Below are 72,089 nucleotides of genomic sequence, written 5' to 3'. Positions count from 1 at the left end.
CCTACTGCGCTCCGGGGACGCGCCCAAGCAAGCCATCGCCGCAGGCCGGGCTGCCAGCGTCCTGACCCTCTGGAACATGAACGTTTCATTGCACTGGGGCTGTGCGGGGCCCCACGGACCTATGTGTCCCGAACTACCCTGTTGCAAATAAAGTTTTCCCCACGGCCACCTATGTGTGAGAAGGTGGACTGTCGCTCTCGCAGATTGCAAACAAGAACGGATTTAAAAGGTAGTACACTGGAGTATGTGTGCGGGGCGTGGGATGAGAGAAGGAGGGGAGGGACATGTGTGTTCTGCGTACACCGTCACTTTGACGTACATTTGTGCTCAGCGAGGCCCTGTCGCAGCACAATACCATGATACCAAACCATCAGTTGGCGCCGGTTACAAAATTACAAAAATTACACACCCGGCCCTCTGGAGTCTTATGTACCCAGAGTAGTAGCAAGAAAAATGCGCAGACTGCGAACTTCGAATCCAATTGGACCACATACTATGGGAGTGTCCCCATGCCCCCTGAGAGGGACGACACTAAGTCGAAAGATCAATGGGAGGCCTTACTAGTGATCTCTGACCCGGAAACTCAACTACAACTCGTCCGACTGGCCGAAGACGCCGCCGAAAGCCAAGACCTTTCGGCCATCGTCTAGGCGGGTAGCCCTCTAGCTACCCTGGTTCTGTTGGACATTAGAAGTGTTCCTATCTTACTATCGAACTACGGCTGATGGCACCTGTATGCTGAAGGGTAAGGCTTCTGAACTCACACACTGATCGAATGCTTTGAATAAAAGGTTCGAAGAAGCACCCGACGGGAGAATTCACATAGAACACCAAAGCAGCTCAACAGAGTACTAGGATCAGAAGCAAGCTCACCGTGCCCGCCGCTGGGGGGACGGCTAAATGCTTTGCCCGACTGGGTGCATTCCTGCACACGCGCTTCTCGAAGCTTAAGTGCACCTTCGCCTTGACCGCGGGGGTGGTGGAACTCACCAGCGCATTGTTCTCCGATGATAAGGGCGAAGCGTCGAACCGAGGCCACGAAGCGCTTGGGGAGCTCGGTGCACGGTGGCTTCCCAGCTGGCTCCGTGACACGGGTTGCGGTGCTCCGGTGGCTCTCACGGTGCCTCTCACGCCTGCTCCTTGTCCAACATTTCCCTGCGTCGCGAGGTGGAGTCCACAAGGACTTTGAGGGAGCTGGGGAGCGGGCCCGTCGGGAAAGCTGGGGTGGACGTCCATAGCTCCGCGATGCCTCCTGAAAGAATGGTTCTGAGAAAAAGGTGGCTTGCGTTCGACGGCTCGCGCAGCTCGAGCAGCAGACTGGAGCGGTTCTTTTTTCTCCTCTTTCCCTTTCTACTTGCGCGTGCGCAAGGAAGCAAGTCGGCAATATTTCAGAGGTGCCTGGTAACGCGATTTATCAAAATGCAGCACTTCATTTGACGTCTACAATCTCGGAACCTCGGCGTTCATTACATCAGCAAGCTTGTGTTGTTGACAATAGACACTGAAAGATAGAGAAGTTAGAATGTTATCCATGTGAGGTTTCAAACGGAAGATAAAGAAGAAGACGCGGACCAGCCAAGAAATTGGCCGATCCCCAACCATGCGTATGCGCCTTTAAGCCTGAGGGCATCATCATCATCATCAAAACTGTTAAAGAATACATTGGTTTCATATAAGTTATTTTTCTAGTCTCAGTTATTCCACTATTCTACTTCGCCTCCTCACGCCCTTTTTTTGCGCACAAATACTTCGTTGTCATTCACCACCGTAGCTTGGCCAATCCCTACTCGTAGGTATGTGCTATGTTTATGGCGGTAAACAACAACAAAAACAACAAATGGATTTGCACGGGAGCTACGATAAGAAGGAGACTAGGAGTCCTCCACTACGGCGTCTGTCGTAGCCTTAGTCATTTTGGGACGTTAAACCCCATAAACCAAACCAAACCTAGCAGAGGAAAAGCGTGCTATACTTCCTCGCGAAGCCCTCAGCCTCTCCTCACCTAACGTTTCGAAGAGCCAATCGGTTTTTGTGCCCTGGTGAGCTTGGAGGAAGCATGAAGACTGGAAGAAGTAGTAGATCAAGAGAAAAATTATGCAGATGTATGCTGAGTTGGGCGAGTTGGATGTAGCTCAGTTTGGCGGAAAATTCAGTGTGAAGGGACGAAATTCACTGGAAGGGCGGTCTAAAGAATAAAATTTAGTTTTGAAACAGCGCTTGTTTTGTCACCATTCCAGTGTCTTTCGTCCCTCTGCGCTTCATTTTCACGCAAAAAAAAAGGAATATTATGATCAGAATGAGAGAGGCAGGTAAAGAGGTATCTCTGTCATGGAAAGCACTCAGTTCTGCCTTGACTATGACTTCCTCTCTTGGCTCTCAGCACTGCAGTAGGGAAAAAAAATGGGTGTAATGGGTGACGATGGAGGTTATACAATGATTCCCTAATGTGTCCGATCGCTTTCAACGGCGCGTCAGCAGTGTGCGCATGTCTCACTGCCAGCACCGAACCCAGTTGAGGGCAGCGCACTTCCAAGATTTCATCCCTTGAGCGCGCGTCTAGGAGTGCTGAAAGGGAACGGTCTGAGGAATTTGTGTTGTGCGAGTTTTATTTTAAGGTGCATTTATATTAAGACAGTCTCTCTTGTCGGAAATAGATGTAAGCTTGAAACGCATCGCAGGAAAGGGTTGCTTATTCTAGTATGGCTCATAGATTGCAGTAACCGCGCTCCAATCTAGAGGAAGCTCCCTCATCGACAGTTCTTCTCTTTTATCAGCTTGTGATTATTTGTATAATTTTTTTAGACCGATCCGAAGCACAGATATCTGGAAAGCAGCTGGTGTGGGTACCTATTCCTCAGGGTGTAGAGGGAAACGAATTGCCACACTCCTCTCTCCGAGCATTTCTCACCCGGGATCCAGCCTCATCCCTGTATCGAATCGCTCCCCGCCACCTCAGACATACTCCAGCCACTCCGTATTGTGAGAAAAACGTTTCCGAACCGTGCTGAAGGGCTCAATAAGTCAGAAGTGTGCAATCTCCGACGGCTTCAAACCATGACCTTCGCCAGCTACACGCTATCGACCCTGAATCATTTCCCGCACTGTGCAAATTATGAGCGCAAAAAGCCGACTTCTTTCATTTGATATGAGACTGTCAGTTAAATGGCACTATATATACTACAGCGCAGCCAACGTGGGAGAGGGGGTGGTCAAACCCGCCCCTTCAGGAGAACAAACACTCGTCAAAGGAGCCAGTGCAGTAGCCCTCGCAAGCGGACAGAGTACCCGACCGCTCTACATCCACTTGCATAACCCCTGATTCTTAGCAGATATTTTCAACAACAACAATAGGTTAGCCTCTCTTAGCGCCCTCATCTTCAACTGTCGCTTTTTGTATGCGGCGCCTCGTATGGTCAGCGCTCACCATGTGCCAAAATGGAGGCGGCGCCAACACATGCTACACATCACCCTAGGAGTGAGCGAGGGAAAAATTTTTATTTGTTCTCTAGTGTATTCTACACGGAGTCCATGCAGAACTCCAGAGTCAGCATTCGCCTCAGCCGGACACCGCCGCCACTGCGTCGACCAATGCGTTGATGTGATTGCAATGAATGCGGTGGAGGTCATGGAATAGGGCTCCGGGTGGTACCAAGCATTCCGGAATCTTCCATTACAGCACTTAATTATTTCACTTTCAATGCTAAAGTATTTCCCGTCCCGTTACGATAAAAGCCGGCGGAGGGTGTTTACTCGCAGATGTACAGAGAATCCCAGGAATGGCAAGAAAAAGTGGTGACGTCATCAAACTGCCATATGATGCACACAGCTAGCCGAACCACCATTTCAGAAAGTCGTATGCATGTCGTCCGCCTAATATACTCGCCACTGGCCGACATCCATGCGGCGCCAGTTTTGCTGACATGTGTACGAAAATTCTCACGCAACCTTTTGTCGCTCCGAGTTTCGGGTGGTGTCATACCATTTCTCATTGCATATGGCCTACATGTGTTAGTCATGTTGGCGGCTAGCTTGAGGCAGGGTTTCAAGTCGCGTACGTATGCACCTTCAATTGCATGCCTTACCAGACTTTATCAAAATTGTGATGCAACCATTCATCATACAGCGTTCCAGGTGGTGTCATGCCCGTGTGTGTGTGCAGGTGGTGGGAGTGTTTGGGTGGGTGTCACTGCGCCAGGGGCAGTAATGCTTTCTCATTGTGACACGCAATCATTCTTAAGTGTTTCTCCCAAATTGTCGCGTTTAGGGTTCTTTGAAAAATGCAAACATATCTAGCGCAAAAATGAACGGCGATGCCGATGAAGAAAAAAAAATATGAATTCGAAATTCTAGAGGCCCGAGTACTGGGCCATGTCAGTGCACTTTAAAGAGTCCCTGGTGGTTTAAATTTCCGGAGTCCTTCACAACGACGTCTCTCATAGCCTGAGCCGCTTTGGGACGTCAAACCCGAATAAACCATCGGTGAAAAAATCGACTCATCGCTTGAAATAAACTCACTTCGCAAACAGCAACCACGCGTCTACGTTTTGTGTCTACGACATGCCTTCGTATTCCCACACGTAAAAAGTCTAATTGCCTCTGCAAATTTTTCTTCTTTCCTCTTCTCTTCCTCCCCCATGGCCATGCCCCCTCTGCCTGATGTTACGTTTGAGGCGCACACGAGATTTTATTTTGGCAACCCTTTTCTCAAAACTAATTTTAATTCGAAACCATTACTAGTCCCATTAAGTGAAAAGCTGGCAGTGCGTGTGGACTCGCGGATGGTACAAAAATTGGTGGGGGCTTAGCTTTGGATAAGCCTGGTAGATTGCGAAAGCGAGCGCAGCGCCTCTGACGGAAGGAACGCGACGCGCAGTGCGCGGCGTCTACTGCCTACAGGACGAATCGGGTTGGGTCATCACACACCTTAGGCCACTTCGTACCTAAACGCCCGGCGTGGGTACGAGCCACGCTGCGCTGAAGAGGCGAGTTGATAGCCCATCTTTCGCCTTGCTTATGACGTGACACCACCTGTTAGACCACAGCGCACCTAGTGGGAGAAGCGCGAAACACCCGTCGTGGCTACGAGCCACGCTATGCTGAGGAACCGACTTGGTAGCCCATCTTTCGCCTCGCTTATGACGTCACACCACCTGTTAGACCACACCGCACCTAGTGGCAGAAGCCCGAAACGCCCGGCGTGGCTACGAGCCACGCTACGCTCAAGAGCCGACTTCGTTAAAATCACTGGAACTCTGAAAGTACCGCAGCTGTTTTCTATTTGCCGCCGCGCCGCCTATTGGCCAGTTGCGATCACATGATTAGGCGCCGCCATAGGCGCAGTGCTCCCGAGGTGGTTGGACGGCGTGTTTTACGAAGTAGAACGTTCAGTATCGCGTCTGTGTCCGTGTGTCTATCTGAGCACGCGTGCGTATGCGTGCGTATGGGTGTCTCTGTGCGCGCGCGCGCGTGTGTCCACGCGCCTGTCTCTGTGTGCGCGCATGTGTGCTGCGCGCATGCGTGTCTGTGTGCGCGCGTGATTCTGTGTATGCGTGTCTCTGTCAGTGCGTGTGTCTGCGTGCGTATCTGTGTGCCCGCGTGTCCTTGTGCACCGCGTGTATCTGTGTGTGTGTCTCTGTGCGTCGTTTGTCTGTGTTTGTGTGCGTGTGACAGCCATAAATGTGTTTCGGAGACGTGGCTTTACCAGATTTTTCTTCCCTGCTGGTCATCGATATTGGCTAATGAGGCTTAAATAAAAAATAATAAATTGCGGAGTTTAACGTCCCGAAGTGACACGTTAGCTATGAGAGGTGCCGAAGTGGAGCGCAGTGGGGGAATTTATGCCACCTGGAGTTATTTAGCGTATACTTACATCGCACTGCACACTGGCACACGGGAGGTTTTTGTATTTCGCCTCCATCGAAATACAGCCACAGCGCGTCCGCATGCTAAGATGCGCGTTTATTCCCCAAACGATCTCCTCGAGTTTGAGTTTCTTTTGCCAGCAGGCTACACCCCTCACCATCTCCTCCTCCCTCGCCAATAAGCAGTCGCGAAAGTATTTTATTTTCATTTCATTTCATTTATTTACCCTAAGGGCCCTTTCGGGCATTAAATAGGGGGAATACATGCAACTGTTCAAAATTGGTTATATATACACATAAGCAAAAACGCACTTACAAGGTAACCGAAGAATATATAAAAGGAAAAAAATGTAAGAAAAATGTAACCATTTGGAACCTGTGTATTTATATAATAGGTATATAGATTGGAATGATTACACAAGGCTATAACAGAATTAGCCCTGTACATCTATCTGGCCCTGGGCTATGGGGCCGTACAGTTACAGCGTTGGCCCCCTCGTCGACCTCGGGGTCGCCCAACTACCTCCCACAAGCCTCCGACCGGCGAGTGACCACACGAAGGGAAGTACAGGCGGCAGGAAACAGTAAGCGCACCGGGAACGTTTTATACGCATGAGACATCCAAGTGAACCGATATAGTAAACGTTTTGCTATATCCCGCTGGTATGTACGCACCCTGCCGGCTTTAAAGTTTTCCGGGTACCGAAAGCATGCATTTGCGAGCGTCACGGAAGCGATAGGACATGCCTGCTTCTTGCGTTGTTAGCGCACACCCGGAGATTAAAGAATACGAGAGGCTTCGCAGCTGACGTGCGACGCTTTCAAGGTTTTTGTAAACCCTCACCTCATCTAAGCACTAAGTCATGAATACTTTCATTGATTAATTTTTGCGCAAAACCGATGAACAAGGCGGCCGCAAGGGAGACTTTCTTCGCCTAGCAGACGACGCGCTCGCAGCGCTGGACCCCCTCTAGCAACAACACCCCAATGTTGCCCGCGCGTCGCCCGCTGGTTGCGGCACTTTCAGAGTTCCAGTGGACTTGGTAGCCCAGCTCTCGCGCTGGTATGACGTCAGTGGTCACGTGGTGTAAAGCTTAACTACCGTAGCACGCTACGCTAAAGGCTCGAAACCTGTTGTAGTATTGCTTTCGCAATAAAGATCCAGATCTGGCAAGAAAACACGGGAACGTCGACAAGGGGTCGTATGACGAACACAGCAAGCCGACCAACGCCACTTCAGACAATGGCGATAGTTTTCCTCACATTGGTATCAAAATTGTGACGCAACTGTTTGTTGTACAGCATTCCGGGCAGTGTCGTACGAATTCCGATTTTAGTGGAGCGGGCGAGGTTACTTTCAACCTCAATCTACTTTCTGCCTATCGCTTACATGTGCTAACCAAGCTGGAGGCTAGCTTGCGAAACGGATTTGAACCGACGACGTATGCACTTTCAGATGATGCCGTCCCAGACTCGTATCGAAATTGTGATGCAACCATTCGTCGTACAGCGTTGTAGGTGGCGTCATGCGCATGTTTCTGTGTGCGTGTGTGCGTGTGTGCGTGTGTGTGTCAATGCACCCATAAACAGTAATGCTTCCGCATTCCGACATGCAAGCCGTTTTAAGTCTTGCTGCCGAATTTTTCTTTTAGCGTTCTTTGCAAAAATGTGTAACCGAAAAATAAGTCATGAAAGGCGTTGATGACGATGATATCTAAAGCACAACACGAGAGGATGCCAGTTAAATGCTCGGCGCAAAGGGCTGGGGTGATGGCCGAGTGGTCGAATGACGTATTCATATCTGCGATCCCGAGCCAGTTTTCTTGCTTCGCGAAACGTACTGGTGTGTTTCGCTGGGCGATTTGGATTCAAATCCCGAGTTCTGTTTAGACCTCTATGAACATCGCTCTCCTTCGCGGATTCAGGCTGGCGCTCCGAATCATCAAATCGATTTATGCGTCACCGAAGGATCGAATCCCGCTCTTAGCTATTAGTTAAAGATTTTTTCTGCTCCACCGAATTTGTACGAGAAGAGTTTCGAATGTTTTCGATAAGTTCGGCTTCATGCCCTTCTTCTAGTTTGACCTCACGGCATGTTTCAGCTTCGAAAGGTGTCGCAGAAGTGGCGGCAGCCTGAAAATTACTTTTGTTTGTATAAAACTGATGCGTCCGCGTTTCTTTGTGTCTCCTGTAGCGCGTATGGGTCTCGGGAAGAGAACGAATACATGCGCTCATTTTCAGTTATTTAGACAACCCCTTCGCATTGCGAAAGCGGAGGCGGCTCAAGGTCGACCCCGATACTGCCGAAGTCTTGAGCTGACCATTAGCAGGAAAGAAGTTGCGGCGTACGTGACCGACTTTTTGGTTGTGTTTTACTTGTTAGCGTTTCCGAGGTCACCGAATCGAGAGTCGAAGCCTAGGGCTTCTTTTTAGTTGTGCGTTAATTTTTTCCTCCTCCAAGATGGCGGCCTTGCAGACTCAAAGTGTAGGTGCCTACGTGCTCTTGTTGCGCTTTTTGGTGTTCTGTTTTTTCGACGCCGACGCTGGGGCGCCGCGAGTGCTCGCCCGCTAGCGCCCGAGGGCTTTAAAAGGGGGCCGTATGGCAACGAACTTCAGTCCGCTCGTCGGTGGAAACGCTGCCGTGCGAACTCCCGGGTCTCCGAGCGTGGCCTCCGCGATCGCAACGCGCGGCGGCGACGCTCCGAGCCGCCGCACCGCATCCTCGAAAGCGCAAGCTGCCCTGGACAAACGTCGCCTTCGGGGGCCGCACTGACTGCGTGTTTGCGGATGGACTGCAGCCGCGCTTCTCGGTTGACTGTATGTTTGTTCACTTTCTGAATTTTGATCGACTGTATCTAATTGGCCTCTCACTTGTGTTCTGACCTGTGTAGAAATATTCAATGTATAACTTAATTCAGTGTGTTTACTGCTATGTGCTTTCCGAAATTGTTTTGTAGAATGTAAATTACGGGTCTGTGAAAGCTGCCGCATTGTTCAATCGAAGCTATAAACGTTGTTTTGTTGTTGTTACCTCTTAACACGCCTCGGTCTCAGTCACTACGTTTCCTTACCGGCTACGCCGGGCATCAAACGGCCACCCCCTCATTGTCCGGACTCGGTGATGATGTCGCCTAGTCACCGAACCCGTGACAAACGGTATTCGCCCGAGTTTTCCAAGAATGGGAGCTAAAAGTATTTCATGCTTCAAACACTCCGTAAAGTATTTATCTCCAGACACTACTGACGACGTCTATTTTTTTAGGGTTATCTACAAATTTCGGATTTAGAGTATTACGAACGCAGTCCCTCATATTTTAGTCAAGAGTAGAGGTCAGCAGCATGAAAGGACAAAACTGTTAAGTTATGTAGTCTACTGCTGCCTTTTTATTTTATCTCCTCCCTGGACATATATTCACCTGCCAGGGAAATTTAATACAAGTATTGGGTCCTGACGCGATCGAAAAGTTTCAGGTAGAACGTTGTCAACAGACTCGATGCACCTAAATGGGCTCTAGGTAAAATACGGAGCGCTATTTCCTGTTGCGCCATTATATTTATTGCTGCGTCATGTGAACCCGCTTCTCTACATATATAGAGCTACCTCCCCCGGAAAAGAAATCATTTGCTCGTGTCAACAGAGACGGCCCTCCAGCGTAGTCATCTCGCGTGAAAGCTCAACAGACTCGCGCTTTTTTAAGTCACATCGGCTGGCTGTCGTACCTTTAAAATTCGTGAAACTGCTCTCACCACGTGCGGCTGCTCACGCGACGCGCAGGAGCCATGAAGTGGGTACTAAGGATGCAACGGTGAGTATTGATGTAACCTATGAATGATGGTGTGCGTAGTCCGACAAATGGGCTGACGAAGTTCACTGCATGAAGAATGCATGAAGGTATCGTGCAAGTGAATTGAGAGCTTATCGAGATGAGCCATCTGAATCCCCTCGCGTACAGCTTAAGATCGCACGCACACGGAATATCGCTTCAACCCTTCTCAAGCTCACAACATGACTCTGCGCGAACGTGATAAAGACATTGCATGGTTCTTTCACTGTTCGCCGCACGACTGATTAGCAATCATGACAATTACGAGACGCCAACTAAATCAGATTTCAAAGCGGAAATGCAGTGCTAGGCCCGAAGCCAATCCGTCGCCGAACTTGTACCCCTCCACGGCCGCTGCCCATTGCTTTCGCTCCCTCTATGACCGACATAAACGCGCGAAAACTTACGCAGCTTCCTTTATTCTGCCTTACGACTCAACCAACCGCACCACAATTTATCGGCATGCCGTGAATTATGCTCAAAAAAACGCAACGTGGTCCACCGAATGCGGGTGATGGCGTTTTTTGATTACCCAACGTAAGTCACTGCGCACGCCAGCGCCGCCGCATCTCCGTGACGTCATGGCCTCACGCTGGTCTGCATGTTTCCCGGTGAGACGCTCCCGTGACGCCGATTATTCGTCTCCTTCAGTGAGTGCTATTTGGCTGTTTCTTCTAGTTACGTGAACTTGAAGGGTTGCTTTGTCTGCATGCTTTTCGAAAGCGCATGTATCCTTGAGCACGATGTAGCCAAATTTTGTCGAACCGCAGCGCCTAGGGTGACCGCGTTTTCGCAGTTATAAAGACAGATATGGCTATTAGTGAGGGCCGGCTGCAAGTCTCAATTGCTGTCAGGTGCCTATCGCTAATAGTAAAAAGTTAACCATTAGAATTTAGTTAACCGCTTAATTAATTAACGTGGTTCGTTTGCTTTTTGAAGTCCGCCAAAAGTGGTGTCACAGTGCCGCAAAAAGCTTCTCCTTGCCTCAGAAACCCACTGCGGCAAAATACCTTTTGGCTACGTCGCACCTAAATACATGCTCTTTCTAGAAGTCGGCCATCCAAGGCTCCAAGCAACCTCTCTACTGCACGTAACTCGTCTAAATAGCCAAAATTTGTTGGGCCAAAGCGCCGAGAGTAACCGCATTTTCTACATTCTAAAAATTGATATGGATACTACAAAGGTGGGCTACACGCCCCTCAATGTCCAAGATCATCCTGCATCGCGAGGTGGAGTTCGGAACCATTCTGATGGAGCTGAGCAGCGGACCGGTCGGGACGCCCTGGGTGGACGAACATAGCTCTACGATGTCCCATGAAGGAGTGGCTCTAAAAAAAACAGAGAGATAGCGTGTGTTGGAAGCCTCAAGCAGCTCGAGGAGTAGTCTAGAGATGTTGTGCTCTTGAAGAATGGCACATAACCACGTGAGGGACGGGCGACGCATTAAAGAGTCAAAAATACATAAGAAACTGCTTTATGTAAAGAAAAAAAAGAATATAATAGGTAAGGCAAGAATGGCTCAAGGATCAATCAACAAATACATTAGTGTTGGAACGACAAGAAAAGTAAGAGAGCGGAATGGGTAGATCTAGCAGTGAATCCTTTGAGAAGCAGTCATGGATTTGTGGATAGCGAAGTGAACTATCCCGTTGCTGAATCCCAAGTGAGTAGCGCCGAACGAGAGCAAAATGGGAACAGTCTTAGCCGCAATTTTTGAAAAGAATTTCCAAGACTTGTTTCTAAGAAAACACAGGGAGGCCAAACGGTGACAGGAGAGAAAGAACTTATCCAACGGTTCAGGTTCGTTGCAGAATAGGCACATGGCTCCGGGATAAGAGCCAGACCTACGCAGATTAATGTTTACAGCAGGAATACTTAACGTAAAACTTTTCAGGGACACCTTGCATTCCGGAGGTCTCTGGGTACGCACTTATTTCAATACTGCAATTGCATTGAATTAAACTGAATTTATTTTTCCATAACAACTGGAAGGATTTCGCAAAAATCTGCTTTCGCACCTTTTGGCGTCTCATTTGCATTTCGCGTCTCCAGTCGTGGAACATGAGCGTTGGCTGTGTTCACTGTGTTCTGTTTTGGCGCACTTTAAGATTCAATAGAAGTTTAAATGCCATTCATGTGAGCCGTGCAACAAATCTATGACGTATTCGAACACAGAGGAAAACCTCGAAATAATGCAGTGGTTTTATTTAGAGCTCCGGAAAAATGGGGGAGTAAAGCAGAGGAAAGGTGGTACGAGAATGATTTAGAAGATCATTTAAAGACCCTTCCTACAATCAGTGAAATAACCGACGCCTAGCAATGCAACGAAAAGGCAGGGGAGGGTATTTTCTGTCCGAGTTGAGGCTGATCCTTTTCAGTGCGTCTTCCGCATTCCAAAACAATTTTTCTTGCAGAGTTCTGGGGTGTCGCGGAGACGTGTCGCGAGCGAGGACACGTGCCTGTCTGTTTTTTCTCTTGCCTGGTGAACGGACGTGCAGGCTGCGGGGCTGATGAAAAGGTAAGTGTTTAGCTGGGCAGGATATCTGTCGGGAGCATGTAGGTGGCGAAGTAATGGAGGTCGTCCTGGATTCCATGCCAACTGTGATGATGTTATTGTGTTGACGGTGGTGAAGCAATCGATTCTGCGATTGCTTGCGTTTCAGATGAGGTCGGATCAGAAATGTCAATGTGTTAATGGACTTTCTTGATCGTGGGTGCGTTCAGAGGTAGTTGTAGCGTTGGAGCGGCCTAGCGTTGCATCTGTGCGGTGCGTGATGGGGTCCTGAGGCGACATGTTCCTTCTTATCGATGTGCCGAATATCTCTGCAGATCCATGCTTCGGTGTATAGGCAGGACGGTGAGGCGCGGTAGATAGTGACACCGCGATCTCAAATAGGGATCTGTTGGAGGCGCAACATGCTCCTCCCAAGTGTTGTAGTTTGGCATGGCCTCGACGGGATGTGGTCAAGCGGTGGTGCGGAGCATCACGATAAGCAGCATAACCAGATGCGTTCACCGGGACACCTAGCTGCACGAGTAAGCACTTGTGGATGGCTGTTTGAATGTTGCTGAGTTGACTGTTTTGTTAGGTGGTGGTCTCGGAGGATACATGACTCGCTAGACCACGGTAGCTTCGCCAATCTGGGGGAGGTCGTGTTCATTAAGTCCGTTGGCTGGTATGGGTAATGCATTTAAGAATGTGGGGGAGAGGGTATTTATTTGTAGGAGAATTATTGACATGTACACCTCCTTTTGTTCCCCTGTAACTAAATGAAGCCAAGGATGCGAACATGTGCCTGGCGTGAAATAGGCAGGTTGACAATTTCTAATTTAATGACAGAGCTAAAGGCATTCTCCGCCCTCCTCTTGTGGTTGAAAATGACAGTGTAGTCTGATTTTCCCAGCGAGAACTCGAGCACCACATTGGCAGCTTGGGCTTGAAAAATTTACTTCGAAGCCTTGGTGGACGGTAGTTTTCTTTAAATCCTGGGTTACAATGGCCACAGCAGATAATGATCTCATCTTTATAGATACCGTTTTGTACATGGGCAACGGCGACAAAGAGGTTTCATCACCAAGCTAAACAACGTGGCGGATATAATGGAGCGTCAAGTTGTGCCCCGTTTTATGGGGACCGGCAGTAAGATCCGATTATTCAGGTATGTGCGTTTTAGTAAACGATCGGAAAGGAAGTTTTATGTTAGTTGAGTAGTCGGACACCTGGATCGGTCTCTGGAAGGATGGCTAGGATTGCGCTGTGGGAGACATTGCCGAAGGACCGTTTATGGCCACGCCCACAAAAATTAGAGATCACTGCGGCGACCCGCCTTGGGAGAATGCGAAGGCATTGACGCCTCCTCGGCACTCCTCGCCTCTCTTTGCCTCTGTTCATCATTTTCTTTTTGTTTATTAATGTAACTACTGAATTAGCTTAATTTTCTTATGCTTTAATTAAAGGCTGATTTAAGTACTCTGATTATAACTTCTGTGATCTGAACAATTTTGCTTTTTTCAAATTTCACGTGGTGGTTGCTTTCTCGTCAACTTAATATATTACCGTTAAGCTTATTCAACGTGCAATGGTTTTTGCTTATAGTTAATTAATGTAAGTCAATAAATCTTTTTCTTCGATTAAGTATCACTCATAAAATTCATTTCAATTCATTTCAAACTTCATTTTCACTCATTTGCCTTTTTTCTGTACTATTTCGCCGTCCAAGGATGTTTTCTCTTCCACTCACTATATCGAAGTCCGCGCTATTTCAACGTTTTTTCGACATTTTCTCTTCTAAATAAATAATCGTCCTATCGATTTTTTTTTTTTGCTCAGCATCCTACCGTCATCCTCTTTCGATTACAGCTACTCGTTTGATGCTACCTTTCCTGAGAACGCCACTACTCCCCCGCACACATTTTGCAGACACATTTTATTAAAACGACCCCTCCGCATATCCTAGAAATGCTTTTGCATTAACAACGTGTATTTGGGCAGCGCTGGGGTAGTCGTGCAGCAACGTCTTGGCAACACACATGCTTGCTGAAGATATTGAGTTTTGGGGCCAGATGACTGTGTTATACTGTTATACATGTATAACATGTATGACCGTGTTAAGGGTTATTGATGTCCCTCCAGGAGAGGAGCACTGTATCACCATTCTCTCCGTATTTTATTGCGAAAGCAATGCTACTTGCACTTCCACGCCTTTGCCGTGCCGCGGCGGTGACCACCATCGTGCCGCGGCGGTGACCACCATTGACCTTCGTTTCATCTTGATTGCATTAGATTGGATTAGATTAGATTGGATTGGACTGGATTGGACTGGATTGGACTGGATTGGACTGGATTGGAATGGATTAGATTAGATTAGATTAGATTACATTAGATTGGATTGGATAGGAATGAATTGGATTGGGTTGTATTGGTTTGCATTGGATTGGAGTGGAGTGGAGTGGAGTGGAGTGGAGTGGATTGGATTGGATTGGAATGGAATGGAGTGGATTGGATTGGATTGTATAAGCGATGCATCACCACAAGTCTAACCACAAGCACCACCACCAGCTACACTACCAGCTGTACCATGGCGTAGGTACGGATATTGCTTTCGCAGGTAATTCATCGGTCTGCCTGGTTTTAGTATAAGAATGACATTCGTTTTTTTTTTTCCTAATACGGGGCAGATGCACCGTCCTCCAGTGTACCACCAGCAACTTTTGAGTCAGAGAAGTTACGAAGCATGCTTTAGGTGACAGAAGACTATGATTTGAGATGCTGCATTCGAACACAGTCCTTTAAATACGGGCAACCATTTGATTAATATATGAACTTTTTTCCTTGTCAAAATAAGCAAAAGGACGAAAATGCAGCCAGGAGGACAATAACTGCAATAACAAACTGCACATGGGATAAACAGCGCGCCCGCTGGCGTACGGCGTCCTAATCAAAAACTGCCGCACTAACTGGTTGAGCGACATAATTATCACCGTCAACCTCCCCTTGGTAGTCGTTTTTGTTTGAAGTGACTGGTGTCGAAAGCATACCGCCTGTTTATTATATGGACTAGTGGTACGTATTGTGGAGAAACTGTCAACGTTGACTTTACGTCACCGTCCATCAACTGAATTTTTGCCACCTTGTGTGTTATGCACTAAGTCTATCTTGTGACCTCTCGCAGTAAAATTAGGACTATTCTACAGCTGCTTTTAATCGCTTTGTGTGAGTGAACAATCTGAGAACAACGGCATATAAGTACTCGCAGAGTGCGTCTAGGCCGCGGAAGGAATGAAGAGACGGCTTATACATTCCTTTGATTTAATAAATTACAACACTACTCATAATCACATCCAATTCAATAATATCGAAAAAACACCAATATATCAAACTGAAACTGCCGCCAGCTTCCCCTGCGGCGCACGAGGACACGTCGAGCAAGTTCAGGATGGCCCCAAACTTCCGTGCCAGGAGACTGCAAAAGAGAAAAAGAGAGTGAATGGCAGTGGTGAATCAACGCAGGGACCCCGACTACATTCACTAAGAAATCGTGTTCGACACAGCTTATTTTTCGCCATTGATCTTTGAGGTTCGTTTCCGTCTAAACAAAGTGATACTCTGAAGTATAGTTCCGGTCGGAGTGAGCCACCCTCGGAAATGCCGTCTGCGCTCCTTCAGTTGCACTCTAGAGTAGTGCCACAACGCAACAGCTTTCGTCACTTACATTCTTAGATAGTGCATATTCTGCCCTCGCGGAACGAAAGTATTCTTCAGTATGCGAGCACGTTCGCTCCTTTGCATCTTGCCGTTATTTTTTACAGCACTCCATGCGACCGTTAAATAGTGGGTGTGATAAGCAGGCGATGCTTGCAGCTCTATTGATAGTTTAGAAATATTAGTCAAACAATCAAAAACAGACACGGCGAAGAAAATATTACGCGCCTTTTAAAAATTCGGTTTTCTTCGCCTCGTCGCTGTATACAATGCAGAGGCAAAGGCTCTAGCGTGAGCTCTTTGCGCTTCAAAAAGGCACTCTATCCCATTCTAGGTCTTAGTAAAAGCCGATCTGGTGCCGTTTTACGGCAATTTTGATATTCGTCCGGCAGAAAAACACGCACTGATTGCCGAAAAAGCTCGATTGAATTTTTATTTTTTTGCCACCCGATGCAAACCTGTGACGCCAAGATCGATAAATGACTCCATTCTCACCGCGTTTAGAAGGAACACCAGAGTCGCCTAGACTCAGGGATGCGGAAATAACTTTTGCGCCTCTCATTTGCGCGCGGAAACTACCGAGGATAAAAATAACACTGTATTTTTCAAAGTTTTCTGGTTAATAAAAGCCTCGGTTTTCATTTATATAGCCTATTTGATATGTGCAGGATAATTTATCGATGTAATTAAAGGTGTGTTCTTCATATAGAACTTTTATACATAATTAACTATTGCAAGGGCGTATGGTTCTATTTCTAAATTTGAGTGCCCTGGATACGCTGCATAATACAAAAAAATGCGATCAAAATTTAGACCAGGAAAATCCTCTCACCGGCAGCGACCGCCATAATGTATGCTCTCGTGACGTCACAAAGGCATACAAAGAGCACCGCCGTCTGCTATCCTAACTGCAATGAACGCAGCGAGGTCTCTCGTCCCCTGTACCTTCGCGGCCGATATAAGCTGCAGTCGACTCTCATATATGAGTGACTGGTGCTGCAAAAGCGATAACACTGAAGCAGTTTTTCTTCGCCATAGATAGGGCCCGCTCACACTAGGCCGACGCGACGAGATCGGTGTTCCGTGGGCTGGCCGGTAGGCAAATGCCGTCGCTGACGCACCGGTCTGTCACGCTAGGCCGACGGCGCCGCCAGCACGACCAGCGACCGCGGATCGTAGTAGTGTAACGAGTGAGCTTAATGGGAACCAGAACAGTGTTGTGACTCGTGAGGGGCTTCTTGGTATGACATTCAGTAAACTTAATAATTCTTAAACTTGTTGGGCCACGGTGACATGCGCGAAGTGCGTGCACCAGAGAAGATGCGCTTCCAGTCGGTGCGTGCGCACCGAACGGTCAGGCAAGCGACAAGGGCAAAAAAACGCTGCATGACAATGCCACTCGTCGCTCGCCGCCGTCGCCTTGGCTTGTCTTTATCTCATCCGCGTCGAAAAAAAGCTAAACGACCGGCTGCTTTGCACGCCTTCACACTTTAATTTTACCCGGGGGTGAACTTTTTCATGATTTTTGAATTTCAGTGGACGGTTGATTGTCGGCCCCTTTTGTGACGAGGGCTAGAGTGTCCTCGGGAATCGTGTGCGCGATTTTAGCGATTGCAGAGAGCAAATTCACAACTTTTTGCGCATGCAAAAAGCCGTCCAGGGGCGCTATGCCGGAAGGCCCGAGTTTGGCGCTCGCCCGAGTTTCATCCGAGTTTGCGATGACGGCAGTCAGTGAACGAAGATAGCGCGGAACGTGCGTAGGCAGCGGACAATAAAATGTAGAGATAAAGCCACGTAAAGGCGATACAAGCGCACCCTACGCGCCTGTTTCACACTTCAAACACAATACACTGCGCAATACCAGGCCGCAGCGCTACCTGAAGTTATCAGCGCCATATCAGCAATCGCGAAATCGTGACTTCTCTGCTATCTATCTGCACACTCGCCGCTAGCTGATTGACACGCCTTTTCGGGCGCGTCAAAGGCGTGCATAAGGCGTGTCTTCTCTTTCAGGCCCTCTGTCTCTCCATTTCCGAAGACGAACAGTGCGCACTAGGTGCACTCCTGTATCAACCCTTTCTCTTCTCTCGAATACGTTAAAAGGCAACAGATAACATTATGAACATTTTGTTAATTTCCAAATGTATTTTAAAATCTGAATCCAATGAAGCGTTGTTGAAAAGCATAGCTTTAGGAAATTAACAAAGATTTGACACTTTCTGCCGCTAGAGGCGATAGTGAGGCCATTGCTTGCCGCGTGGCTTGCATACGAACTAGAGCGGCAACCCACCGTGTCGAAAACGAGAGACCCCTGCGCTGACACGCCGCCGGCAGCGCTGCCTTCGACTGGAAAGACTGGGCAACTACTACACGCTGAATCTTCCTTATTTTTCGGCCATTGCGATAATATATTTTATTGTGTCGTATATCAAAATATAACAGTCATGCATCTTCTGGCTTGCATAATAAACAAAAGCAAAAAACTGAATTTCACTGCACCCCCGCGTCACTGCTGCTCTCTGCAGTGACCTCAGGTGGAGCTCTCCGCTGCTACGGCCGCTGCCGCACTCCGCTATGGCCAACCATTGCTTTTAGTACGCTCTTGGCGAATCTCAGCGGTAGAAATTGGTCGTGCGAGCGGCTGTGATGCGCTGTGAGAAAAAAAATTGCTGTTTGGCTGTATTCACTGATTCATTACGTATGCCTGTTGTGTGTGACGCCTCTTTAGTGCACTGCGGATGCGAAGAGCGTGCTACCCAGCGACACAACTCATCCTATGTGATCAGACGCTGACTAAAAGCTGTGAAGAGGGTGGCGCGCGTATCTGCGTAGTATTTGTTAACGTCGCGCACTTCAAGGTTTTGCGGAATGGTTTGGTCACTATCGTCGATCGCCGTTGTATACCGCCGGGACATAGCATTAATATCATTCGGGCAGGTGAGGGATCCTGTTTATAATAATGGCATCGGACTTATAACAGAGAAAGGTGTTACGGTTGTGAAGTACGCAGTGCTTGCGTGCTGGAAATTACAAACACTGGGTCTTTGTCGATCCCAGATGTGTTTGACACGTTGATCCTGAGCTTTATCACCGATGAAAGGACGGCCAAGCCAAACACCTGTGATGCGATGTTGTTGGAGTAGGACGTGCTCCAAGCACCGGTTCGTCGTCGTGCTCCGTGTTTGACGCCTTGCAAGCAGGTGTGACGCGCCTTCAGCGTTGTGCTGTGTCTTACGTGGTTGCAACAGGCTATAGTGTTGTGCAATCTTGGTATGCGAGCGAAAAAATCGGCGGCTTTCGCCACGTTGCCTGTCCTTCGCTGAGGTGCTTAGATTTATCAGCGATGACGTCCGTTTTGCCTGTTATATTTCGATGGTCAACATCGTCGATGTCTGTCAGCAATCACCACAACCGCGCAGCATACCTGTAGCCGGCAGGGATGTTGGGAGTGGCCACCGATAGCGCGTACGCCTATAATTTATGTACGGCACGCCGGGGGCGTGACCAATGGTTTTGATTGACAGGTGAACTCGGAGCTAAACTCGTCAACGGTGAATTGCCCCGAATTCATCTCGGGACTGTCATGGCGGCAGCAGCAGCAGCCTGGGGCCTGAGTAATCGCTTCCTCTGACGGCAAATGTCAGTACGGCTGGCTGGACCCGTTTACTGCCGTGGCCGACGACCAATTTCAGCGACATTTTCGCCTCTCCAAAAAATCGGTGCGATGGTTGTGTAAATAGTTAGGCGACGACCCACGCCTGCGGAGAGTGCGTACCGGGCTTCATTCGCTTTCGGTCGAAGAGCAAGTCCTCTGCGCCCTCCGGTTGTTCGCGACCGGGAGCTTCCAGGGGAGCGTCGGCGCAGACCGCTTTATTGGACGCCAATAAAGCACTGAGAGCTGCTGTGTGAGGGACGTCTCCGACGCGCTTATCGACGCGGCTGTGCAGAAGCGGTGGCTCGCTTTGCCCACGACTGCGGCCGAGCGGGCGTATCTTGAGGAGCGTTTCCTTCTGCGCGGCGGCATCACAGACGTCGTGGGATGCGTCCACGGCACCTACATTGGCGTAAAGGCCCCTTCGAAGTCCAGCCCTGACATGGTGAAGGCCAACTATTTCACGAGGAAGGCACATTATGCATTGAACATTGCAATCAGTAAAAAATAATTGTTCTCGCCAAGTCCTTTCGGCTACTCTACAGCACAGTGCTAAAGTCGGTCCCAGACTCTTTTGGCGAAGACTGGATCAGCCGCTAACCGGTGCCACAGAACAATTCATAACATGCCAGGTGCCTTAAAGGGCCACTGACCAGGGTCCGGATATTTTTGAAAAACAAGCCCACTGCATAGATGAGGCATCGAAGATAACCTCTGCAAAATACTAGAGCCATGCGCGCCCCGAAAAGCTGCGAAAATTCAAATCAAAGCCCGTTCGTTCTTTCCTTCCTTCAAAAACGGGCCCGGCCCACTACTCTGCACCCCGCTGACGTCAAGGGGGGCTACTTTCGCTAAAGGCACTCCATTGGTGCATCGTTCTGACTGACGGGAGAAGGTTGGGCGTAGCCTTGGCGTCGCGTCGTCTGCACAACGCTTTCCGCAGCGCCTTCTGTACTGGCTCATGCCTACAAACCCGCATGAAGGAACAAAAAAAAAAAAACTGCGGAGGGAGCGTGCGGCGACAGCCTTGAACCCTAGCCATAAAAAGTAAAAAAACAGTAAAACTGAGGGAGTTGGCTCGCCCCCCCCCCCCCCCCCCCCCCCCCCCCCCGCCGTGATCCCGTCACGAGACGCTCTGCGTGCGCGCTCCCTTCTCAGTTTCTTTTCTTCTATGCGAGCCCCCCAAAACAAGGTTTTAATTAGTAGTGCAGCAGAGCCTTTCCCTCGCTCGCCCACTTTACCGCTCCGCACACATACCGCTTATCTTTCGTGCATCTTGCGTACGCCTTGACTCCAATGAATGACATATGCTTTGGAGCGGAGAAAAGACACAAACACACAGAACACAAACACGCATGGAGAAAAGCAAACGGGCGGTTGCCGGGTCCGCGCTTCGCCGTGTGTTTCGAACACAACCGACTTCCGCCCCTCCGCTCGTGAAACGGTGGGGAGGCCTAAAAGAAAATGAAAAGGTGGCTCGTTAACTGGGAATGACAAACAGATGTATGAAAGGATGCGCTCGCTAACAAGTCTAGGTGGTCGAGCCGATCGCGCCTCTCGGTCGTTCAGTGTGCGGAGAAAATGCAAAAACCAAGAAAAGAATTCTATTGAAGGCGGGGCCATGACGTCGCCCTGTGACGCACTCCACAGACACCACGCCTCCGGCTTACACCGGAGAACGAAGGGGTGATTTTGCCTTGCCGAGCCTACTCGACGAGGAGCGGGAAAGAAAAATTTCGAGGAGGGAATGGAAGGAGAGGAGGCTCGCTCAAAGTGAGGTAGAGAGTGTCTGCTGGCCGCGGGTGGGCAGGGGGCCTTTATAAGAGAGGCCCACAAAAAAAAGTGGGCTCCTCGGCAACGGCGAAATCGAAAGTTGCAGACGGCCACTTGTTAATCGGGCCACTGCAGAGCCCTCACCACTGTGCTAATTAATTAAATCCGACGAGTGAATGTCATCTTTCGCACAAACCTCTCACTTGCATCTAAAAAGTATAGTCACAATGCTGCAGAATCAGGAAGATAACCGCCACTGCTGACCAAAAGGCGGTGCGAGCGACATTAACAACGAATTTCGGACAGCTCACATTAACGCGGTATGCATGAAATGAACAGATGCATGCAGTTCATTTCAGAACACGGCATAATATTCAAGCGATTCTGAATAAAACGAGTTTTCTCATTCAAGTCACGCGAAATTCAACTGGCGGTGAAAAAAAATGTGAGATAAAAAAGTTTCACCATGCGGGATTTGAACCCACGCGCTCCCATTGCCTGTCGACTCTCCGGAGCGACGCGTTAGACCACACGGCCACAGAACAGCGCGGAGTGATACACCTCTCTTTATTTTTTTTTGCGGACTACTTCCGTAGCCTTCACAGCGTTCCACATGTACCTCGTCGCCATTGGCGGTCAGCTGATGACGGGCGTTGGTAGCGTTCCCTGGCGGTACAAAGCAAAATTTAGTAATGCATAAATCACTCCAAAGCGCTTTAAATCCAAATCTTGCAGACTATAAAATGCTTATAAAGGTGTATTAAGTGCATTATAAAATTCAACAAACCTCGTTTGTCTAATTGCACACGCAGTGCACTTGGTGGAGCGACACACAAATGAAAAGTGCACCGGCGGTTGGCTCACGTGACCCGTTCTTTGTAGACCGCCCAAGAAGCACATGAGGTGGCGCCGATGTGATGATAAAGCACGGAATATATCCAGATAACCCAATGAAGTTTGAGGCGTGACGAGGGTGGGATTTTGTCTTGCTACCATTAGTTCACTCTTCTGAGGGCGTCGCCAGAGCTCGGGAAGATTCCGAGTTTCAGCAAACTCGGGCCTTCCAGCATAGCGCCCCAGCGCAGTTTTGGCTACAGTGACCTGAAAGCGACGACTGCCTACATCGCAGGAGCGCGTATAATAAGGAGCAGTGCCGATGCGACCCGGTCTGCAGAGCATGTGCTGACGAAAGCACGCAGCAGTCGCCGGTGTCGGCTCCATGTGGACAAAAAATTTGGCGGTTTTCATTAATGCAAGCAGTGTACAAACGTATTTTTGGGTGAAGCAATTAAAAATCAGGTATTAGCGACATGAGAGGAAGCAGATACAGTTAGCGGGAAGCGCCGGTCCAACTCGAAGTGTTTCCCAAGCTGGCAATAGCATCATAGGCGCTGTTTGCAGTATGATCGTAGTGTGTAAATGAGTAAAACTACAATTTGTGATCAACAGTAGATAATATTTAGAATAAGGAGAGCCCACTTGCATTTTATGCCAAGCGAACAAGCAGTGCTGTAAGATCAGCGCGGGCCCGCAGCTGTCGTAATCGTCGCATTCTTGGAAAACAGGGCGCACGCATAGGAAACGCTAAATTGTGTGCTACTATCTTGAAGTGTTCATTAAGAAAGCGGCGAATATTCGTCGTGGCGAGCAGTGAAACATTCGAGTCTCGTTGAGTATTTCCAGCGGCTTGGTTCCTGCAGAAGGGTTCTATGATCCGAAAGCAATGTATGTTCGACTTATATACGCACACATGCAGCGGAGAAGCAGTAGCATTGGGCACTCTGCTCTTTTCGTGCCACAAGCTTACTATATCGCCACTTTGTGGTAATTTGAGTTTAATTATCGAGCCGACGAATAGCGGCCAAGAACTTGGTAGTATTAGGAACGACGACAACAAGTCTCGCCGGGTGGCCGCCAGCACGCCTGTTTCTACTGTGTATGGCTGCGAGCGACTTGAGGGTGATTGCTTTCGGGCCTGCCGCCATGGACCGCCCGCACCGAGAGGACCCAGGCGCCAGCTGACTTCAATTACGGAGTTTGCCCAGTTGGAGTGCAGGAACAAAACCAGACCCCCTTCACAAAGTGTCTGCACGTGTGGAACGCCGCCGCCGCCTCGGGGAGACGAACGTTATCTTCCCCATTTGCCGTGACCGTGCCAGGGAACAAAGGGTCTCGTCTCCGGTTGCTCTTTGGTGTGCCAAGCACCGCGACAAGCTGGGGGGCCTCATCTCCGACCCAAGCACGAGAAACCACTTTCGGCGTTTTCGTGACCTCGCGTCCGGCCTCGAGCGGCGGGTGGCATTTGATGATCAACAGATGTCGGTGACCCGCAGAAACCTTCGGCTGGCCGGAGGCCATCACCTACCGCCGTCAACGCTACCTCGACGACAACCTTCTTTCCCTCAGCCTCCACATGTGAAGGGGCGTGACCATGAGTGCAGTGTCGTGTGTGTGCGCACAGGTGAAAGCTCTAGGCCCCTCCCACTCCGGCAAGGGCGTCCTCAACCTAGGGACTTTAGGGAACAAGAAGGATATAAAACTCGACAACGGATGCGGCAGAAGCGTCTCACTTCTAACCACCATTGTAAAATGTAAATAAACCTATTCTCCTTTCGCCATCTACCTCTTCGCTCAGCGGCACTCCTGTCCTGAACCCTCGACACCAACAACTGGCTGGCAGCGCTTGGGATGGACCGGGTGACATCGCTCTGCGTGTATGGGTGAGCGCTTTGTCTTTGCTCTAAGATTCACCAGGCTTTAAACTCTGGGTTAAAAGTTTGAACTGCTGGTAATCGGGTGTCTGTAGCACAGTGGTAGTTTGCACAGAACCATTAGTGAGCAGGCAGGGCCACCATTTAGGACAGCGATCATGGACCTCAAGAGGGTAGTCAAAGACGAGCTGCTGCTGTTGTGTGAAGAGTTGGGAGTGGAAGTGGAGGCAGGAATGAAGAAAATAGAAATCATAAAAGCAATCAAAAATAGTGAGGCGGACGAAGAAGATATCCAAATTGCGTGGGAAATGGTCAAAAAAGAGTTAGAAAGGCAAGAAGCAGAAAAACAGAAATCAGAGGATGAAAAAAAAGAAAAGACAGCCGCAGAACAGAGACAGCTGAAAATGATGGAGCTCCAAATTGAAAGCCAGCGTCTGGCAGCTCAAAATGGGGGAGCAGGCATTGTTGATCGATTAAACAGGGTGGAACCTCACCGTACAGACAATTGGATGTATCCCTACAAAATGGGTGAAGACATCGGTCTGTACCTAGTTAACTATGAAAGGGCTTGCCAAAAGAGCAAAATCGCCGAGAACTTGTGCGAGGCGGCTAATGTGATCGCCAGGCTAAGCGAACAGGATGCGGACAGCTATGAAAAAGTGAAATCGGCTCTACTGAAGAAATACCGCCTTTCAGAGGAGGCGTTTCGGCAGCGTTTTAGGGAAGCAACAAAAAAAATCAGCGAGGATTATGCGGAGTTTGCGTACACATTGAAAAGCTATTTAGTGGAGTGGCTTAAGGGGGCAGGCGTGTACGAAAGTAAGGACAAGGTGGTCGAGTGCGTCTGCCTGGAACAGTTTTTCCGCAGCATCCCGCCGTCCGTAAAATTCTGGGTGCAGGACAAGGAAAAGGTGGAGACTGTTGAGCGAGCAGCTCAACTCGCAGACGAATTCTCGATACGGAGAAAGGCGATTGCGGAGGAAGGGCAGTCGGAAAAAGGAAGTACCTCGAGAAAGTATTTTTCCTCAAGAAGGCCGGCTCTAAATGGAAACGCGGGGCAGGGTGCAACGCAGAGAAAGGTGGCCGAAAAGGCCCCAGAGAAGAGCGGTAGTCAAACGAAGGACGATGGGGTAGAAAAGGCGCGGAAAAGGGAGTTTGAGGCCAGGCAACCGTTGCGGTGCTACAACTGCCAAGAACCAGGGCATATCGCCGCGAGATGTAGAAACCCGCGAGTGGTGTTTTCCTACATAAACGGTAGCGATGAAAACCTTGAACTTCTTCGCCCCTACCTTCATGAGTTAGAGGTGAACGGCAAGCCGTGTAAAGTGCTCAGGGATAGCGCGGCTACGATGGATGTAGTGCACCCATCCTATGTTGCGCCTGAAGATTTCACGGGAGAAGTAACGTGGATTAAACAGGTGTTGGAGGAGCACAGTGTTTGCTTGCCTATGGCAAGGGTTGAGATTTCAGGTCCGTTTGGGAAACTGGTGACGGAGGCAGCCGTCTCAAGTACTCTTCCGCTGGAATATCCTTATCTGTTCTCAAATCGGTCTGACCGACTGTTGCGTGAGAGAGGACAGCTCTTTGGAGAAGGAAGAGTACAGGCACTAACGCGCTCGAAAACCCGCCAGCTCGCAGCTCAGTTAACACAGGACCTGGGACAGAGCGAGGGGGAAATCAGAGCACAACCTGAAATCGAGGAGCCAAGGTTAATGGCTGAACAAGTGGACGAGGTTGTCCCTAGATCGGGCAACATAAGCGCAACTGCAGCGCCAAGGGAACCGCAGGAAACAGAGTCCGCCGGGGCGTCGGTATTGTCTCCTACTTCGCGCGGCTTTGAGCGGCTGTTGGAAGTTGACAGAGAGATGCTAAAGGCAGAGCAAAAGAGCGATCATAGTTTGGGGCGCCTGCATGCTAACGCGGAAGAGGGTGTGGCTAGGCGTAACATCACGTTACTCGAGAAAGGTGGACTGCTTTACAGGCACTACCGAGATCGCAAAGGCAGGACTTTTGATCAGCTAGTAATTCCCGAAAAATACCGGGCTGACCTTCTGAGTTTGTGTCATGGGAACAGCTGGTCGGGACACTTGGGGATCAAAAAAACGAAAGAGCGACTTTTAATGGAGTGCTACTGGCCAGGGTGCTTCAAAGACGTTGAGAAGTACGTGAAGTCGTGTGACGCATGTCAACGAGTCGGGAAACCAGGGGACAAATGGAAAGCTCCACTGAAATTGGTTCCACTGATCACTGAACCATTTCGGCGGTTAGTAATCGACACGGTAGGGCCCCTACCCCAAACGAAATCAGGATACAAGTATATCCTTACTATGCTGTGCCCAGCAACAAAATTTCCCGAAGCAGTCCCCCTCAAAGAACAAAGCTCTTCCGAAATAGTGGACGCTTTGCTCAGTACCTTTGCACGAATCGGTTTTCCCGCGGAAATTCAGGCTGACCAGGGAACCGTGTTCACCAGCGCCTTAACGACCACCTTTTTAAAGAGGTGCGGTATCAAGCTTATACACAGTTCGGTATACCATCTCCAGTCGAACAGTGTCGAAAAAATGCACTCCGTGCTCAAAAGGGTTCTGCGCGCGTTGTGCTATGAACGGAAAACAGACTGGGAGAGCTGTTTGCCGGCGACGCTGTTCGCGCTTAGAACAGTTCCCCATAAGGCGACCGGGTTCACACCCGCTGAACTTGTGTATGGGAGAGCCCTACGTTCTCCTCTCCGGATTTTGCGAGAATTCTGGGAGGGAACGGGCGAAAGCCAAACAGTCGTGAGTTACGTGTTGGAATTGCTCGACCGACTTAGTTCTACGCGTGCTCTCGTAGAAGAAAACCTGAAAGCGGCGCAGCAGGGGGCAAAGCTATATTATGACCGAAATGCAAGGCAACGAACATTTCAGGCGGACGATAAGGTCATGATTTTGCGACCATCCAGGAAAAACAAGATGGAAGTGCAGTGGGAGGGGCCGGTGGAAGTTCAGCACAGGCTGTCGGAAACCAACTACGCCCTGAAAAAGCCCGGAAAGAGAAATGAGGTCACCATCTATCATTGTAATTTGATGAAACCTTATGTAGGAAGGGAGGAGGTGGTAAATATGATGTTAAACATGCCCGACGAAGTATAGGCTGATCTACCTGAGATAGGAAAAGACATCGATGCGGAATGTGGCGTCGAGGAGATTCTTGCGCGTTCCGCGAGGACCGATGTGCTGAAAGAGGGGCAGCTAAATGACCTTAAGGGACTTTTAAGTGAATTCAAGGGAATGTTTAGCAGTCAACCAGGAAAAACGGACCTGATAACTCATGAGATCGAGCTTACCTCCACTGAACCAATCAGGTCAAAACCATATCGAATGTCACCACGTCAGCGTCAGATAATGGAGGCAGAAATTAAGCGAATGCTTGAGATCGGGGTCATCGAACCAACTGAAAGTGATTACACTTCCCCCATGATCCTCGTTGAAGTACCAGGTAAAGAGCCTCGTCCATGCGTGGATTATAGAAAACTGAATGGAATCACCAGAGACCAGCTCTATCCGATTCCTAATGTTGAGGAGAGAGTGGAGCGCGTAAGTGGGGCCCAGTTCATCTCTACGTTAGATCTTGTGAGGGGATATTGGCAGGTCCCTCTCTCAGATGCCTCGAGCCGCTACGCCGCCTTCATTTCGCCGATTGGGACTTTCAGACCTCTCGTTTTAAGTTTTGGCCTCAAGAACGCGCCGTATAGCTTCTCGAAATTGATGGATATTGTGCTTAAAGACATGGAAAGCTTTGCGGTCCCATACTTAGACGATGTAGCGATATTTTCCGACAGCTGGGAGGAGCATATCTCGCACCTGAGGAGCGTGTTGGCTAGGTTGCGGGACGCTGGCCTTACACTGAAGGCTGAGAAATGTAGTTTTTGTTGTTCCCAAGTTACCTACCTTGGACACATTGTAGGACGTGGAACGCGGCAGCCTTCAGAACTAAACATTAAGCCCATAGCTGACTTTCCAACGCCTCGGACAAAGAAAGACATCCGCTCTTTTCTGGGGCTGGTTGGGTATTATCAGAGGTACATTCCTCGCTATTCTCAACGAGCAAGCGCACTGACAGATGCACTGCGGAAGGGAGAGCCCGAAAAGGTTTTTTGGGATGAGCCGAAAGAGAGCGCCTTTCAGGAGCTAAAAAAAGTGCTCATTTCACGGCCCGTACTACGGACGCCTGACTACACTAAAGAGTTTGTAGTTCAGTGCGACGCTAGTGATAGAGGAATGGGTGTTGTATTGAGTCAGGTCGGGAAAGACAATGAAGAGCATCCCATCCTGTACGCAAGCCGGAAACTGACGCTGCGGGAAGAAGCTTACAGCGCCTCAGAAAAGGAATGCGCATGCTTAGTCTGGGCAGCACAAAAATTGTCATGCTACATATACGGGTCGAAATTCGTTTTTGAGACGGATCACTGCCCACTCACGTGGCTGCGGCAGATGTCTCAAAAGAACGGACGCTTGCTGCGGTGGAGCCTCATCCTTCAGGAATACAACTTCTCTGTGAGGTAAAAGAGGAAAAATGAATGGCAATGCCGATGGGTTAAGCAGGCTATTCTGAAGGGCCAAAGTAAAAGAAGGTCCTCCAGTTTTTATAAGTATCTGGGTATTACTAGCGGACCTATGTATGTTTTTTCTATGTATGTTTACTCTTTCCATTTCATGCACGGCTCTGACTTGGTTGTTGCCCAAGGGTCAATGATGCTATCACTTAAATGGCGAAATCACTTGGAATCAAAAATTTGTTAGGTTGCCATGTTTGTTGTGATAAGCCTGGTGGGTCATGGGCAGAGTCTGAGTGCTTGCGCGTCGTGTGGGGCTTTGTTGCTGGGGCCGGAACGGCCGCTGTTTGCCATTGTGAGAGGTTTGGGGGGGATTTATTTGGTGCTCGCAGAAAAGAGCAGGACTTCCCATTCCCAAGTCAAGCCAATCTCGCCTCGGCAAGGGATTGCTACCACTGGCCACCACGATCGACTGGCTACCACGACTGGCTACCACTGGCTACCACGATCGAGATTTTCCTGGCCGCGGAGGAGTTATTAGGAACGACGACAACAAGTCTCGCCGGGTGGCCGCCAGCACGCCTGTTTCTACTGTGTATGGCTGCGAGCGACTTGAGGGTGATTGCTTTCGGGCCTGCCGCCATGGACCGCCCGCACCGAGAGGACCCAGGTGCCAGCTGACTTCAATTACGGAGTTTGCCCAGTTGGAGTGCAGGAACAAAACCAGACCCCCTTCACAAAGTGTCTGCACGTGTGGAACGCCGCCGCCGCCTCGGGGAGACGAACGTTATCTTCCCCATTTGCCGTGACCGTGCCAGGGAACAAAGGGTCTCGTCTCCGGTTGCTCTTTGGTGTGCCAAGCACCGCGACAAGCTGGGGGGCCTCATCTCCGACCCAAGCACGAGAAACCACTTTCGGCGTTTTCGTGACCTCGCGTCCGGCCTCGAGCGGCGGGTGGCATTTGATGATCAACAGATGTCGGTGACCCGCAGAAACCTTCGGCTGGCCGGAGGCCATCACCTACCGCCGTCAACGCTACCTCGACGACAACCTTCTTTCCCTCAGCCTCCACATGTGAAGGGGCGTGACCATGAGTGCAGTGTCGTGTGTGTGCGCACAGGTGAAAGCTCTAGGCCCCTCCCACTCCGGCAAGGGCGTCCTCAACCTAGGGACTTTAGGGAACAAGAAGGATATAAAACTCGACAACGGATGCGGCAGAAGCGTCTCACTTGTAACCACCATTGTAAAATGTAAATAAACCTATTCTCCTTTCGCCATCTACCTCTTCACTCAGCGGCACTCCTGTCCTGAACCCTCGACACCAACAGTAGCCAGCGACAAAATGCCACGCCCTTCGCGGCGCACATCGGCAAAGGAGTGGATGGCCCATGCCGCTTGCCCACACGGCCGCACTTGACTGCTCAAAAAAAGACCACACCCAAAACGTACGCATATAGTGATTCAAATTGTTAATAATAAGGAAGGGGTCCATCAATATCTGTTTCCTCAAAAATCGGAAAACGGACGCGACGAGCAACTCTGCTTTCCGAATTGTCACCAAGCTCGCGTTCTATGCTGGCGGCTTCCGATAAGGAAACACGAAAGATGCGTTTTCCCTTAGCCAAAAAGTTCTCCGAACGACCGCAGTTCACGGTGTGCACGCAAACACTTCAACGCAGACAAGAGCGCGCAGCAGACGACGCGGGGCAAGTATGCCCTTGTGACGACAACGATCAAAGGTTGCCAGACCGGTGAGCAGTAAGCAAGCGACGGGAAAAAATTCGTATTAAAAATATCTTCCGCTAAGATTTAAAAAAAATTTCGAGGCTTTATAGTTTAACGGGTTAGAAATTAAATGCAATAAGTTGGGCATGCGTGAAATTTGTCCTATCATGGCGCTTTTAAACATCACATTTTCTTCGGTGTCTCTATACCACTATTCGCCGACATCCCACGACGGACGTATTGAGAGGGCGCAGATTTCGACTCATAGAAAGCAGCCTTCTCGCAAAGCATGAGATTGAGGCTGTTTCATTGAATGCGCAATGAGCCACGGGTGGCATTTCCAGATCACTGGTGTGTCGCTCACTATACGGCCGTTGTACGTATCAGTTGCTCAAAACTCATGAGAAACCTGGAATAATGAACGACACGGTTATTCTGGGTATGATGAAGTAGCCATCGAATAATGCAGGGTGCACTGGACAAAGCGCGACTGGGTACAGCGAGAACCCTGTTTGGACGCCTGTCATTCAGTACAGCCGTGTGGCAAAGCCTACTTTCGGACTTCCCTCAGAAACTCAGAAATAAAACTGCGTTGTTTTTGAGCGCCAGGTGGCACGTTGCACCATTCACTGTCATCTGGATTTATATCCCTTCTTACCCATGTACTTAGAAGACTGTCCGAATGAACGGCACATAACCCTGAACTCCATGTTGCTACTGGCGAATAACGCCTGCAGGGAAACTTCACAGATGGGGCCAAATACGATACCTTTTGGGAACGAAGCAGCGTAAGAAAAACACCATAAGAAAAGCGCGCAGTAAATTAGAATGACGACCTCAAGCGGGTGTCCCTGCGTCACTGCAAGTTTAATCGTAAAAGTGAACTCCTGATAAGCCGCTACATATAACGCGCATCGCTACGGCGGTTGCCATGATTACCAGGTCGGATTTTGTGGACGCGAACCTTGCTGATGTGGATGAGGAGGATGTGGAAGTCCTCGGAAAGGGCCGTTGTAGCGACTACAGAACAGTAAGGTCTCGAATTAGCTTATACTTGAAGAGGGAACGGAAGAAACGAGTGAAGTAGAAGCTCATTAACGACTTAGCAGTAAGAAGGAAAATAGGTGAATTCGGCATACCTCTGCAGAACAGATATTCGGCTTTAGCTGAGGAAGACAGCCCTAATGATCAAACAGTGAACGATAATCTCGCAGCTGTATTTACAGAGTGCCCAGTAGAGTAGGCGGTAGGATGGTTTGGCAGGATACCGGCAAGCTATCTCAGGAGACGAAAGATCTGATCAAAAAAAAAAAAAAAGAATGAAAGCCTCTAACCCCACTGAGAGAATAGAACCAGCAGAGTTATCAAAGTTAATAGAGAAGCGCAAGGTAGCCGGCATAAGGGCGTTTAATATGGATTGAATCGAGCCTGCTCGAAAGGACGGAGATAGCCTAAAAGCAGTGAAGAGGAAACTAAACATACGTAAAAACCAGATGCATGCGAAGAGACACAAAGATAGCAACCTTATTAGCAATAATGATAATATAGGTGAAGTAGCCGAAGAGCTCTACAGAAATCTATACATCAGGGAATGTAATCATAACGTTATTAGTAGAGGCAGTAGCGCACACCAAAGGAGCCTTCGGCCAGCAAAGAAAGAGCAAAACAATGCAAGCGAAGCAATGCAAAGAAGGACACACCTGATGGGGATCAGGAAACAGCAGATCTGTTGAAGGACGGAACAGAGATTTTTCAAGAAAAAGAACTAGCCACCCTTTATACGCAATTGCTTATAGCCTCTTGTGAACAAGAACCTTGAAGGAATGCTAAGATAACCTTAATTGATACCAAAGCAGACGGCAAAGAGTTGAAAAATTACGAGGTATTTAAGGTATTTACTCAGGTAATCACTAATAGAATAAGGACAACCTTTGGCTTTAATGAACCAAATGACCAGGCCGGCTTTCGTAAAAGAGACAAGGCAATAGGCTAAATTCCCACTATCAGCCAGGCGACAGAGAAATGCGCAGAGTATAACCAACCCCTTTATGTGCCCTTCATTGAATACGAGAAAGCATTTGACTCTGTGGAAATTTCGACCATGCAGGCACTGCGAAATCAGGGTGTACAAGAGTCTCATGTGAAAATATTGGAAGATATCTATAACCACAGCACAGCTACCACAGCCCACAGTCAGCAATACAATTCCAACAAGGAAACGTGCTATGTAGGGAGACACGCCGGTTCACTGCCGGTTTACAGGAAGTGATCCGAGGCCTATAGATTGGGAGCACTTGGGGATAACAGTTATTGGAGAAAAGCTAAGTATTCTACGGTTCGCTGATGACATTGCCTTACTAAGCCACTCAGGATATGCTGCAAAGCATGTTAATTAGCTAGACAGGCATAAGCAGAACCATGTGTCTAAAAAAATTACGCGTAGTCTCGCAAGAGACAGCAGTTCACAGTAGGTAGCTAGGTGCTGGAAGTGGTAGGAAAATAAGTATACTTAGAGCTGCTGGATTCCGAGATAAAGCAAGCGTAGCAGCGTGCGACAAAAATTTCGGTTGCCGGATTGAGACGTTCGCGAGGATAGGGTGGACGCAACAGGCAATAGACAGGGTTAATTTGACAGACATGGGAGAGTCAATTCCCTGCATGGCGTAGTAAGGCTGCTGCTGATGGTGAAGAAGCTTTACACTATATATTGTCATTGCTCGGTATTTATGCTCCCCAACAAACACTGTTGCGCCTAAAGTGACTGCTTACTAAACAGCAAAGGCACCCAGTATTGCGGGTATAAACACAATAGGGCTTCGAAAAGCAATTTTTTTTCGTTTTTATGGCATAGTAACGCATTTAAGAACTGATGCTTCGCGGACATCATGTTCCCTTCATACTGCTCGGTGTACAAAATTAGCCACCAAAGCAATGTTTACCTGGCACACATCACCTTCCACATTTGTTGCACTGCGGGTACCATCAGTTTTCACCATGACTCGCATAATACTTCACGCCACGAAAACACGTTTGGTGTACCGTCAAGGATCACGTTTGATGTTGCGTTGTCAGCTGAACAACTGCGAGGCATGATATAATGCACAGGTGTCTGTGAGATGCCACTTACGAAAGCGGCTGGTAGCGGCAGCAGCAGCACCGCGGCTCAGTACTCTCCTAGCTCCCCCAACTCCGCCGTAACGACGAAGCGGTAGCAGCGGCCATTGGCTGTGGACTCTGTACCACACAGGCGGGGTTGCGTGGGGCGCAAGCCGATGTCTTTGTCCACTGGAAACGCGTTTGAGGATTGTGATGTCGGCTGCACCCGATAAGACGTGAGCAATAATATTGAGATCAACGAAAACCACGATGAATATGGGTTCGTAACTGGAGATAAACAACTGGTCAGCAGAACGGGGTGCTAATATTGCACTCACGCACTGACTGCATGATTCATGATCGCTGTTCATCGATGGGGTGAAGTTCATGAGGAAAGACAAGCAAGTGCCTTTGTATAATTACCGAATTTACGACATCTCTAATTGGCCTCAACTGCGTTATACCATATGCTGCCACAATGACAAATGCACATTTACAGTTTATTTATTTATTTACTAATTTCAGTACCCTCTGGGCCCGACGGCATTACAGAGGGGAGTGGGGTACAATAGACAAAATGAGAAAAGAACAGCAGTCATTAGTAACACAAAATGTGAACAAAAATATCGCTCGCGCAAATGAGTAGGTTACAGCAAATACATATCAAACAAATTAGCAGTGATTAACAGGAAATTATGAGCAAAGAATAGGGACGACAGCATGCGCAGGCGTCCGTGAGATGCCACTTACGGAAGCGGCTGGCAGCGGCAGCACCGCGAACGGACACTCTCCCAGCTGCCCCAACTCGGCCGTCACGACGCAGCAGAGGCAGCCTGGACAGTTGGCTGCGGACTGTGCACCACAGTGGAGGCGTTCTGTGGGGCGCAAACCGATGTCTTTCTCCACTGGAAACGGCTTCGAGAACTGTGATGTTGTCTGCACCCGATAAGATATGTGCAGTTATATTGATGTAAACGAAAAGCACGATGAATATGGGTTAGTTAGCGGAAATAAACAACTGGCTCAGTAGTACGGGATCCAAATATTTTACCCACGCACTGACTGTAGGATTCATGACAGCTGTTCTTCGATGGGGTGAAGTTTATAAGGAAAGAAAAGCAAGTGCCTTTGTGTAATTACCGAATTTACCACATCTCTCATTGGACTCAACTGTGTTATACCATATGCTGCCACAATGACAAATGCACATTTACAGTTTATTTATTTATTTATTTATTTATTTATTTATTTATTTATTTATTTATTTCAGTACCCTCAGGCCCCGAGAGCATTTCAAAGGAGAGTGCGGTACAATAGACAAAATGAAAAAAGGACAGCAGTCACTAGTAACACAAAATGTGAACAAAAATATGGCTCCCGCAAATGAGTAGGTTACAGCAAATACAATCAAACAAATTAGCAGTCATTAACAGGAAATTATGAGCAAAGAATAAAAGTAAAGCATACCAGGCAAAAAAAAAACAAACACAGGGAGCGAATTGTCGAGAATGGCAGGAAAACGCTGGCGCACATATTCAGTCCTGCCCTTCAACAGCAGAATTTCTGAAGGAAAAAAAATAAAAAAAGACCAGGTCTGTTTGAAGCACCATATGAGCTGAAAAAAATAAGCGGCGGTGCGCAAGAATTACATGTACTATGTTAGCATCAGGTAAGTTAAAGCTGATTTAAACACAGAATGTTCAGCTATTTCGACGATCGATCGGGGAAGGTGATTCCATTGTGCCGCTGTGCTGTGGATGAATGAGTTGTAAAAGTGGTTTCTTTGGCATGAAATAATACCAGCTTTATGACGATGATCGATCCGAGCTGAAACGTAGCAAGGTGGCGTTATACATTTTCTCTTAAGAATAGGGTTATCATAGTAAATCTTATGTAATAGACAAAGGCGGAGTATATTTCTACGTTGCGAAAGTGGTGGGAGTGGTAAGCTTGATTTCAAGGCACTGACACTAGATTTACGGTGATAATCCGAGAGAATGAAACGGTCCGCACGGTTCTGTATAGACTAAAGTTGATATATTAGTGTCTCTTGATAGGGGTCCCAGACAGACTAAGCATATTACAGTTTACTACGAACCAACGACTTGTACAGAAGCAGTTTTGCAGATCTAAAAGAAAGATTAAAGTTACGGCGTATGTAGCCCAGCATGCGGTTAGCGTTGTTGCTTATATAATCTATGTGTACTTTCCAAGAAAGATTATGGGAAGTGAAGACACCTAAATATTTATAAAAAGGCACAGACTCAAGGCTGCAATTATTAAGACGATATGAAGGCAATGTGGTGTTAGGACGGGAAACCCGCATGTACTTTTCTATGTTTAGTGCCATGTTACATGTGTTAGTCCATTTTAGAGCCTGATCAATATACGATTGAAGAAGAGCGATATCAGAGTCACTGTTAATTTCACGGTATATGATGAGTCACCAGCAAAAAGACATTAAAAGATATTATGAATAAAAATGAAAATGTTAAAATATGTACAGTTAATCGGCCTATCTCACCACCAAGTGTAAAAGTAAAGAATGGATACTTTGCCATGCACACGATAGCTGATCGAACGCTGGCACTGCCTAATCACCATTCAAGTTCCTATTAAGTAATGTGCGCGTGACTTTTGCGTCATTAGTACATCTCTGACAGTTTTAATTTCTTTCGCAGTTACAGGAAAATTTCTCTAGAGTCCTCAAACATATGCCCGAATAAAATCATACAATTTCGACGCCCTGCGATAACGACTTCACCTTAGAGGTATTTAACTGTGGAGGAAGTTACGCATCTAGCAACACTGCGCAACACAATGATGGCGCTCATCTGAGTCCGCGGCGGCCGTGGAGGAAGGAAAACAACTCAGGAGAGGCGGTAGCCTCGCATTTTTTGGAGCCCGCTTGCCCGTTTCCCACCCTCTCACTGTACTGTTTTTGCTAAACTGGCTCGGCATACATAAATGAACAATCTCGACTGTTCTCAACCGGTTCATTGGTGAAGCGCAGCATTTTTCTGCGGTTGGTTCAATAGAGCAGCATTAAATTATCGCATCACAAACGGTGAAATGGCTGCTCTTGCTGTAAAGCTGAGGTTCCGCAAACCGCGCTTTAACAACGACTATTATGAAGCCATGTTCTGGCTGTCAGTATCCTGAAACCAAGCTTTGACGTCTGCTCTGGGTGCCTATCCCTGTCGTCATTGTATCACATGGTATTCCATGCAGCAACCGGTCCTCATATAGATTAATCAGGGGAGCGTATTCCGCAGTAGTTTTGGAGTCGTGCTGGTTTACATGGTGCAATAAACTTGGCCAGCTCCAAGGCCTGCTGATCATCTGCCGAGCTCGAGTAAAGCCAAGGACACCAGGAAGGAGGGTCAGGGTAATAGAAATGAGGAGAAAAAATCAGGGGGCACTTTGACTGTCTAAAGTGCGTAGAGGCGGAAGCGTTTTCCGCACCACTTTCGCTGCTTCTGTGGCACTCGTGGCGACACATAATTGAGAACTAATTACTAAGTGATGACAAATCATTAATCAATGGTTAATTACTGATTAATGTCGGAATACTAATTAACTGCTAATTAATTATGCTTAAGCTACGCCTTTAGGAGTGGAACGCGACAGCGTCTTGTAGCGCTGCCAGGGAGTCCACGGAACGCCACCACCTGTTCGGCCCTTTGAACGCAACGCTTTTTGAGGAACGGAAATGACGCAGTAATTCTCTGTCATCTCGGTGGACACCTGAACCGCACCGTAGAGGAAGGGAGGAAGTGGGAGTGAAAGAAGACAGAGGGCCCGTGATGAAGAAAATGAAAATCGTATTTGACGAAAAGAAATTACGCAGTAACTGTCTCAAATATTACGGTAGACACCGGTCAAAATTCGGGGAGGCACTTTTTTGACCTAAAGTGCGGTCATTCATGTGTGGTTAAGATGTTAAGCTTCGCTTCTAAAGTGGAACGCGACAGCGTCTTGAAACGCTGCCAGGGAGTCCATAGAACGCCATCGCCCAATCGGTTCTACGCCTCGCTCGTGGGTAGACACCTAAACCTCGACGGAAGGGAAGGGAGGAGGATGGGAGTGAGCAAAGACACCGTATTCACTAGACACGCCGTTGTTCATTCCAAACCTTCGAGCTGACGTGGCGGAGTGGATAGCATGCTCGTCTCGCACTCCGAAGACCGGGTTTCGATTCCCGAGCTCGACCAATTTCTTACTAAGTTTTATTTATTTATATAGCCTGTCTAGAAAACTTAATAAGGGGAATTGGGTAATTAAGCTATTAACTAAGCTCAGTCCCACTTACTCGGAGTATCACTATGCGATCCCTTCGGTTAGTTGCATGCCTACTAGCCAAAGTACAATTGGCCCCGTTTGAAATTCGCGCACTTTGACGTCACGACCGTTTCGACCAATTGAAAAGCGTTACATTTCTGTCGACAACTGCTGCTTACAACGATGAGACATTAAAGGCTTCCGCCTTAATATGCCTTTGGGCACCGATGCGCCGTCTGCGTCCGATGACCGATAGCTGCATCTTTTGTGAGTGCGATGAGCTGTTGGAGAGAGGGCAAGGAACACCCAAACTTTATGTGTGAGCCCTCCACTCCATCCCTCTCTCGACAATTATCATGAGACACATTGTAGGCAGCTGCAAACACGCAATTTACCCTCCCCTTATTTCCCCTCGCGGTATCACCAAGGCCACACAAACCCCTCCTGTACCCTGTGCCGCCATCCCAAAGCTGCTCTCGACCATATCCTTTTCCTCTGCCGGGCGGATCCTCCCCCGGAGGGTCTGGAGCACCTTACCACTTGGGAGGCTTGGGAGACCCTACCGCGCTCCGGGGACGCGCCCAAGCAAGCCATCGCCGCAGGCCGGGCTTCCAGCGTCCTGACCCTCCGGAACATAAACCTTTCAGTACACTGGCGCTGTGCGGGGGCCCACGGACCTATGTGTCCCAAACTCCCCTGTTGCAAATAAAGTTTTCCCCACCACCACCTATGTGTGAGAAGGTAGACTGTCGCTCTCGCAGATTGCAAACAAGAACGGATAGGAGTGTGTGTGTGTGCGGGGCGTGGGATGAGAGGGGGGGGGGGGGCATGTGTGTTCTGCGTACACCGTCACTTTGACGTACATTTGTGTTCAGCGAGGCCCTGTCGCAGCACGACACCATGATACCTTCTCAACCATGATACAAAACCATGAGAATGCGCCGGTTACAAAATTACAAATGTCCAAACCCGGCCCTCTGGAGTCTTATGTACCCAGAGTAGTTGCAAGAAAAATGCGCAGACTGCGAACTTCCAATCCAATTGGACCACATACTATGGGAGTGTCCCCATGCTCCTTGAGAGGGACGACACTAAGTCGAAACACCAATGGGAGGCCTTACTAGTGAGCTCCGACCCGGAAAGTACACTACAACTCGTCCGACTGGTCGAAGACGCCGCCAGGAGCCAAGGCCTTTCGGCCATCGTCTAGGCGGGTAGCCCTCTAGCTACCTTGGTTCTGTTGGACATTAGAGGTGTTCCTATCCTACTATCGAACTACGGCTGATGGCACCTGTATGATCAAGGGTGAGCCTTCTGAACTCACACACTGATCGAATGCTTTGAATAAAAGGTTCGAAGAAGCACCTGACAGGAGAATTGAGATAGAGCACCAAAGTAGCTCAACAGAGTCGTAGGCTCAAAATCAAGCTCTTCGTGCCCGCCGCTGGGGGGACGGCTGACTGCTTTTCCCGACTGAGTGCATTCCTGCACACGCGCTTCTCGACGCTTAAGTGCACCTTCCCCTCGACCGCGGGGGTGGTGGTACTCACCAGCGCGTTGTTCTCCGATGATAAGGGCGAGGCGTCGGACCGAGGCCACGAAGCGCTTGGGGAGCTCGGTGACCGGTGGCTTCCCAGCTGGCCCCGTGCCACGGGTTGCGATGTTCCGGTGGCTCTCACGGCGGCTCCTTGTCCAACATTTTCCTCCGTCGCGAGGTGGAGTCCACAACGACTTTGAGGGAGCTGGGGAGCGGACCGGTCGGGAAAGCCGGGGTGGACGTCCATAGCTCCGCGATGCCTCCTGAAAGAATGGTTCTGAGAAAAAGGTGGCCTGCGTTCGACGGCTCGCGCATCTCGAGCAGCAGACTGGAGCGGTTCTTTTTTCTCCTCTTTCCCTTTCTACTTGCGCGTGCGCAAAGAAGTAAGTCGGAAATATTTCAGAGGTGCCTGGTAACGCGATTTATCCAAATGCAGCACTTCATTTGGCGCCTACAAACGCGGAACCTCGGCGTTCATTACATGAGCAAGCTTGCGTTTTTGACTATAGACACTGAAAGATAGAGAAGTAATAATGTTAGCCATGAGAGGTTTCAAACGGAAGATAAAGAAGAAGACGCAGACTAGTTAAGAAGCTGGCCGATGCCCAGCCATGCGTATGCGCCTTTAAGCCTCAGGACATCATCATCATCATCAAAACTGCGAAAGAATACATGGGCTTCATATAAGTTATTTTTCTAGTTTTAGTCATTCCACTATTCTACTTCGCCTCCTCACGCCCTTTTTTTCCGCACAAATACTTCGTTGTCATTAACCACCGTACCTAGGCCAATCCCTCCTCTATGTATGTGCCATGTTTATGGCGGTAAACAACAACAAAAACAACACATGGATTTGCACGGGAGCTACGATAAGGAGACTAGCAGAGTAAAAGCGTTCCATACTTCCTCGCGAAGCCCTCAGCCTCTTCTCACCTAGCGTGGCGAGGATCCCATCGGTTTTTGTGCCCTGGTGAGCTTGGAGGAAGCCTGCAGACTGGAAGAAGTGGTAGATCAAGAGAAATATTATGCAGAAGTATGGTGAGTTGTGCGAGTTGGATGCAGCTCAGTTTCGCGGAAAATTCAGCGTGGAGGGACGATAGTCACTGGAAGGCGGACTAAACAATAAAATTTAGTTCTGAAAAAGCGCTTATTTTGTCCCCCTTCCAGTGCCTTTCGTCCCTCTGCGCTGAATTTTCACCCAAAGAAAGGAATATTATGATCAGAATGAGAGAGGCAGGTAAAGAGGTATCTCTGTCATGGAAAGCACTCAGTTCTGCCATGACTATGACTTCCTGTCTTGGCTCTCAACACTGCGGTAGGGAAAAAAATGGGTGTAATGGGTGACGATGGAGGTTATACAATGATTCCCTAATGTGTCCGATCGCTTTCAACGGCGCGTCAGCAGTGTGCGCGTAGGCCGCCGCGGTGGCTCAGCGGTTATGGTGCTCGGCTGCTGACCCAAAAGACGCGGGTTCGATCCCGGCCGCGGCGGCTAGAATTTCTTTGGAGGAGAAATTTTAGAGGCCCGTGTACTGTGCGATGTCAGTGCACGTTAAAGAACACCAGGTGGTCGAAATTTCCGGAGCCCTCCACTACGGCGTCTCTCATAGCCTTAGTCGCTTTGGGACGTTAAAAAACCCCATAAACCCATAAAGCAGTGTGCGCGTGTCTCACTGCCAGCACCGAACCCAGTTGAGGGCAGCGCACTTACTAGATTTCGTCCCTTGAGCGCGCGTCTAGGAGTGGTGAAAAGTGACGCTGTCAGGAATTACTTTGTGTTGTGCGAGTTTTGTTTTAAGGTGGATTTATTTTAAGACAGTCTCTCTTGTCGGAAATAGATGTCAGCATGAAACGCACCGCAGGAAAGGGTAGCTTATTCTTGGATGGCTCATAGATTGCAGTAGCCGCACTCGAATCTATAGGAAGCTCCCTCATCAGACACTTCCCGTATTTTATCAGCTTTTGATTATTTGTAGAATTTTGTGAGAGCGATCCGAAGCACGGGCGTCGCGAAAGCAGCTGGTGTGCGTACTTATTCCTCAGGGTGTAGAGGGAAACGAATGCGCACACTCCTCGGTTCGAGCATTTCTCACCCGTTAGCCAACCCCACCCCTATACCGAATCCCTCCCCCCCCCCCCCCCCCTCAGACATACTCCAGCCACTCCGTAATGTGAGACAAACGTTTCCGAGCCCTGCTGAAGGGCTCAATAAGTCAGAGGTGTGCAATCTCCGACGGCTTCAAACCATGACCTTCACCAGCTACACGCTATCGACCCTGAATCATTTCCCGCACAGTGCAAATTCTGATGGCAAAAAGCCGACTTATTTCATATGATATGAGACTGTCAGTTAAATGGCGCTGTAGATACTATAGCGCAGCCAACGTGGGAGAGGGGGCTGTCAAACCCGCATCTTGAGGAGCAACAAACACCCGTCAAACGAGCCAGGGCAGTAGCCCTCGCCAGCGGACAGAGTACCTGACTGCTCTATATCCACTTGCATAAACCCCTGATTCTTAGCAGATATTTTCAACAACAGCAATATCTTAGGCCTTCTTAGCGTCCTCGTCTTCATCCACCACTTCGTGTATGCGGCGCCTCGTATGGTCAGCGCTCACCACGTGCCAAAGTGGAGGCGGGGCCAACACATGCTACACATCACCCTAGGAGTGAGCGAGTGAAAAACTTTATTTGCTCTCTAGTGTATTCTACGCGGAGTCCATGCAGAACTTCAGAGTTAGCATTCGCCTCAGCCGGACACCGCCGCCACTGCGTCGACCAACCCGTTGATGTGGTTGCAATAAATGCGGTCGAGGCCGTGGAATAGCGCCCCGGGTGGTACAAAGAATTCCGGCGCACTTAAGTTTTTCACTTCCATTGCTAAAGTATTACCAATCCCATTACGATAAAAGCCGGCGGCGGGTGTTTACTCGCAGATCTAAAGAGGATCCCAGGAATGGCAAGAAAAAGTGGTGACGTCATCAAACTGCCATATGAAGCACACAGCAAGCCGAGCGCCACCACTTCAGAAAGTCGTATGCATATCGTCCGCCTAAATATACTCGCCACTAGCCGACCTCCATGCAGCGCCAGTTTTGCTGAGACCTGTACGAGAATTCTCACGCAACCTTTTGTCGCACAGCATTTCGGGTGGTGTCATAAGACTTCTCATAGCATATGGCCTACATGTGCTAGTCATGTTGGCGGCTAGCTTGCGACAGGGTTTCAAATCGCCGACGCATGCACCTTCAATTGTATGCCTTCCCAGACTTTATCAAAATTGTGATGCAACCGTTCATCGTACAGCGTTCCAGGTGGTGTCATGCTCGCGTGTGTGTGCACGTGGTGTGAGTGTGTCCGTGGGTGTCAGTGAGCCAGGGACAGTAATGCTGTCTCATTTTGACATGCAATCAGTCTTAAGTGTTTCTGCCAAATGTTTCGTTTAGGGCTCTTTGAAAAGTGCAAGCATATCTAGCGCAAACATAAGACGTGAAAGGCGATGATGACGACGTAAAAAAAAGATATGCGAAATTCTAGAGGCCCGAGTACTGGGCCATGTCAGTGCACTTTAAAGAGCACCAGGTGGTCGAAATTTCCGGAGTCCTTCACAACGGTGTCTCTCATAGCGAGTCGCTCTGTGATGTCAAACCCGAATAAATGATCGGTGAAAGAAATGACTCATCGCTTGAAATAAACTCACTTCGAAATCAGCAACCACGCGTCTACGTTTTGTGTCTACGACATGCCTTCGTATTCCCACACATAAGCAGTCTAACCGCCTCTGGCAAATTTTTCGTTTTATGCGAAGCATACTACTTTAGCTACCACTTCAGCCCTTCACCGTGGTTATGCGCCACCAAATCACGTGATACATGACGTCACACCACGTGACACGATGACGTCACGAGAGTGGAGAAACGGGGGCCCACCTCGCGCCGTCGCTGTGGTTGTGCGCCTCCAAATAACGTGATACATAACCTCACACCACGTGACACGATGACGTCACGACAGTGGGGAAACGGGGGCCCACCTCGCGCCGTCGCTGTGCGCCTCCAAATCACGTGACACGATGATGCCACACCACGTGACTTGTTGACGTCACGGCAGTGGAGAAACGGGGGCCCACCTCGCACCGTCGCTGTGGTTGTGCGCCTCCAAATTACCCGACACGATGATGCTTCGCATTCTCCAGGCTTAACCAAGTTAAGCCTCAGCCATTTTTTTTCCTCCCTTCTTCCTCCCCCATGGCCATGCTGACTCTGCCTGATGTTACGTTTGAGGCCCACACGATATGTTATTGCAGCAACCTTTTACTCAGAACTAATTTTATTTCGAAAGCATTACTAGCCCCATTAACAGAAAAGCTGGCGGTGCGTGTGGACTCGCGGATGGTACAAATAATCCAGAGATAGCAAAAAAACAAGAGTAACGTCGTCAAGCTGTCTTATGACGCACAAAGCAAGCCGAGCACCGCCACTTCAGACAATCGTGTACATATCATTAGTCTATACAATCTCGCCAGTGGCCGACCTGATGTGGCGAGAGTTTTCCTGACATTGGTAACAAAGTTGTGACGCAACTGTTTGTCGTACAGCATTGCAGGTGGTGTCATGCGTGTGTGTGTGTGTGTGTGTGTGTGCGCGCGCGCGCGTGTGTGTGTGTGTGTGTGCCTGCGTGCGTGCACGTGTGTGTGTGTGTTTGTGTGTGTGTGTGTGTGTGATTTCTCATTTCTCTGCATTATACCGTTTTGACTTAATTAATTAATAATTTTTTTTTTACTTCTCTTTCGAAAAACTTATTCCTTTTCAGTCCAGGCCCTACTTGACGTAGATTCCACCGGTTTTGCTCTCCCGCGTGCGTTTCTCTCGCCGTTATTATGTACAGGCGGATAGGGATCGCCATGCATGGACCTGGCGATTCGTGGCCGATCACCGGTGTGAGTACATGCAATCTTCTGCAAAGCTAACAACAACAACCAATACGATAATTTACGAGAAAGTGCACAAAGTGTTTTTTTTTTTAGGGGCAAGGGGGAGGGGGAGGAAATGGCGCAGTATCTGTCTCATCTCTGTGGACCCCTAGTCCACGCCGTAAGGAAAAGAATAAAGGAGGGAGTGAGAGAGGAAATGAAGAAAGAGGGGCCGTAGTGGAGGGCTGCGGAATAATTTCGACCATCTGGAGATTTCTAGCGAGCACTGACAATGCACAGCACACGGGCGCATTTTGCGTTCCGCCTTCATCGAAATGCTGCCGCCGTGGTCGGGCGCAAAGTGGGACTAGTGTCATTTTCTGGCCTGCTAGTCAGCGCTGGGGAGGAGGAAAAAGAAGCGTATATTGGGTGTGTGTGTGTGTGTGTGTGTGTGTGTGTGTGTGTGTGTGTGTGTGTGTGTGTGTGTGTGTGTGTGTGTGTGTGTGTGTGTGTGTGTGTGTGTGTGTGTGTGTGTGTGTGTGTGTGTGTGCGTGCGTGCGTGCGTGCGAGCGTGCGTGGTGTGTGTGTGTTTTCATTTCTCTGCATTATACCGTTTTGACTTAATTAATCTTTTTTTTTACTTTTCTTTCGAAAAACTTATTCCTTTTCTGTCGAGGGCCCACTTGACGTGGATCCCACCGGTGTTGCTCTCCCGCGTGCGTTTCTCTCGCCTCTATTACGGCAAAAATGGCAAAAAAGCAAATGGCAAAAAAGCAAGAGTAACGTCGTCAAGCTGTCTTATGACGCACAAAGCAAGCCGAGCACCGCCACGTCAGACAATCGTGTACATATAATTCGTCTATACAATCTCGCCAGTGGCCGACCTGATGTGGCGATAGTTTTCCTGACATTGGTAACAAAGTTGTGACGCAACTGTTTGTTGTACAGCATTCCGGGTAGCCTAGTTCGAATTCTCATGGCCTACACCTAATGTGCTAGCCACGCTGGAGGCTATCTTGCGAAAGGGATTTGGACCGACGACGTATGCACCTTCAGGTGATGCCATTCCGACTTTCGTATCGAAATTGTGATGCAACCATTCGTCGTACAGCGTTGCAGGTGGTGTCGTGTGTGTGTGTGTGTGCGTGTGTGTGTGTGTGTTGTGTGTGCGCGTGCGCGTGTGCGTGTGTGTGTGTGTGTGCGCGTGTGCGTGTGCGTGTGTGTGTGTGTGTGCGTGCGTGCGTTCGTGTGTGTGTTTTCAATTCTACGCATTATACCGTTTTGACTTAATTAATCCTTTTTTTTACTTTTCTTCCGAAACACTTATTCCTTTTCAGTCCAGGCCCTACGTGATGTAGATTCTACCGGTGTTGCTCTCCCGCAAGCGTTTCTCTCGCCTTTATTATGTACAGGCGGATAGGGATCGCCATGCATGGACCTGGCGATTCGTGGCCGATCACCGGTGTTAGTACACGATAATTTACGAGAAAGTGCACAAAGTGTTTTTTTAGGGGCAGGGGGGAGGGGGAGGAAATGGCGCAGTATCTGTCTCATCTCTGTGGACCCCTAGTCCACGCCGTAAGGAAAAGGATAAAGGAGGGAGTGAGAGAGGAAATGAAGAAAGAGGGGCCGTAGTGGAGGGCTGCGGAATAATTTCGACCATCTGGGGATTTCTAGCGTGCACGGACAATGCACAGCACAAGGGCGCATTTTGCGTTCCGCCTTCTTCGAAACGCTGCCGCCGTGGTCTGGGCGCAAAGTGGGACTACAGTGTCATTTTCTGGCCTGCTAGTCAGCGCTGGGGAGGAGGAAAAAGAGGGTATATTGGGTGAAGGTAGGGGAGAAACGAATTGCGACTATGCCAGTTGAAAGACGCTGCTCCTGGTCGGGGTCATGGGAATGTGGGGCCTTATTTTGCGTGCACGGTACTACGTAAAGTCGATTCGGTATACCTTTAACCTCGTCGAACAAAGCTGTATGTACCGCGAGAGATGAGGACGGAGTGGGCGGACATGATGGTTCTCAAAACTGCTGCTGCGTTGCACTCATCGCGCCGGCGGCTTCCGAAAATCTGTCGAGAAACGGGACAGCTGTAGCGAGCAGCAACTACACCAGGACAAAAAAGAATATGGGCATGTGACTGCCCCACGCGAACCACGATGCTTGGTTGAAACAGGGCATTCGAAATGGTAAAAGAAAACGAATCAAAACGGTTACTGCTGCCAGACTAGATATTTTTAGTTCTTGAATCGCAGAATGCCGCCGCCTCAATCTCAGAGGGTGAAGGAGTCGTCCGCAGACGAGGTGAGAGGGGCGCCGTCCAGTCACATGATCGTGTGCCGCCCATTCCCGGAATCAGCGATTTCGTCCGTTGTCTGGATACCGGTTTGCCGCTGACGAGTGGAACCGAACGATTTCGGCAGCTGACCATCGGCCCCCGGTCTCAGGAGAGACAAAGAGAAAACAAATATTTCGCGACGTTGGTCCGGGTTGCCGTCTCAACACAAATATCGCCCAACACGTGGCCTATATGGGCAAATAGCGGTGGCCACAGGATTGGAAGGAGCGCTGCAGGAGGAGCGACCCAGGTCTACCAAGAATAGGGTACTTGGTGTCTAGGGATCTGCGTTCGGGCCACTGTGCATACTTTGTGGCATGTGTGCAGGTCCATTATGTCTGTGCGCTGTCAGTATATGCCCCACATACCTGAAAGCGGAGACGGCCAGAGCGCCTAGGTAAGTGGTGGTTTAACAGGTAACAGGGTAGAGAATTACTTTGAGCTTGTCTAACGAACGTAGATTCGCGATAGACTGTGGATAGGGAAGAGAAAGGAGGCGGCGGGTGTATCGTAGTTCTTTCGTCTTTCTGTTCAGTATTTTCGTGCACAGCCGCTCATCCTCGGAGTTTTAATCATCCGGCCAAGGGGAAGGGTTGCGCGGAGACGTGTCGCGAGCCAGGACACGTGCCCGTCTGTTTTTTCTCTTGCCTGGTGAACGGACGTGCAGGCTGCGGTGCTGATGAAAAGGCAAGTGTTCAGCTGGGCAGGATATCTGCAGGGAGCATGTAAGTGGCGAAGTAACGGAGGGCGTTCTGGATTCTATGTCAACTGTGATGGTGTTATTGTGGTGAGGGTGGGGGAGCATCGTTTCTGCGATTGCTTGTGTTTTAGATGAGGTCGGATCAGAAGTGCCAATGTGATAATGGACTTTCATGATCGTGGGTGCGTTCAGAGGTAGTTGTAGCTTTGGAGTGGCCTAGCGTTGCATCTGTGCGGTGCCTGTCAAGGGATGGGGTCCTGATGCGACATGTTCTTTCTTATCGATGTGCCGAATCTCTCTCCAGACCCATGTTTCAGGGTAAAGGCAGGGTAGCGAGGCGTCGTAGATTGTCCCGCAGTGATCGAAAATAAGGGAATTACGGGTGCTGCAACATGCTCCTCAAAAGTGTTCGTAGTTTGGCACGGCCTTGACGGCAGGTGGTCAAGACGTGGTGCGGAGCATCACGAAAAGCAGCATAACTAGATGCGTTGACCGGTATACTTAGCTCCGTGAGTAGGCACTTGCGGATGGCTGTTTGAATTTTGCTGAGTTGTCTCTTTCGTTAGGCGCTGGTCTCGGAGGATGCATGGCTCGCTAGACCACGGTAGCGTCGCCAATCTGGGGGAGCTCGTGTTGATTGAGTCCGTTGGCTGGTCAGCTTAATATATTCCCGTCCAGCTTATTCAACCGTGCAGAGGGTTTTACTCATAATGTGGGGGAGAGGGCATTTATTTGTAGGAGAATTATTGACATCTACACCTCCTTTTGTTCCCCTGTAGCTAAATGAAGCCAAGGATGCGAGCATGTGCCAGGCGTGAAATAGGGAGGTTGTCAATTTCTCATTTAATAAGGGAGTTAAAGGCATTAGCAGCCCTCCTCTTGTGATTGAAAATAAGAGTGCAGTCTGATTTTCCCAGCGAGCACTCGAGCATCACACTGGTAGTTTCCGCTTGAAACATTTACTTCCAAGCCTTGTTGAACGGTAGTTTTTCTTAAATCCTGGGGTACCATGGCCACAGCAGATCATGATGTCATCCTTATGGATGCCATTTTGTATATGGGGAACGGCAGCAATGATGTTTCATCACCAAGCTAAACAACGGGGCGGATATAATGGAGCGTCAGGTTGTGCCCCGTTTTATGGGGACCGGCGCTAAGGGCTGATTATTCGGGTCAGTGCGTCTTAGTAAGCAATCGGAAAGATAGTTTTATGTTAGTTGACTAGACGGACACCTGGATCGGTCTCTCGAATGATGGCTACGATTGCGCTGTGGGAGACATTGCCGAAGGCCCGTTTATGGCCGCACTCACAAAAATTAGAGATCACTGCGATGACCCGAATTGGGAAAATGCGAAGGCATAGACGCCTCCTTCACACTCGTCGCCTCTCTTCGGCTCTCTCTACCACTTTTTTTTCTTTGATAATGTAACTACTGATTCAGCTTGAATGTTTTATGCTTGAGTTAAATGTCGATTTATGTACTCTAATTATACATTCTTTTATATGAACAATTTTGCTTTTTTTTAAGTTCCGGCGGTGGCTGCTTTCTCGTCAACTTAATATATTCCCTTCCAGCTTATTCAACCGTAGTCAATAAAACGTTTTGTTCGATTAATTATCCCTCATCAAATGCATTTCGATTAATTTCACACTTCATTTTCACTCATTTGCCTTTTTTTGTACTCTTTCGCTGTCCAAGGCTGTTTTCCCTTCCACTCACTATATCGAAGTCCCGGCTACTTCCAGGTTTTTCCAACATTTTTTACTCTAATTAACTAATCATCCTATCGATATTTTTTTTTGCGCAGCATCCTAATGTCATCCTCTTTCGGTTCCAGCCACTCGTTTGATGCTACCTCTTCTGAGAACGTCACAACTGCTCCGCACACGTTTTGCGGACACGTTTTACTGACACGACCCTGCCGCATAGCTTTGAAATACTTTTGCATTAATAATGTGTATTTGGGCAGCGCTGGGGTCTGCGTATACCTTTATGTACAGTCGTGCAGCAACATCTTGCAACGCACATGCTTGCTGAAGATACTGAGTTTAGGGGCCAAATGACTGTGTTACACAGTTATACATGTATAACATGTATGACCATGTTAAATGTTATTCATGTCCCTCCAGGAGAGGGAGCACTGTAGCACCATTCTCTCCCTATGTTTGCCGGTGAATTCATCGGTCTGCCTTGTTTTAGTATAAGAATCACATTCGCTTTTTTCCTAATACGGGGCAGGTGCCCCGTGCTCAAGTTTACCACCAGATACATTAAGTCAGAAAAGTTACGAAGCATGCTCTAGGCGACAGAAGACTATGACTTGAGATGCTGTATTCGAGCACAGTCCTCTAAACACGGGCAACCATTTTGATAGTATATGAGCTTTTTTCCTTCTCAAAATAAGCAAAAGGACGAGAATACAGCCAGGACAACAATAACTGGAATAACAAACTGCTCATCGGATAAACAGCACGCCCACTCGAGTAGCGCGTGTTAATCGAAAACTGTCGCACTAACTGGTTGAGTGACAATTATCTCCGTCAACCTCCCCTTGGCAGTCGTGTTTGTTTCAAGTGACTGCTGTCTAGAGCATACTGCCTGTTGATTATATGGACTAGTGGTACGTATTGCGGAGAAACAGTCTGCGTTGACTTTACGTCACGAATAACAACCTCCATCAACTTAATTTTTGCCACCATGTGTGCTATGCACTAAGCCTATCTTGTGACCTCCCGCTGTACAATTAGGACTATTCTGCAGCTGCTTTTAACCGTTTTGTGTGAGTGAAGAATCCCTCTGAGAACAACGGCACATAAGTGCTTGCAGAGTGCTTATAGGCCACGGAAGGAATGAAGAGACGGCTTATACATTCCTTTGATTTAATAAACTACAACACTACTTTTTATCACATCAAATTCAATAATATCGAAAAAAATACCAATATATAAAACTTAAACTGCCGCCAGCTTCCCCTGCGGCACACGAGGACACGTCGAACAAGTTCAGGATGGCCCCAAACTTCCGTGCCAGCAGACTGCAAAAGTGAGAAAAAGAGTGAATGACGGTGGTGAATCAACCAGAGGGACCCTGACTACATTCACCATGAAATCGTGTTCGACGCAGCATATTTTTCACCATTGATATCTGAGGTTCGTTTCCGTCTAAAAAAAAGCGCGACACCCGAGGTAGTTCCGGTCGGAGTGAGCCACCCTAGGAAATACCGTCTGCGCTCTTTCGGTTAATGTGCATAATCTGCCCTCGCGGAACGAAAGTAATCTTCAGTATGCGAGCACGTTCGCTCCTCTGCATCTTGCCTTTATATTTTACAGCACTCCATGTGAGCGTTAAATAGTCGGTGTGGTAAGCAGGCGATGCTTGCAGCCGTATTGATAGTTTAGAAATATCAGTCAAATATTCAAAACCAGACGCGATGAAGAAAATATTCCGCGCCTTTTAAAAATTCGGTTTTCTTCGGCTCGTCGCTGTAGACACTGCAGAGGCAAAGGCTCTAGCGTGAGCTCTTTGCACTTCAAAAATGCACTCTAACCCATTCTAGGTATTAGTAAAAACCGATCTGGTGCCTTATTACAGCAATGTTGATAATCGTCCAACTGAAAAATACGCATTGATTGCCGAAAAAGCTCGATTTAATTCACTTTTTTATGCCACCCGGTACGAAGCGGTGACGTCCAACTCCATTCACACAGCGTTTAGAGTGAACACCAGAGTTGCCTAGACTCAGGGATGCGGCAATAAATAAACGGGTTTGCGCCTCTCAATTTGCCGGCGTAAACTACTCAGGATAAAATTGACACTGTTTATTTTTACAAGTTTTCTGGTTTATAAAAGCCTCGGTTTTCAGTTATGTAGCCTTTTTCATACGTGCAGGATAATTTATCGATGTAGTTAAAGGGGCCAAGACAAGGTGTGTTCTTCATATTTAACTTTTATACATAATTAACTATTGCAAGAGCGTATGGTTCTATTTCCAAAATTTGGGCGCCCTGGGTGCGCTGCATAATACAAAAATATGCGCTCAAAATTGTGATCAGGAAACTCCTCCCACCGGCAGCGACAGCCATAATGAATGCTCTCGTGACGTCACAAAGGCATGCACGGAGCAGCGCCGTCTGCTATCCTAACTCCAATCAACGCAGCGAGGTCTCTCGTCCCCTGTACCTTCGCGGCCGATATAAGCAGCAGTCGATCCTCATACATGAGTGACTGGTGCAGCAAAAGCGATAACACTAAAGCAGTTTTTCTTCGGTATAGGTAGGTTCCGGTCACACTAGGCCGACGCGATGCCAATTTGCGGTCCATGGGCTGGCCGGTACGCAGATGCCGTCGCTGACGCACCGGCCCTTCACGCTAGGCCGACGGCGCCGCCAGCACGACCAACGACCGCGTATCGTAGTAGTGTAACAAGTGAGCGTAGTGGGAATCAGAATAGTGTGCTGAGGAGCTTGTTGCTATCACAATCAGTAAACTGAAAATTTTTAAAACTTGTTGGCCTCATGCAAGCCACGGTGACATACGCGACGTGCGCGCACCAGCGGAGATGCGCCTCCAGTCGGTGTATTCGCACCGAACGGTGAAGCAAGCGACAAGGGCAAAAAAAAAAAAAAAACGCCTCCCGACAGTGCCACTCGTCGCTCGCCGCCGTCGCCTGGGCTTGTCTGCATTTCATCGGGGTCGAAGAAAAGCTAAGTGACCAGCTGCATTTCATATCTTCTTACTTTAATTTTAGCTACCGGTGAACTTTTCCGTGATTCTAGAATTTCAGTCGACTGCAGACTGCCGGCCACTTTTATGAGGAGGCCTAGCGAGTCCGTAGGATTCGAGTGCGCAGTTTCAGCGATTGCGGAGAGGAAAATCACAAGCTTTAGCGCAAGCAAATAGCCATCCAGCACATTTTTGGCTACAGTGACCTGTAAGCGACGACTGCCTACATCGCAGGACGCGCGTATAATAAGATTTCGTTTGGTTTATTGCGGTTTAACGTCCCAAAGCAACTAGGCTATGGGGGACGCCGTAGTTAAGTGCTCCAGAAATTTCGACCACCTAGGGTTCTTTAACGCGCACTGACATCGCACAGCACACGGGCCACTAGAATTTCAAATTCATCGAAATTCGGCCGCCGCGGCCAGGATCCAGATCAATGGTGTGTCGCTCATTATGCGGCCGTTGTATACGTATCAGTGGCTCAAAACTCACGAGAAACCTGAAACAATGAACGACACGGTTATTCTGGGTATGATGAAGTAGCCATCGAATAATGCAGGGTGCTCTGGTCAAAGCGCGACTGGGGACAGGGAGAACCCTGTTTGGACACCTCTCTTTCAGTACAGCCGTGTGGCAAAGCCGACTTTCGGGCTTCCCTCAGAAACTCAGAAATAAAACTGCGTTGTTTTTGAGCGCCAGGTGACACTAACTTTTCCCTTTGCACAATTCACTGTGTTCTGGATTTTATATCCCTTCTTACCCATGTACTTGGAAGACTGTCCGAATGAACGACACATAAGCCTGAACTCTATGTTGCTACTGGCAAATAACGCCTGCAGGGAAACTTCACACATGGGGCGAAATGCGATACCGTTTGAGAACGGAGTAGCATAAGAAAAACACCATAAGAAACGTGCGCAGTAAGTAAGAAGTACGACCTCAGGCGGGTCTCGCCCCCTCACCCCAAGTTTTAATAGTAAAAGTGAACTCCTGATAACCCGCTACATATAAGGCGCATCGCTACGGCGGATGCTGCCATGGTTACCAGCCCGGATTTTGAGGACACCAAGCCTTGCGAATGTGTATATGGAGGATGTGGAGGTTCCCGAGAAGGGCCGTTGTAGCGGCTACAAGAATGCTAAGGTCTCGAATTAGATTACACATGAAGACGAAACTGATGAAACTAGTAAAGTAGAAGAACGACTTAGCGGTAAGAAGGAAAGTAGAGAAATTCAGGATACCCCTGGAGAACAGACATTCGGCATTAGCTGAGGAAGGTGATCCTAATGTTCAAACAGTCAACGATAATCTGGCAGCTATCATTACAGAGTGCGCAGTAGAGTAGGTGGCAAGATGGTTTGATAGGATACCAGCAAGCTCTCTCAGGAGACGACTGATCTCATCAGAAAACACAAAAACATGAAAGCCTCTAACCCCACAGAGAGAATAGAACTATCAGAGTTACCAAAGTTAATAAAGAAGCGCAAGGTATCCGACATAATGACGTTTAATATGGATTCGATCGAGCCTGCTCGAAAGATCGCAGGTAGCCTAAAAGCAGTGAAGGGGAAACTAAACATAGGTAAAAAATAGATTTATGCATTAAGAGACAAAGGGGGCAATGTTCTTAGCAATACTGATAATATAGTTCAAGTAGCCGAAGAGCTCTACAGAAATCTATACAGCAGCGAATGTAATCAAAACGTTAAAAATGGGGGCAGTAGCGCACGCCAATAGTGCATCCCGCCATAACGAAAGAGGAAGTGTAAAAGCCTTAGGAGCAACGTGAATGGGGAAAACAGCTGGTGAGGATCAGGTAACAGCAGATCTGTTGAAGGACGGAGGAGGGATTTTGCTAGAAGGAAGAAAAACTAGCCACCCTTTATGCGCAATGGCTCATGACTTCGATCGAACCAGAAGCTTGGAGGAATGCTAACATCATCTTACTTTATAAGAAAGCAGACGGCAAAGACTTGAAAAATTACAGGGTATTTACAAACTACAAGGTATTTATTGAGGCAATCGCTAATAGAATCAGGACAACCTTAGGCTTTAATCAACCAAATGACAAGGCAGGCTTTCGTAAAGGATACTCTAAAATCGACCATAATGACACTATCAATCATGTGATAGAGAAATGTGCAGAATCTTAGCAACCCCTACACGTATATACCTTTCATTGCTCACGAGCAACCAACACTTGATGAAGTGGAAACCTCCGTAGCGGTGCAGGCATTGCGAAATCAGAGTGTAGAACAGCCTTATGAGAAATTACTGAATTATATCTGTAACGACTGCACAGTTACCATAGTCCATCATAAAGTCAGCTATGAAATTCCAATAAGCAAGGGTGTTAGGCTTGGAGCTTCGGTCTAGCCATTGCTATTTACTGCCGGCTTACAAGAACTGCTCCAAGACCTAGATTGGGAGCTGTTGGAGATAAGAGTTAATGAAGAATACCTAAGTAATCTGCGATTTGCTCATGACACTGCCTTGATAAGAGACTCAGAAAATGAACTACAAAGCATGTTAAATTAGTTAGGAAGAGCAGAACGATGGGCCTAAACAAAATCACGAGCAGTCACGCAAGGAAAAAGCAGTTCACAATCGGTAGCTAGGTGCCGGAAGTGGTAACGGAATACATCCACTTAGAGCAGCTGAATTCCTAGAGAAAGCAAGCGTAGCATGGTGCGCCAGAAGTTCGGTGGGGGGATGAGATTAAGTTCGCGAGGGTAGGGTGGGCGCAACTGGCAAAGAAGAGGGTTAATTGGAGAGACATGGGAGAGGCTTCTGCTGATGGTGATGAAGCTATGCAATGTACAGGGTGTCCACGCTAACTTTACCCAAGGGTTAAAACATAATATATTTGAGGTAGGCCAGGGAAACCACTTACATAGATCTACCAACCGGCTTGCGCATCTTAGGCAATTTATTGTTCTGCAATTAATTAATTAGCAATTAAATTTCTCTAAATGCGTAAATATTGACTTTAGACAGCAAATGTGAACAACAAAGTTGCAGAGCACCTTCAGTAACCCCGATTTCATACATTTGCGATAAAGAAAGCCTCACGTGTATCTTTTTTCCGAGCTCCAAAAAAAGCCCGCGAAATACAAAAAAATGTCACGTGACTAGCGCATTCATGCGCCACGACTGTGCTGCTCTCAACTGTGCCTTGAGTGAACGAAATCAGGCCGATATGTCAACGGTGGTTGCAGTTGCAGCACACGCGACGGCATTGTGAGCTATGAAATGGCCAAAAGAAAATAAGTGAAATACTTGGCTATCTTATTTTGCCTCTCAGTGGGGAATGAAACTCCTCGCATTTGTGTTTGTCACCTTTGGCCATTTAATTGCTCACAATGCTCAGCGCGTTCGCTGCAACTTGCACCGTCACGCTTCAGACTGGCTCGCGCGGGCGCCGCAACCACCGTTGACATATCAGCCTGCCGGCGCATTGAGGTCGTCGCGCCTTGCCAGCAGCTGATTTCGTTCACTCAAGCCACGGTTGAGAGCAGCACAATCGTGGCGCGCGAATGCGCTAGTCACGTGATTTTTTTTTGCATTTCGAGGGCTTTCTTTGGAGCTCGGGCAAAAGATACACGTTAGGCTTTCTTTATCGCAAATGTATGGAAGGGGGGTTTCGGAAGGTGCTCTCCAACTTTGCTTTGCACATTTGCTGTCTAAAGTCAATATTTACGCATTTAGAAAAATTATCTTCATTGGTAATTAATTAATTGCCAACAAAAAATTGCCTATGATGCGCAAGCCATTTTGGTAGATGTATGTAAGTGGTTTCTCTTGCCTACCTCAAATATTTTATTTTTAACACTTGGCTAAAGTTAGCGTGGATAACCTGTATATTGTCATTGATTCATATCCATGCTCCCCAAGCAATACTGTTGCGCCTAAAGTGACTGCTTATTAAATAGCAGCAGGCACCCACTATTGCGGCTATGAGCACATTAACGCTTCGGGAAGCAAAGTTTTCTTTCTACGGCCTAATAACGCGTTTAAGAACTGATGCTTCGCAGACATCAGCGTTCGCTTCATTCTGCTCAGTGTAGAAGTCTGGAGCAAAAAATTATTTACCTGGCACATATTCCCTTTCCTATTTGTTGCACTGCGGATACCATCCATTTTCACCATGACTTGCATAATACATTCCGCAACGAAAACGCGCTTGGCGTACAGTCAAGAATCACGTATGCGTTTGCGTTGTCAGCTGAACAACTACGACGGCCGATAGAAACCGCAGTTGTCTGTGAGATACCACTTACGGAAGCGGCAAGCAGCGGCAACAGCAGCACCGCTGCCGGACACCCTCCTATAGCCACAGCTACACGGCCATCATGACGCAGCGGTGGCAGCCTGGGCCGTGGGCCGCGGACTCTGCACCACAATGGCGGCGCTGCTTGGGGAGGAAGCCGCTGCCTTTCTTCACTGGAAACGAGTTCAAAGAGTATGATGTTGGCCGCACCCGATAAGATATCTGCAATAATACTGATGTAAAGGAAAGGCACAATGAATATAGGTTCGTAAACGAAAAAACAACTGGCTCAGCAGTACGGGATCCTAAATTATTGTGCCCACGCAGTTACTTTAAGATTCATGGTAGCTGTTCTTCGATGGGGTGAAGTTGATGAGGAAAGACGAGCAAGTGCCGAAATATAATTACCGAATTGACATCTCTAATTGGCCTCAACTGTGTTATACCACATCCTGTCACAATGAGAAATGCACATTTACAATTATTATGAAGAAAAATGAAAATGCTAAATATGTACTGTTAGCCGGCCTATCTCACCACTTTGTGTAAAAGTAATTAAATAAACACTTTGCCACACACACGACAGTTTCTCAAAGGCTGGCATTGTCTAACCACCATTCAAGTTCCTATTCAGTATTCAGTAGAGCGCTCAAACATATGCCTGACTACAATCATACTACTTCGACGCCCTACGATACCCACTTCATCTAAGAGGTATTGAACTATGGAGGAGGTTATGCATCTAGCAACACTGCGCACCACAAAGATGGCGCTCATCTAGGTCCGCGCCGGCCATAGAGGAAGGAAAACAACTCAGGCGAAGCGGTAGCATCGCATTTTTTGAAGCCTGATCGCCCCTGCTCCCCCCCTATTTGGCCGCCTGCTCGATGCGATTGCGCATGCGCAGCAGGCATTGCAGCAGACTGCGCCGCTGCGCCCAGCGTTACTGTTGTCTGCGCAGTGAGCCCAAGACTCAGTGTAGTGCTTCCGAAAGCGCATGACTTCTGGCACACTTTTTGGCGTGCTGCTAGGATAGCGAGGTCCACTCCCGAGGTTTCCTTCTTCTATGGCGGCGGCTACCCATTGCGGCGGCCCTTCGACTTGCTGCCGCTTCTCGTTTCAAATTCGTTATGGCATTGATTGGCAAGGCTTTGGCGCAGGCGAACAGATTGTAGTGATTAACCAGCTCATCGTAACACGACTGAAGTACCACCACTGATGGCCACGCGGAAATCGTACCCTCGTATGTGTAGGCGTACGGATTGCAGTATAGAACGAGGTCCCTCTCAAGAAAAAACCGCTCTTCTGGGATCCCGACGATGTGGAAAGCCAGTGCGCTCGCGCTAGCGGCGCCTCACTGAAAGGTGCAAACAACTGTGCCCATAGCTCGTGCCCTGATACAGGCAAAGCCACTTTAATGCTTTCATCAAACTGGCTCGGCATAGATATTTGATGGTTGGTTGTTTTATGGGGTTTAACGTCCCAAAGCGACTAAGGCTATGAGAGAAGCCGTAGTGGAGTGCTCCGGAAATTTCGACCACCTGGGGTTCTTTAAAGTGCACTGACATCGCACAGTACACGGGCCTCTAGAATTTCTCCTCCAAAGAAATTCAACCGCCGCGGCCGGGATCGAACCCTCGTCTTTCCGGTCAGCATAGATATTTGAACACACTCGAATTTTCTCAGCCGCTTCATTGATGAAGGGCAGCATATCTCTGCGTTTGCCCCATTAGAGCAGCGTTAAATCCTAACTTGAGAAACGGTGAAATGGCTGCGCTTCCTTTAAAGCTGAAGTTCGGTAAACCGCGCATTAACAATTACCATTCGGAAACCATGTTCGGACTGTCAGTATCCTGAAACCAAGCTTTGACACCTGCTGTGGGGTGTCTATCCACGTCGTCATTGAAGCAAACGGTATTCCATGGAACAACCGGTCCTCATTTAGATTTATCAGGGGAACATATTCCGGAGCAGTTTTGGACTCGTGCTGGTTTACACGGTGCAATATGCCTTTGCGCGCTGATTCGCCGTCTGCGTCCGATGACCGATAGCTGCGTATTGTGTGAGTGCGATGAGCTGCTTGAGGCAGGGCAAGGAGCATTGAAACTTTATGCGTGAGCAAATGGACTCTCCCCCTCTATTAGATTCCAAACAAGAACGATTTTAAAAGAGAGTGCACTGGAATGTGCGTGAGTGGGGCGTCGGAGAACGGAGGGTGGGCGCATGTATGTTCTGCGTACACCGTCACTTTCACGTATATTTGCGTTCAGCCAGGCCCTGTCGCAGCACAAGCGCAATAATATGTTTGCCTGATGGCTTACTCGTCGAGGGCACACATCAATTACTCAAGGTAAACGCAACTGCACATCATACGGAAACCTCCATGACAGGATCAGTTTTCAAGGTCACCGCGCCTACATGATCGCAGCATGATCATGCGACATTTTAAGATTTATTACAAGGCAAGTTGATGATTCCCGGGATGGATGTGCTGGTCCTTAGTGAAATCATTCGAACAAATGGTTATGGTCGCGGTCACATAACATCCAGTGATCAGGCTTTTTCTCTCTAGCGCTCTTCCGGGCACATTGTCTTGTTCCTTCAAGATGCAACAAGATAGTACTGCAAAGACTTTTCAGTGAGTACCCACGCAAAATAGAACGCGGCAGAACTTCCGCGACTTTTGCTTTTCCGTTTATTTGCGCTTCACGCGACGGCATCATGCATGGCGTCACGCCGTTACGAAAAGTAACGCACGCCACCATGCTGGACCTGATTTGACAGATTCTCGCGCAGGTCGCTGGTTGGCGAGGTATGATCTTGAGTAGCTGTCTACGAGACCATATGCCACCATTACTCATGCCTTTTAGGCTGTAACACCAACATTTCAAACACGACAGTTTCAAACCGTTTCTTTTTTCTTAAGCGCTAGCAGTTAGGGCTGCGGTTCCAAGTGGTGGCGTCGTTATCGTTATTACTAACCAAAATGAGATGACGTCAGGCATGTGCCAACGCTGATTCGCCACAATGAGGATCACTGTTCGGTACGAACAGAACGGATGACAGCTGCGGCGTCCCTCTCTCTCTTCAACTCTTTACCTTCTCCTTCACTGTAGTTGTTCCACAGAACGTACGGCCGTCATATAAGGGATCATGCGTGGCCTTACGTTCAGTGTGTAACGTTCGCGACGCACCCCTACCCTACGCCCCGCGCAACTCCCCAACCATACTCCAAACCCTCTGACTGGTGACTGCTCCTGGCTAATACGCCACTCTACACAGCAGGCACAGCTATCCGTCGCTGCTAAACGACATATGCACTGCAGTGCCCTCCCCTTCCCTGGTGTAGGTCAAATTCGAGAAAGGATTAAACGTCCCGACATTTTTTTTTTTTTGAAAGTGCAGGGACTCCGCTGTCATCGGCATCCTCCTTGATGCTAGCTTTCTCTCTTGATGAAAGACATGCTACACCCGTCTCACTATGTCCTGCGAAAGCGTACGGCTCGCGAGGATTTTATTCCAAGCGCTAGTCGTGAAAACAAAACGACGCTCCCACCAGTGCTGTCGCCATGGAGTACCATCGGGCTACTACTGTACAAAAGCACAGGCTGATAGGCGGGTTGGCGTTGCATTGTAGACTACCTACGAGCCCACACGAACAAAGACAGAGAAGGACGCACCCAACAAAACTGCTCTCATAAACAGTGACTTAACTTTTAAGCAGAAAACACAGGAGCGCTTGTGTTTACTGAGTCTTGCTCTGTCTTTGTTCGCATGTGCTCGCCCCTGGTCTGTAGAAAACACAGGAGCGCTTGTGTTGACTGAGTCTTGCTCTGTCTTTGTTCGCATGTGCTCGCCTCTGGTCTGCTACCCGAGGCACTGTGCGAAGGAGAGAAAGCTGTGGCTAGACTTACAGCACATGGGCTTCACCCAGCACACGGGTCCTCTCACCCCGGCAAGAATGGGCAACAGCGTTGGCACATCCCCAGACCTCACCCTGGTCTAGAATGCAGATGCAGATAATTGCTACAACTCCCTACTAAACCTACGCAGTGACCATTGCATGCTTGCCACGAAATTGACCTTGGCCCTGCCAAGCGCCAAACGCGCTCCCCCATGTCATTGAATGGGACGCTTTCCGCCACGCTCGCAACCAGGACGAGAGAAAGGCAGAAATCACAAACATTGAACATTGGCGGAAGGAACTTCGCAATGATACAAAGAATTCGACTAAAACTATCGATGACAATGCGAAACTACAAGTACTAAACAGACGCCTTCTTCAGATGAGCGAGGCCAAAGCTAGTATGGAAAAGCGATTAAAAGAAACAAAAGTGGAATCGCAATCTGATAAGACGCCTAGCGCGCCATAAGGAATATGCACTCAAACACCGCGATCAGAACTGCGGGATAATATGTGACCAGCTTGAGGGACACATCGGCCTCGTCAAAATATGGAACTTGCTTCTTCACCTCCTGGATCCTGAAGGTTGTAGGTTAGCGCAGCGACAAAATTTGCAGAAATTAGGTTATAAATTTGAGGGGGTTCGGAACAGGAACTCCTCGATGCAATTCGTTGCCGACATATAGGATCCGCCATCAACACTCCCTTACCCCATTATGAGGGTAAACGTAACAGCAAACTAGACACCCCTATCACCGAATTCGACGTTCGAACCGAAATACTCAAGCTCAAAGCCAAATCAGCCCCAGGCCAGATGGTGTAACAAACAAAATGCCTGAAACCTAGACGAAAAATCTATAACAGCGCTCACGAATTTCAATGCGAAATGCTGGGAGAAGGGGGAGATCCTAAAATAGTGGAAAATCGCATCTAGTTTTCATACCTAAGCCAGGGAAGCCACTCTTTTTAGAAAGTAAGGTCTACATCCCTCACATCTTGCGTCGGAAAACTGATGGAACATGCGATGCAAACGCGAATGAACAATTTCATGGAAGACAACGACTTATAGCCACATTCGATGATAGGTTTTCCATCGCATTTGTCCACGCAAGATGTCACGATACAAATTAAACATGACATATTAGACTCTAAGTCGATCGGTGCAAAATTACTAGTGCGCCTTGAAATTACCAAAGCTTTCGATAATGTAAAACACAGGGTGATACTAGAAAACCAGGCTCTCTTAAACATCAGGGAACGCACATACAACTAAAATTTCCTGTTGGGCAGAATAGCGCGCATTCAGTTTGGTGAAAGTCAGTCTCTAGACGCACACTTGTGCAGCATATGCACCCCGCATGGTTCGGTACTTGCCCCTCTCCTCTTCAACGTCGCCATAATACGACTCCCGGTGAGGCTGGAGGGGATAGATAGCTTTAACTTCTGCATGTATGCGGACGACATCAGCATGTGGATCAGCCGTGGAAGTGACGCACTCACCGAGTGTGCCCTACAGAGGGTAATAAATAAGGTCGAAAACAATGTCAGGAACAAGGGCGCGCATTGCTCGCCTCAGAAGTCCGAAGTTTTGTTACCGACCTCTCCACCAAAGGCAAACTGGAACCTTCCCTAACACCAAATCACATGCACAAGGCGTGGAGATTGCTCAGGTTGAAAAAAACATCAGAATTCTAGGTATGATTAAGGATTGGGTATAAAAATGATGCTGCAGCTAAGAAGGAGAACTGCGCACAACAAACGATGCGCGTCATGCAGCGGATTGCCAACAGGAGACGCGGCATGAAGAAGCATGATCTCCTGCGGCTGGTACAGACCTTCGTTGTTAGCTGTAAATCGTATGCTGCCCCCTTCCTCAACCTTAAAATGGCAGAAAAGGAAAAGATAGATGGAATAATAAGGCGGTGCACGAAGCAAGCTCTAGGTCTGCCCATCCGTACATCCACTCATCGCCTTCTAGAGCTAGGCATGCAAACACCCTAGAAGAACTGACGGAAGCAGTGAGAACGTCTCAAATCGAATGCGTAGAGGGGACTCCAACCGGCAGGGCCATTCTAGACAGACTCCACCTGAGTCGAGGAAACAGAACAACCGCCAAAGTCGACATTCTCGAAGAAGTACAGAACACTATATTTCTACCACCACTGCCCAGGAATATGCACCCTATTCATCACTCCGTGCGCCGGGCCAAACGCGCAAAAGCCCTTGAAAAACGCTTCCGCTCCTGTAAAGACGAAGACATGGTCTTCTTAGGGCACCCTTGGACCACATACTATGGGAGTGTCCTCATGCCCCCCGAGAGGCACGGCACAAAGTCAAAAGGCCTGTAAGAGGCCTTACTACTGAGCTCCGACCCGGAGACTCAACTACAACTCGTCCAACTGGTCGAAGCCGCCGCCGAGAGCCAAGACCTTTCGGCCGTCGTCTAGGCAGGTAGCTCTCTGGGTACCCTTTTTTATTGGACATTAAATGTTTTCCTATCCTACTAACGGACTACCGCTGATGGTGCGTTTATCATAACGGCTAAGCTTTCCGAACATACACACTGCTCGAGTGCTTTGAATAAAAGGTTCGAAGAAGCACCTGACAGGAGAATTGAGATAGAGCACCAAAGTAGCTCAACAGAGTCGTAGGCTATAAAGCAAGCTCACCGTGCCCGCAGCTGGGGGGACGCCTGACTGCTTTCCCTAACTGGGTGCATTCCTGCACACGCGCTTCACGGAGCTCAAGTGCACCTTGGCCTTGACCGCTGGGGTGGTGGTACTCACCAGCGCGTTGTTCTCCGATGATAAGGGCGAGGCGTCGGATCGAGGCCACGAAGTGCTTGGGGAGCTCGGTGATCGGTGGCTTCCCAGCTGGCCCCGTTACACTGGCTGCGATGTTCCGGTAGCTCTCACGGCTCCGATCAGATCCTTGTTCAACAGTTTGCTCCGTCGCTAGACGAAGCCCCGAACCACTTTGAGGGAGCTGGGCAGGGGACCGGTCCGGAAATCCTGGGTGGACGCCCATAGCTGTGCGATGCCTTCTGAAAGAATGGTTCCAAGAAAAAGATGGCGTACGTTCGACTGCTCGCGCAGCTCGAGCAGCAGACTGGAGCGGTTCTTTTTTCTCCTCCTGGCCTTTCTATTTGCGCGTGCGCAAGGAAACAAGTAACCAATATTTCGGAGGTGCCTGGCCACGCGATTTTTCATAATGCAGCAGTTCATGTGACGTCTACAGTCGTAGAAGCTCGGCGTTCGTTACGTCAGCAAGCTTGTGTCGTTGACGAGAGACACTGAAAAATGCACAGATTGGAATGATATCCATGTGGGGCTCCGAAAGGAAGATAAAGAAGAAGATGCAGACGAGGAAAGGAGCGGGCGATCCTGCGCCAGGGGTATGTGCCATTAAGCCTGAGGACATCATCATCATAATCAAAACTGCGAAAGAATACATGGGTTGCATGTAATTTTTTTATTCTAGTTTCAGTCATGCCACTATTCAACTTCTCCACCTCACGCCTTTTTTTCCCGCCCAAATACTTTCTTGTTATTCACAACTGTACCTTCGCAAATCCCCACGCGTAGGTATGTGCCATGTTTGGGGCGGCAAAGAACAACAAAAAGAATACATGGATTTTCAAGAGATTTTTTTATTTCAAGAGGAAATAATTTCATCGTGTCAACAGAGACGGCCCTTCAGCGTAGTCGTTTCACGTGAAAGCTCAACAGCCTCGCGCTTTCCCGAGAGCATATTTTAAGTTTACATCGCCTGGTTGTCATGGCCTTGAAATTCGTGAAACTGCTCCCACCGCATACGGCTGTGCACGCGTCGAGGAGGAAACGAGCATACGAGTAGAACACAAGTGTTCACACAGGGGCTCACAGAATAAGCTCGAACGAGTGATCGAAGTGAAGCGGCAAACACACGCATCGGCCTCTTTACTCGTCCAAGAGGAGATATTACCCCGAACAAAGCTGGTGTTTCTGAAACCTTATAATGACCAGTGTTATGATACCGTATTCGGAAAACTGTCAGCAGCGTGTGATTCCAGATTTCTCCACCAATAATTATTCCAGGGCCATCCCTGAGAAAAAAAAAATTGAAGTCTTGCACCAAAGATGTTTTGCAAGTCAGGATCACCCATCCTCTCTTCCCGATCCCACTTTGGAAGAAACTGGTGTTTAATGCACTCTAATGCGGTACACCCACCGAAGATTGAATGACAAATCGGCCAGTCGTATTGTCTCCAAGGGACGTAGTTTTTTCTCGATGGGGAGAGGAACGGTTTATCGCCACGGAGACGGAGCAACGACCAACCTAACGCTTTACTGCATAACACAGTGCGCAATCAATCCAACATCATTCTGGCAAGCGTTGGCTGATACAAGAAAACATTCTTGGATGCGTATAGGCCAACAGAGGTGCATAAGTTAGCGTTAGATGCGTTATTTTCGTCGGGTGCCACGGTTCACGCGGCCAGTCTGAAAGTATCCTTAGTCAGCTATGACAAGCGTCATGTTTTTTTCAACAAAAGTGGAACCGCTGCAGTCGGCAGCGGCACGGGGTGCAGGCAAAAACTCAGTGTGCCTACACTGCCGCAAGCGACGCTACCTTCGAAACGAACTAGCGTACGAAAATATTTCAAAGCGTGCCCGTCGCTTGGGGCTAGCAATATTTTTGTTGATACCCGGAAAGTAGTTTTGCACTTTTTCAGCCCGTTCGTCAGAAGGAAATTACCAGGCCTAGCTCTGAATTGACTTCCTTGTCCGCTCTGCAGTAGGCAGCAAGTGCAGCGTGCGACTACGTTGACTGATTAGACGAAACCGAGAAAGCACGACTTATATGGAGAAACTAATCACCTACAGTTTTTATCTTTTGGGCCGATACGGCATACCTGTTTGTTAAAGCCCCTCATAGTGCAGCAAGTAGGACGACGCGATGCGCGGCGCGAACGACGTTTTTCACTCGACGAACCTTGTGATGATGAACCTGTTAGGTGCTCCCTGTTTTCTCCAGTCCACTTCTCTACGAAGAAGGTGCAAAATCGCTGGACACTTTAGTAATACAGTCACGTATTTTGAATGATGCAAATGCGATCTCTCTGTTCTTTGGAATTTCGCCGAGCACGCAGCGAACTTAAATGCTTTAATCCACTTGATGAAACGTACACTGGGGCAGGAGTCGAAGTCTTGCTCCTCCTGCAGTTGTCCGCGCGAATGCTCTCTTTTTGTTTACTTAGCTTTGGGTGAGCTGCACAAGCGCGCATATAGACGTTATCCTCAAACTTCAAGCGAAATTGACCTTCACTCTGCTGATCTAAATAAGTAATTGTTTCTTACTTCAAAATTACCATTAAAGTGCACGCATTGCGCTCGATTTGAGTGGCTTGACATATAGTATTTTGTATGTTCGCCAAGTTTTTATCGACCTTCAATGTGGAAATTATTATAATCTGGGAGATAACACTTTTTGAAGCTAGCGAAAGTGAGAATAGAAAAGAAACTATGCGTCGTACGCAGTATTACTACCCGAGTCCGCACTGCTGCTTCAAACACCTGTAATCGCTGAAGGCGTATGGCAGCACCTGTTTTGCCTTTTTTTGCCTGAAGAGATGCTCGGCACGTGGTCCGAGTGACAGCCATCTGAATCCCCCCGCGTTCAGCTTAAGATCGCACGCACATGAAATATCGCTTCAACACTTCTCATGCTCAGAGCACGAGTGAACGCGAACGAGATGCAGACATTGGTTCTTTCACTGTTCGCCTCGCGACTGATGAACAATCATGACAATTGTGAGACGCCAACTAAATCAGATTTCGATGCAGAAATGCAGTGCTAGTCCCGAAGCCGATCCATCGCCGAACTTCTCCCCCTCCATGGCCGCTACCCATCGCTTTCGCCGCTATATGACCGTAATAAACGTGCGAAAACTTATGCCTTGCAACTCAACCAACCTCACCACAATTTATCGGCATGCCGTGAATTATGCTCGAAAGCACGCAAACGTGGTCCACCGAATGCGGGTGATCCCGCCTTTTGATTACACCAAGTAAATCAGTGCGTACACCAGCGCCGGCGCTTCTCCGTGACGTCATGGCCAGACGCTGGTCTGCATGTTTCCGGGTGAGACACTCTTGTGTCGTCCGATTGTTCGTCTGCTGCACTGAGTGCTATTTGGCTATTACTTCCAGTTACGCGCACTTGAGAGGTTGCTTTGTCTGCAAACTTTTCGAAAGCGCATGTATGCTTCGGCCCGATGTAACCAAATTTTGCCGCAGCGCCTAAGGTGACCGCGTTTTGGCAATTCTAAAGACTGATATGGCGATTACTGAGGGCCCGCTAGGAGTCTCTAAGTGCTGCCAGATGCCTATCTCTAATTGTTAAAAAGTTACCCATTAGAATTTAGTTAACCACTTAACTAATTAACGTAACTCGTTTGCTTTTTGTGTTCCGCCAAAAGTGGTATTAATGTGCCGCAGAAAGCTTCTCTTTGCTTCAAAAACGCTCTGTAGCCCAAGAAATTTTGGTTACATCGCACCAAAATATATTCGCTTTCGAGAAGTTCGGCGGCCAAGCAACCTCTCTAGTGCATGGAACTCGTCGAAATAGCCACAAATTGCTGGGCCGCAGCGCCGAGAGTAACCGCTATTTCTAAATTCTAAAAATTGATATGGATACTACTAAAGTGGGCTACACGCCCCTCAATGTCCAAGATCATCCTGCATCGCGAGGTGAAGTCCGGAACCATTCTGATGGTGCTGAGCAGAGGACCGGTCCTGACGCCCTGGGTGGACGAACATAGCTCTACGATGTCCCATGAAGGAATGGTTCTAAAAAAAAAAAGGTCCGTGCGTTCAGTGCCTCGCGCAGCTCGAGGAGTAGTCTATAGGTGTTGTTGCTGTTGTGGCCTAGAAGAATGGCACATACCCCCGTGAGGGACTGGCCACGCATTAAAGAGTCAAAAATAGATAACAAACTGACTTATGTAAAGAAAAAAGAAGATTATAATAGGTAAGGTGAGAATGGCCCACGGATAAAAAAACAAATACATCACTTTTGGAACTACAAGAAAAGTAAGAGAGCGGAATGGGTAGATCTAGCAGTGAATCCTTTGAGTAGCAGTAATGAATTTGTGGATAGCGAAGCGAACAATCCCGTTGCTGAATCCCAGGTGAGTAGCGCCGAACGAGAGTAAAATGGGAACAGTCGTAGATAGGCATAAATTTTGAAAAGAATTTCCAAGACATGCTCCTAAGAAAAGAAAGGGAGGCGAAACGGCGACAGGACAAGAAGAAATGATCCAACATTTCAGATTTCATCGCAGAATATTCACATGGCTGCGGGAGAAGAGCTACGTCTAAGCAGATAAAGGTTTACAGCATGAATCCTTCACTTAAAACTCTTCAGGGACACCTTGCACTCCGGAGGTCTCTTGGCAGACAGTTATTTCATTCTGCCATGCATTTGGCATCTCCAGCCGCAGAACCTCAGCGTTCGTCAGGTTCACGGTGTTCTGTTTGGGCGCACTGGAAGATCTAACAGAAGTTTACATGCCATTCACGTGAGACATACAAATAATTTAAGATGCATTCGAACACAGAGCAAAACCTCGAAAGAATGCAGTGGTTTTATTTGGAGCTGAGGAAGAGTGGGGAGTAAAGCAGAGCAATGATGGTACGAGAATGATTTAGATCATTGAAAGACCCTTCCTACAAACACTGAAATCACCGAATCCTCGCAATGCAACGAAAAGGCGGGTGTGGGAATATTCGGTGCGAGTTGACGCTGATGCTTTTCCCGGCGTCTTCCGGCATCCCAAACTATTTTCCTAGCAGAATTTCTAGCATTAGTGCTTCCTTTAAGCAAGCTAAACCGCTCTCTTACCGCAATGGCACACATTACCGATTTTTTTTTGTGTTTGTCCGTCGCTTCGCCTGTTGACTATCCCATTTTAAGCGCATTCTTATCCCTGCTTGCTTCGCATTTGAGACTTGTACATTTAATATGGATACCCGGTCAAAACATTGTGGCAGTAAATAAGAAGGCTGTTAGTCTCGCAAAGGCGCCCCTAAGCGGCCCCGTATTGCCTATCCTCCCGGCTACAGCGTATACCACGGCATCTAGGTTTCGGCTGCGTGCGTTACTAAGCCCGCAAAACACAGCAGTTTTAACGTCAGCGGATTATCAACCTCTGTGATATTCCCGAAGCGAGAAATTTTGTCGAATATCGGCAGCGCGAAGTCTCTCTGACGAGGCTGGGCTGCCGTATCCGACTCTAAATTTCAATCTACACAGGTCTCGTTTGAGGTCATCTACGCTGGTTTCATTTTGCCGTGAACCTGAATCTATCAATAATTTTTTCTATACTGTCGCCGCTTCACCTGTTTGAGAAGAAGGTTACTGGAGGAGTGTTTGCTGCATCTTGTCATCAGTGTGAGCAGCCCACTCTTGCTATCATTTAGCGCCACCACACTTGGGTTCAGGCACAGGTCTGTTGGTACTGTTGTCCAAATTTTTTTGCAGGAATCTCATCAAATGTCTTGCTAAATCTTACAATTCTTTCTTTTCTACGCATTACACCGTTTTGACTTTATGAATTGATCCTTTTTTTTACCACTCCATCCAAACACTTATCCCCTATCAGACAGGCTCTACTTGAAGTAGAATCCACAGGTGTTCCTTTCCACGTGAGTTTTTTTAGCTTTTATTATGTACAGGTGTATAGCAATCGCCAAGCATGGGCCCGGCGATTATTGGCCGAACCCCGGTGTGAGTACACGCCATCTTTTGCAATGCTAACAATATATGCGCTTATTTTTGAGAAAGTGCGCAAAGTGTTTTTTCTGTTTTTATTTTTTGGGGTGGGGCGCGGGGGAAGGAAATGGCGCAGTACCTGTCACATCTCGGTGGACACCTATACCGCGCCATAAGTATACTGACATCGCACAGCACACGGCGCCTCTTGCGTTCCGCCTCCATCGAAACGCTGCCGCCGTGGTCGGGCGCAAAGTGGGACTACAGTGTAATTTTCTGGCCGGCTAGTCAGCGCTGGGGAGGAGGAAAAAGAAAGGTACAGTGAGGGTTCGGGCAGAAACGAATTGCGACTATGACATTTGAAAGACGCAGCTCCTGGTCGGTGTCATGGGAATGTGGAGAATTATTTTGCTTGCGCGGTACTACAACAAGCCGATTCGATATACCTTTAGCCTCGTCCAACAAAGCTGTATGGACAGCGAGAGATGAAGACGGAGTGGGCGGACTTGAGAATTCTCAAAACTGCTGCCCCGTTGCCCTCCCTGCGCCGGCTTCCCAAAATCGCTCGAGAAATGAGACAACTGTCGCGAGCAGCAACTACATCAGCAAAAAAATGAGTATGAGCTTGTGACTTCCCTACGCGAAACACGCTGCCTGGTTTAAACAACAATGCTCTCAAAACGGTAAAAGAAAGCGAAACGAAAAGGTCGCTGCTGCTGCCAGACTAGGGAGTTTTATTTCTTGAATCGCAGAAGTCTGCCGCCTGAATCTCAGAGGGTGAAGGAGTCGTACGCAGACGAGGTGAAAGGGGTGCCGTCCAGTCACATGATGCTGTGCCGTCAGCTCCTGGAATCGGCGATTTCGTCCGTTGTGTGGATACCGGTTTACCGCTGCCGAGCGGAGCCGAACAATTTCAGCAGCTGGCCATCGGCACTCAGTGTCAAGAGAGACAGTCAGAAAACAAATATTTCGCGACGTTGGACCGGGTTGCCGCCTCAAGTCAAATATGGCCCAACACGTGGTCTATATGGGCAAATAGCAGTGGCCACAGCATTTGACGGAGCGGTTCCGGAGGAGCGACGCAGGTCTCCCAAGAATAGGGTACTTGGTGGCAAGGGATCTGTGTTGCGGTGAGTTGAGTGTGTGGCACGTAGGCAGGTGCAGCGTGCGTGTGCGTTGTCAGGATAGGCACCGCATACCTGAAAGCGAGGATGGGCAAAACACCTGAAAAAATAGTGGTTGAAGTGGTAACACGGTAAAGAATTTGTTTTCGCTTGTCTAACGAAAGTAGATAAGTGGTAAGACGTGGAGGAGAGAGTAAGGAGGCGGCGGGTGTATCGTATGCCTTTGTCTTTCTGTTCAATATTTTGGGTGCACAGCCCGATCATCCTTGGGGTTGTAATCCTCTGGACAATGGGAAGGGATCCTCGGAGACGTGTCGAGAGCGAGCGCATGTGCCCGTCCGTTTCTCCTTTTGCCTGGTGAATGGTTACCAATTCCAGAAGGACTTGTGCAGGTTTTGGTGCTGGCGAAAAGGTAGGTGTTTAGAGGGGCAGGAAATCTGCAGAGAGCATGAAGGTGGCGAAGTAATGGAAGCCTTTCTGGATGTCCATAGTTTGATGGTACTAGTGTGGTGACGGTGGTGGAACACCGTTTCTGCCATTGCTTGTGTTTCAGATGAACTCGGATCAGAAATTCCAATGTGATAATGTACGGTCATGATCGTGGGTGCGTTCAGAGGTAGTTGTGTTTTTGAAGTGGGCTAACGTTGCATCTGTGTGGTGCGTGTCAAGGGATAGGGTCTTGAGGCGATATGCTGTTTTTTATCGACGTGCCAAATTTCTCTCCAGATCGATGTTTCGGGGTATAAACAAGATAGTGAGGCGTCGCAGATAGCCCCACGGCAATCGAAAATAGGGGATTTATGGGAGGTGCTACATGCTCCCTCAAGTGTTCCTAGCGTGGCAAGGCCTTGACTGGAGGTGATCAAGCGGTGGGGCCGAGGATCACGATGAGCAGCATAACTAGACATGCGTACGCCGGGACACCTAGCTCCGTGAGTAAGCACATGGGGATAGCAGTTTGAATTTTGCAGAGTTGACACCTTCGTTAGGTGATGGTATGTGATGGTATCGGAGAATACAAGACTCGCTAGAACACGGTAGCTTCCTCACCTGGTTTTGGTCGTGTTTATTGATTCCACCGGCTGGTATGGGTAATGCATTTAAGCATGTAGGGGGAGGGTATTTATTTGTTGGAGAATTATTGACGTCAACACCAGCTTCTGTTCACCTGTTGCTAAATGAAGCCAAGGATGCCAGCATATGCCTGACGTGCAATATGAACGTTGTCAATTGCCAATTTCATAAGAGACCTAAAGGCATTGATCGTCACCTTCTAGGGGTTGGAAATAAGAATGCACTCTTATTTTTCGAGTGGCCATTCGAGCACCACTCTGGCAGCGTGGGCTTCACGCATTTGCTCGCCTTGTTGAACGGTTGCTTCTTGACATCCTCGGTTACCATGGGCACAGCAGATCATGATGTCATCCTTATAGATGCCATTTCGTAGATGTGTAACGGAAGCAAAGATGTTTCAAAACCAAGCTAAACAACGTGGCGGATATAATCGAGCGTCAAATTGAGCCCCGTATTACGGGGACCGGTGGTAAGTGCTGATTATTCGGGTCAGTGTGCATTATGCGACCAGACAGGAAGTTTTGTGTTAGTTGAATAGTCGGACACCTGGATCGGTTTCTGGAATATTGGCTAGGATTGCGCTGTGGGAGACATTGCCGAAAGCCAGTTTATGGACACACCCACAACCATATGTAGTTGGACAGCGCTAGGGTTTGCGCATACCGTTTTGTACAATCGTGAAGCAACGTCTTGGCAGCAAACGTGCTTCCTGAAGCTATTGAGTTTAGGGGGTAGATGGCGGAAGTGTTATGTCACTCCAGGCGAGTGAGCACTGTAACACCATGCTCTCCGTGTAGACAGGAGGTTTGGTAGTGAATTCATTGCTCTGCCTTCTTTTATTATCAGAATGACATTGGCTTTTTTTCCAAATAAGGGCTAGATGCCCCATCTTTTAAACATGATTTACGTAGTCTAGTGTAGCTTGAGCAACTTTGAGTCAGGAAAGTTACGAAGCATGCTTTAGGTGACAGAAGCTTGTGCTTCGCAATGCTGTATTCTAGCACAGTCCTCTAAATATGGGAAACCATTTCGTTTAATATAAGTACTTTTTTCTTCTCAAAATGAGCACAGGGACGAAAATGCAGCCAAGACCACA

General features: G+C 48.4%; 1 protein-coding gene across 1 annotated transcript; it reads left to right on the top strand.

Moving 5' to 3' along the window:
- The first annotated feature begins 24,181 nt into the window (after positions 1–24,181).
- Positions 24,182–28,436, top strand: LOC149353535 (uncharacterized). Its single transcript, XM_089577366.1, has one exon. The coding sequence runs from the start codon at positions 24,182–24,184 to the stop codon at positions 27,152–27,154; it is 2,973 nt and encodes a 990-aa protein (XP_089433492.1). The 3' UTR covers positions 27,155–28,436.
- Positions 28,437–72,089: the final 43,653 nt, after the last annotated feature.

The sequence above is a fragment of the Amblyomma mixtum genome, chromosome 3 (assembly GCF_055824585.1).
Source record: "Amblyomma mixtum isolate Tamu chromosome 3, ASM5582458v1, whole genome shotgun sequence".
Lineage (NCBI taxonomy): Eukaryota > Metazoa > Arthropoda > Arachnida > Ixodida > Ixodidae > Amblyomma > Amblyomma mixtum.
The sequence above is the reverse complement of the archived record's forward strand: the minus strand, read 5'-3'. Positions and strand labels throughout refer to the sequence as shown.

Bases quoted from the DNA above. Each gene is read 5' to 3' on its own strand.
- LOC149353535 (XM_089577366.1), top strand. From the start codon at position 24,182: ATGGACCTCAAGAGGGTAGTCAAAGACGAGCTGCTGCTGTTGTGTGAA.